This window comes from Prunus avium, chromosome 1 (genome assembly GCF_965620075.1).
Source record: "Prunus avium chromosome 1, drPruAviu1.hap1.1, whole genome shotgun sequence".
NCBI classification, from domain to species: Eukaryota; Viridiplantae; Streptophyta; class Magnoliopsida; order Rosales; family Rosaceae; genus Prunus; species Prunus avium.
In genome coordinates this window covers 20435194-20507282 of record NC_142284.1, presented here as the reverse complement: position 1 = coordinate 20507282, position 72089 = coordinate 20435194, and the positions used below count along the sequence as shown (strand labels likewise).

The window sequence follows — 72089 nt, the reverse complement described above, 5'->3', positions numbered from 1 at the left end:
AAAGATTTACTGAATCACATCTTGAAACATTCTCCTTCTTTATCGAAAGTAGAGATTCCTTATTGTACATTCACATGCCCCTATGATGAATTAAGAGATCCCAACAACACTTAAGACAAATCTTTTACGGCTTGCCTTTAAGAGCTATCAAAGATCAATAACGCATCACAGGACAACCATGATGCCTCAGGTCTAAGGACTAATTTGCATTATTGCAACTATGAGTTCTCATTTGACATATAGATAAATACTCCATATGAGAACTACGGTTGATCGCGTTCAGTGTACTCATTCACTAATGAGCACTCACATACTTGTATTAGTGTCAACTACACAAATGGTTTGAGACTAACCATCCTCCCAATTGAGCATACATAATATGTGCTAATCTTGACGGTTTATCAATGCCCATTTGATAACCTATGATTAGGAACATTTTGGGATGCTACAGTTAGAGATTAAAGGTCTCCCGAATCTAATCTTCTTTAGATTACTTTATCTCTTATTTAGCATACCCGGGACATTTGTTTCTTTACACGATGTAAAAATAACAAATAAGTTTGCCCTTTATATATCATATACGAAATGTATTCAAAGGAGATTACATCAAATGTATTGGCTCTTAGGGCACATTTCTAACAGTTTTGGAATTTCGATTCTATGCAAAAGCGACCGGTCGCCTAGTCCTGGTGACCGGTCGCACAGAACGTGCTGGTGCTGGGCTTTTCTTTCTCTCTGCTTACCCATTTAGTGGGCTCAAGAAAATGGGCTTGGATTTTGGGGCTCCCAAGCAGCCCAAACCCTGCATTCTCTTGAACCTTTAATGGGCCTCATCGATCCTTGTAACCATCCACACCACAACCCGCTCAGCAAGCCCCAGAGCATGTATGTGGCTTTGGCCCACTTAAGCTTGTTGTGTAATTTGACACTAAACAGGGGGTTGCTTGGCATCGCGTGTTATTGCATGCTTATGCTTGGGCTATGTTGTATTGCAGTGGCTTTGGGCTTTGCTGTATTGCAGTGGCTTGGGCTTGTGAAACCTTGTAATTCTTACAAGTTTGCATGTAAAAAGTGGTAAACTCGTACCACCACCCCCACGTGTCAAATTGTAGCCTTGCTTGGCATGGCATGGCATGCTGCTTTTATAACCTGATAATGCATTGGGCTTTAAAATATGCATGGGCTTTTCTTGAGATTTTTTCAGGCCTTAACATTAGCCCCCTTGATTATTGGGGCCATGAAGTGGCAGCGAGATGGGCCGAATAATCAATTTCTAGCCCAAAATGAATGGCAGTGGCATGGCATGGTTGGTTCTTTCCAGTTAATAGTTTCTGAAATCACAGCCAGGTCTTTTCCGGGAAGGTTGGAGGGGTCACAATGGTCCCGCTTAAAACCCAATCTTCTTAGACACTGAAAGTGTCGCCTTGAAGAACTTTCCTAGGCACTGTAATTTTGGAGATCACTGACTGGAGTTACCAAGAGTTGGCCTGACATAGAGGATAGTGCTTGGTTGAATTTTCTCTGATGAGCTTAGCTTGCATGATTCATTTGCTTGAGGGACTAGGGATGCTTGATTTAGCATGGCTATGGCTTTTGTATTGCCTTGCATTCTTGACTATGACTCGTATGCTTGATATTGGCTTGCATGTTTAGAATTGAAATGTATGCTTGGCATTGGTGTGTACGCTTGGCTTTTGCTTGTATGCCTGGTATGTTGTGCTTGTGATTTTTGTGAAAATGATATAAACTTTCGCTTTGATCACTGCATGATGTGGCTTGGGCTATACCTTTGTTGCGATGGTAGCATGATTTTTCTTCACGATCATGCCACTGATTCTTTACTTCTGCATTTTGTTGATATTTTTTTTTGATTTTCTGAGTTTCACAATCTGGATTGTTTTTGGTGTTTTGCAGAAATTGCTTCGGATCGCCAAGAATTGCTTCCCCATCTTGTCTGAATTTATGATTATGCCACTGGGTTTGCTTGGAAGGTTGTGAGTTATTTCAGGGGTTAGGAATTAGTTTGGGAAAAAGGGGAACTGAATTGTAACGGCTCTAGGAGTGACTAACAGCATGTTGTTATAGCTCTAAGTGCATGGCCTCCCATCCCAAAGACATTAATGAAGATGGCTGGTGTGGCAGCATGGGATTGTTAGATGATTCACACACCAAGAGTGATTAGAATAATTGTGGTGCAATCATGTAGCAGGTTGGTGCGAATAAGTAGGAGAGTGGAGTAGAAAAGGTCTTTGAGGAAATACGGACTCAATGTCTCTGCAAGGAAATGCCCACTTAGAAATTATTCATCTCCAAAGACAACAATTCACTTAAAAGAAGGTGAGCATGTTGGTGGAGAATGAACAACTTTCTCATAAGTGGAGTGCCTTTTCATTTGTTTATTTAAAAGTTAGAACATAGCTCTGCCCTTATGCTGCTATAAAGCATGAGTATATAATAATAGAAAGGCTTAAGAAAGATGGGTCAGAGGCTTATCTCTTTCGGGAGTTTGTAAACTCTCCTTGGATTTTCCCCGGAGTAGTGCAGCAAGGTCCAAAGAATCGTCAGCAGTGCTTGCGGCGGATCCAGGTAGCATGAGACTAAGGTGTCACTCATGGCTAGCCCTCAGTGTTTATTTTCTCTTATTCTTGCTTTTTATCACAACCAAGAGAACAGAATGTGAGAGTTGGCAGGGGCCTGTTTCATCAGCAAGAGCTTTGTTTGGCATGTTGTGTAGCGCTTGCTTGGCATGTTGCTTGTTGTTGGCTTGGAAGCTTGGCAAAGAAAATAATTTCTTTTCTTGTGCACGACGTGATTTTGCTTGAGTTGATATGCAGATTGATCCACAAATGCTTGTATTGATGCATGGTGGGTTGAAGGAGAGATACGGGCTTGAGATAGCATAAGAGAGTTGCGCATCGTCTCCTTGACCGGCTTGGCCTTCAAGTGGGCAAAGTTGCGTTACCCCTTCAGCCTGAAGTTCTTTTACTATTTGCAAGTGGATGCTTTCTTTTCCTTTCATTTGGCACATGCTTTTATTTTCTGATTTTCTCTCCTTCTCCTTTTGCTTCTTTTTCTTCAAGAGCCAAACTCGTGGGTACTGTTCAGCAATCCAGAAGTCGCATTTAGGAAGCTCCGATCAGAAAACTTCCTTCATGAAAGTTGTTCATCCGCTTGGGAACTAAAGCCTGTGAAATTTTGAGAATTTTCTGAATTTTCCTGATGCCTCAAAACGGGTCTGCAGCTTCTGTGTTCATCCATGGCTGGTGAGTTTCTGCACTTGATTTTAATATCTGATGCTCGGATGATGGTGCTTGCTTCAGGAAATTTGCTCGAAATTGTGTTGTTCATAACATATCCGAAATTGAAGATCATCCAACCATTGTAGTGTCCTCTGCCTTCATTGTTTTTGAAGTATGTTCATGAATTGATGTTGCTTCCTCTGTTGCATGCTTATTTTCCATGCTTGAATGCTTGAGTTCCTTTGTATTCTCAAAACTTGTAGCTTAGGCAATTAACTCTGAGTTTGAGCTTCTGATTTAAGGTTTTAGCTTGGTGATAAATAAAGCTCATACAAGCTCATTTGGGTAATGCATGCCAAGTGTTTTAGAAAATGTCTGAAAATAGTCTGCGGGTTATTCTCTGTACTTTCGAAATCTCGAAATTTGAATCTGAACTGAAGCTTTTGACATCTGAAAATAGGCTTCTTGATGGTAGTGCTGGAATTGGCCTTGTGTCATTTGAAGCAAAAATGAATATTTGGTGCAATTTCAAAGCAAGGACTAAGCTGCTGAATTGGTGCAGTTTCTGCTGCATGGCCTGTTTTGGGAATCTGTTTGGCATGCTTCCCTAGCTCCAGATGCAAATAAATTTGGGGGAAATGAAGCTTGATGTGTCTAGTCTTGATTTGGAAAGTTTGGGATTTTTTGGTTGTAAGCTTGATTTCTAGTGATTTTCCAAAGTTTGGATGTTCCAGCTAGAATGGTTGGAAAGCTTGTGCTTGTTTTTGCTTGGTATGTTGCTTTGAATTTTGAGAATTGAGCACCTCCTTTATCCTGGCATTGAGTGCTGATCTGGATATTTCTGAAGTATGATTTTGAGCAATATTGTTGTGACAATGTGAAGTTGAATGGTATTGTTGCAAGAGCATGAATTCTTCAATTTACTTGAAAGACATAAATTGCTTGGAATACCTTAATGAAATATAATTGCTTGGCATGCGGATTGGTATTATGCCATGTGAATTTGCTATGAACTTGATAGCATGAAGGTGAGTGTTGGTTGCAACTTGTGTAGGAAAATTATGAAGGCTTATGAAGGATTTGAACTGCTTGTCTAGGGGAGACTTTGGGGTGAGACAACTTTTTAGTTTCCTGATACCAAAAAGCCTTGAATTTCAATGCGGGCAAGGCATGTTGTAACTCTTCTGGTGTTTGAGACAGAGAACAAGATGGTTTGTTGAGGTTGCTTTGAATGTTTTTAGAGATGCAATGAGCTTGTTGGGCTGTTGTAAGGATGGATTGAGCTTTGCTTGAGTTTGCATCACTAGAACACTCTGTGATAAGAAACTGTGGAGGCTGTGGAGGTTATGAAGTACATAAGGATGTTTAAAGTAGGCAGGTGCGTGAAGAGGTAGTGGAAGATTGTAGCTTTGTTTGACATGATATAGCCTGGACTTTCTCTGAGGATGTAAAATGGCTAAGTTGAACATAGCTTGGTCTGGCATGAAGTTGAGTCACATAATTCCTTGGAATCAAGGTATAGTTTGGTCTGGCATGAGAAAATTTTGAGGTTTCTTGTAATTTACATGACGCTTGGCTTGTCTAATTGGCTTGTCCAACTCCAATTTCTTTGCTTGGTTTACAACACCGTAGTGAATGGGCATGTTCACTTGATGCTAGCTTCGGCTTAGCATGGCTTGGAAGTGATCTGCTTTGAAGCTTTGATTAAATTAGTTTGGTAGGCCTGCATGTATCTTGCATGTTTTGGAAGTGCTTTGTACTCGGATGAGGTGCTGAGGTGCTGCATACGGCACCAAGAAGCAATTTAGGCATCGTGCCCCAGTCCTGCAGCTATTTGGAAGATTTGCACTGGCCTGCGGCTATTTGGGAGATTTGCACTGGCCTGCGGCTATTTGGGCGATCTGCACTGGCCTGCAGCTACTTGTGGCCTGCAGCTACTTGTGGCCTGCAGCTATTTGGGCGATGTGCATTGGCCCAGCAGTGATTTAGTATTAGCCGGCAGCGATTTGGGTGTGGATGTGCAGCTGGTAGCAAGGATGTTCAGCCGGCAGCAAGGGGTGTGCAGCCGGCAGTGATTTGGATGTGCAGCCGGCAGTGATTTGGATGATGCGCATCAGTCCAGCAGCGATTTAGTACTAGCCGGCAGTGATTTAGAGGATGTGCATTGGCCCAGCAGTGATTTAGTACTAGCCGGCAGCGATTTTAGACGATGTGCATTGGTCCAGCAGTGATTTAGTACTAGCCGGCAGCGATTTGGGTGTGGATGTGCAGCCGGTAGCAAGGATGTTCAGCCGGCAGCAAGGGGTGTGCAGCCGGTAGTGATTTGGATGTGCAGCCGGCAGTGATTTGGGTGATGCGCATCAGTCCAGCGACGATTTAGTACTAGCCGGCAGCGATTTAGAGGATGTGCATTGGCCCAGCAGTGATTTAGTACTAGCCGGCAGCGATTTGGTACTAGCCAGCAGCAATTTAGACGATGTGCATTGGTCCAGCAGTGATTTAGTACTAGCCGGCAACGATTTGGGTGTGGATGTGCAGCAAGGATGTTCAGCCGGCAGCAAGGATGTGCAGCCGGCAGTGATTTGGATGTGCAGCCGGCCGCAATTTTAGCAAATACAAACAGCCATTTCTATCACCCTTCTATCACCTTAGCAGATACAAACAGCCATTTCTATCACCTGTTTATCACCACTGTATAACCTGTTTACCACATATTTATCACCTGTTTATCACCTGGAGAACAGTGCGCGACCGGTCACATGAACAGTGACAACCGGTCGTTTTGGAGAAGATTGTAAAGAGACCGGTCGCATGAACAGTAGCAACCGGTCGTCCCCCCTTTTTTTTGGTTGCTTGCTTGCATGATTAAAGACATGCATGATGTAAAGTAGTTATTGTTGGCTTGTTTCCAAATTGCTTCATTGGCGTATTTTGCATGAGAGAATTTTCATTTATTCAAATGGGTGTCTCCAAAAGTATAAATGATAATGACAAAAGACTTTCTTGATTCCCAACTGTAGGCATATGAGTAAGCTGAGCATAGTGTGCAACATCTGCTTGAAGTCTCGGCAGAGAGGAGAGCTTAGCACCAAGCTGCATCCGGGGGAGAGACTGACAGAGTCAAATCCTCTGGTTCCAATGATGCAATCGGAGGTCCAAAGAAATTGTTCGGAGCGCCATCAACTGTGCATGGCAGCAGCTGCGTTCTTGGATGAAAGGGAGAGAGAGAGGAACTCAGAAGCAGAACTGGTGTTGGCCTAGTTGAGCAATGGTGGAATCCATCTTGTTGCATATGAGCCATGGAGTTCGAGCTGATCCCAGACAGAAGTGATTGTCTGGTGGTGTTGAAGCGCATTGCTTGGTGATATTGTAGTCCTATTGCACATTCGTGCGGTCATGCAAGGGAGTTGTGTGATTAGGACCAGCGGAAGTACCTCTTGCTTCTCTACTTCTTCCCACTCTCTCACTGCGCTTGCACAACTCTAAAAAGGTGAGGGTTGCTGCGAAGGTGATTAGGTTACGGTGATGGCCAGCCATTGTAGTTCGAAAAATGGACTGCGGGGACCAAGAAATTCACGAGTTGATAGGTTCGCTAAGTGGCGACGGTGGTAAAGCAGACTGCTGCTTTGCCATTCTCTACACTTGTTCTCCTTCTTTGTTTTTCTTTGCATTTGGCGTGGGATGTTGCATCTCTTGTAACTGAATCTGATGGACAAGTTGCCGCAGGATCATGGCTACTTGGTTCTGCTTGAAAAGGAAGATGTCCTGAAGAATTTACAACAGTGCATAAATATATATTGATGATTATCATTTTTTTTTGTTTCGAGAGAAGTAAATATGTCCATCAGTTTATGATGAGCATGAGCACTAAACATATGCATGACTTCTATTTTATATATATATATATATAAAACAAGGCCTAGCAAGATGGCTTGTTCCTAATTCTGTAATAATATGAGGCATATGGCAGCATGCGATAAGAATTGTAAAATGAATTTTATCATAAATTACAGAAGAAAAGAGGTTTTCTTTATCTCTTCAGCCGAAAGCAGTCCACATAATGCAAGAAATATTTGGCATGATTGCATATTTAGCATGGCAACATATTGTACTCTAGTGTAAAATCATTAAAGCAAGAAATATCTTATCTTTTGCATCATTTTGCCACTCCAATGCTGCTGCAAAAGTGATTTATGGCAATGCTCTAGGCTTGTTGATGGTGCTTCAGGGACCATGGTGGAGATGGAGGTGAACGACAGTGGTTAGGGGCTTGCATCTTAGTTGAAGCCCCCAGTCAGTTTGCCTGTGAATGGATGTTAAGCTCAAGTTTTCATTTCTCTTGAGCTTGGAAACTTTTCTTTGATTTTGCTTGATTTGCTTGGCATGAAGCCCCCGAGTCATTTGGATTTGGGGATGATTGTGGAGTTTGCATGGGTGCTTCTGGCACCTCAATGGCATGAGTGATCCATTTAGTGCATTGACAAGATCATATAAAGCTTGTGGTTGTGAAGGAACCACTGCAAGAGAAAATGGCCTAGTCCCCAGCAGAGTCGCCAATTTATGTGGGGGTCTTTTTCCGCACAAGATCATATAAAGCTTGTACTTCAGACTCTGAGTCTGTTGGAACTTGTTTGGGATTTTTGTGATCAAGTGATCATCTGAGTGTTTGTCTTTTTGACTGAGTTTTTGGCTGTGTTGGTTGATTGTTTTTTTCTATTCACCCTCTCTTGTTTATATAAGGAATGTTTTTTGAGAGAGGGCGGCAAGTAATCAAAAGATCTTTCTAATTTTTAATTGAAACAAACAGGGGTTCTATCCATTTTCTGGTGTGGGGGTCTTTTTCCGCCGGAAGGCTTAGCTGGGCCAGATGGTTGCTAGTCTTGAGTGAAGCCTTCAAGTCCCCATTTCTGAGTTAGCGAGAACTAGGCCCAGAGCATCCCGAAGGGAAAGCAAGCCCTAGGGGTTACTCTGTTATTCTTACTGCAGCTCCATATTTTGATTGGCTTCAGGTGCAAATGAACGGCGGTGATGATGTATGGCATTGCTGAAGGGTGTTAGGCGCTGTTGGATGGTGTATGGCACTGCTGGATGGTGCACCGTACTGCTGCATAGTCTTGTAAGGCGTCGCATTGCATATGGCATTCTTGGAAAGGGTTGAGGATGATGTGTTTTGGTTGTACAGAAATAGGCTTGGCATGAGAGTTTCCTTTGACGAGTTAAGATATTGAGCTTGGCATGAGAGGCTTGTGGCGTGGGAGCTAAGAATCCATAAGTTTAGCAGGAGAGAGTGACTTGCTTGAGAAATGAATGGTTATGGCAGTGTATTGTGGAATGATTGGATGGTGTTCAAGGCTTAAGGTGATATTATGGAAGAGAATGAGAATGGAGAGGTTAAGGCCTGGGTTTTATCTAGAGCATGACAGTGCATGGTTTGCTGGGTTGTTTACTGTGGCTAGAGCATGGCAGCGAAAGAAAGGTTACGGCAGCAAAGTGAAGGTTACGGTAGCAAAAGAAAGGCAAGCGGCAAAACAAAGGCCAGTGGCAAAACAAGGGCCACGGCAAAACAAAGACCAGCGGCAAAACAGGGGCCAGCGGCAAAACAAAGGCCAGCGGCAAAACAGGGGCCAGCGGCAAAACAAAGGCCAGCGGCAAAACAAAGGCCAGCGGCAAAAGCATGGTTTGCTAGAGTACGGCAGCAAAATGGTTATTGTTTCTGGGTTTGGAATGGCTAGAGCTTGGGTGTTTTTGAGTGAGGACGCAGCAAGAGTACGGCAGCAAAATGGAGGTTGTTTCTGGGTTAAAGCTTGAAGTATTTTGGAATGAGCCCACAGCAAGAGTATGGCAGCAAGAATGGTTGTTGTTTCTGGGTTTAGAATGGCTAGAGCTTGGGCGTTTTGAGTGTTCCCCCGGTTGTCTCCTCCGGGCCCCCCGCAATGGATGCCCCTTCCTGCTGTGTCTCCTCTCCCTCTTATAGGCCTTGGGAGTTCACTTCTCTATGCACGCATGCTACTCCGACATCGAGGTGGTCGCGCATGCTACTCCGGCATTGAGGTGGTCGCGCATGCTACTCCGGCTATGCACCCTTGTCTCCCAGTTGAGATGACAAGGCTTCTTTATTCTATATAGGTGCCGGGTAGTTGGTTTTTGGGAGAAAAGATAAGGTTTTGGTGCCGTATGGTTGGTTTAGTGTCGTATGGTTGGTTTAGTGTCGTATGGGAGAGGTGCTGCACATATGGGTAGTTGTTGAGGGAAGCGACCGGTCGCAAGGGATGAGCGATCGGTCGTTTTGAAGCAGATTAGAAGAAGCTGGAAATTGATACCAGCGACCGGTTGTAAGGTGCAAGCGACCGGTCGTTGCAGCTATGTTGTTTTGAAATTTCGATTCTGTGCAAAAGCGACCGGTCGCCTAGTCCTGGCGACCGGTCGCACAGAACGTGCTGGTGCTGGGCTTTTCTTTCTCTCTGCTTACCCATTTAGTGGGCTCAAGAAAATGGGCTTGGATTTTGGGGCTCCCAAGCAGCCCAAAACCTGCATTCTCTTGAACCTTTAATGGGCCTCATGGATCCTTGTAACCATCCACACCACAACCCGCTCAGCAAGCCCCAGAGCATGTATGTGGCTTGGGCCCACTTAAGCTTGTTGTGTAATTTGACACTAAACAGGGGGTTGCTTGGCATCGCGTGTTATTGCATGCTTATGCTTGGGCTATGTTGTATTGCAGTGGCTTTGGGCTTTGCTGTATTGCAGTGGCTTAGGCTTGTGAAACCTTGTAATTCTTACAAGTTTGCATGTAAAAAGTGGTAAACTCGTACCACCACCCCCATGTGTCAAATTGTAGCCTTGCTTGGCATGGCATGGCATGCTGCTTTTATAACCTGATAATGCATTGGGCTTTAAAATATGCATGGGCTTTTCTTGAGATTTTTTCAGGCCTTAACATCTGGCAAGTAAACACTCAGCGATCAGTTCCTGAGGTGACTGCTTCTGTATTTTGATGGGGTGCCATGCCCTTCCTTCCTTTTTACTGCTTTTGCAAGTTCCCAGTTTTTGTAAGAGTCTGAATTTTGAAATGGTAAGTTCTCAGTTTTTGAACAGCTCCCTGTTTCCCGCTTATCTTTCTTTCACAGAGCCAGAGTCTGCTTATCTCTTGAAAATGGTGTTTTTCTAAAAATATCGGAATATCTTTAGATAAACTAAACGGGATTTGATCTCCTGGCAACTGAGTTTTCCTCAGAAAACGTCCTTCTTTATACCTGCTCCTGTTCCATTTTCAATTTCAGCCGAAATTACTGACTTTTCCGAGTCAGTCATCACATGGGATTGTTCCGCTTTGAAGACCAGCTTGAGTCTTTTGAGCCCAATTTTGATTTTCTTCGAGGCCCAAGTTTTTCCTGATTCCCACTGTTCCCAGGCCTCTTAACGTTTTGGGCTGCGTTCATTTGTTTTGATCTGTCTAATTGTTAACGGGCTGGGTCGTGTTGATGGGCTGAGAGCATTGAAACAAATGGTTTTTAGGGAATGACGTGGGCGCGCCGAATTTGAGCCCAAACAATGCCCCTATTAAGTTTGAACCGTTTAAAACGTTTTTCAGACTTAATGATTTTCGGCTATTAATTTGTGCGTGCCGAATTAAAACGTTCCCTGTCTGCCTCGTCCGCCTGCCACGAACTAGACTTCGTGGGAAATTGGTCAGTTACTAGCTAGTTACTAGGTTGTCATTATCAGCTTTCATGTGGCGTCGAGTCCTTTAAAAGAAATTTGAAACCTCCAGTTCCTGCTCATCTCAAAACCTAGCTTTCTCAGAGTTCAGTTTTCTCGGTTTTTGTCAGAATCCTTCTTCTTTTCTCTGTTCAATCCTAAATCCTTCTTTTGTTCCTAGTCTGTAAACCTAGAAAATGTCCTCTCCAAAGACTCGTGCCCAAAGCGCTTCCTCCTTAGTTCCTCCAGACTACATTACTGGTGCTGGAGTCGATGCTCATGCCATGGAGGTTCGAAGCAGACTTCATCCCTTGATTGGCAAAAAGTTAGATGAGAACGTTCTTCATCTCTTTGGGGATACTTTGATTCTGGGGCCTCGCTGGTTTGGCACTATTCCGTCTGAATTGGCAGAGCTGATGAAAAGGGATGCCGTAGCTCCCCTGTGTTTTGAAAGCAATTCTGCCCTATCTTCTTATTCTTGGGTTAGCAAGAACCTGAGTCGTTCATTTCCATCTAGTGAGGTGAGGAACAGTTCCGTGAAATGGGCGGACTGGGTTGACAAGCTTCTTCCTAGGCATGGAGCTTATTGGAAGAGAGCAGGGATTTATGACGCAATTCTGCTGTCCAAACAGTCCATCACCCGGGATGAGAATCTACTAGCTGCTGCTCTATGTTTCTGGAATTCTACCAGCAACACTTTTGACTTCCGCGTGGGTCCAATGGCGCCAACCCTGCTAGATATGGCTCAGATTTTTGGGTTCAGGCCCCATGGAAGACCTGTTGATGCCGTCGGTGATTATCATCGAAGGAAGAATCAAGAGAAGCTGGCCAAGCCTTTCACCGTCTCTCCTGCGACTATCAACCAGAATGGTTCCTTCTCTAATTATTTGAGAAAATTAAGTACGGAGAAGGACAAGGATCAGCAGCATACTCTATTCCTCATGTACTGGCTGAACAGATTTGTGTTCCCCAACCATTCTTCTGCTGTTTTGCTTGAGTACAGGCATTTGGCAGAAGCCTTGCACAACCACACTGATGTTGGACTTGGGCCGTCAGTTCTGGCTCACCTTTTCAAGAACCTGCACACCGCCACCCTGGAGAATCCCCTGAATTTAACTGCTCCTGGCTCGTTCTGGATGATCCAGATCTGGCTCCAGGTATACTTTCCAGAACTTCGGTTTCCTGACGTAGCTCTGCCTGAAGACCAAGTTCTGGCTCTTCCCCTGATGACAGCAGAAGTGCCCAAGCGTTCCATTGAAGAGTACCTGTTGTGGTTCAGGCACTGTACTAAGAGATCTGAAGCTCAGTGGCAGTTGGTGATAAGGAGGACATATCCCTGGTTCCAGCCTGGACATCGACTCTTTGAGAAGGAACCGGAAGAAGAAGCAGACAGAATAGACTTCAGGAAGAAATTCCTAAGTGTAGCCCTTGTGAGGGATCTTCCCCATGGAGGAGGAAAGCCTCCCAACTATCATCTGGGGGCAGAAGTCTACCATCCCAACTTCTGTGCAAGACAACTTGGCTGTCCACAGGTCATTCCGTTCAAATCTTACAGAAGTTGTAATCGGGCCACTTCCTGGAGGAACTTGGATGATCTGGAAGTGCAAAAAGATGCTAGGTGCGCAGTGAATAAAATAAATAACACCTCAGACGCCCTCTTTCCTTCCTGGAAGCTGAATACTTGCAGTTCCGCCGATTTTGATGACTGGTGGAAGGCTAGATGCCACGTTCTTCCTGCCTCAGTTGATGCCTTTAAAATTCTTTTTGAAGGCTGGACTTCTGGGACTGTTTATGCAGAGGCAGAGGCTAAGAAGTTCGTGGTGCGGACCATCAAAGATGTCAATGCTCAAGTCATAGAAGGTATCTTCCAGATTCTGTCTATTCTTCTTTCTTTGTTTATGGAGCCAAAATAAACCTATCCTGTCCGTATCAGGTCCTTCCTTGGTGAAGAAAATAGGTGGGGGGGGGGGCAAGGCAGGCTGGAGAGATACTTGGTAAGTCCTCTCAATATTCTGTTCCTTTCATTTTTCCTTATCGGTTCTTTTCTGATTCTGTCTATTTCTTGCGCAGTTTCTTCCGTCATTGATGCTGGAGATTTAGAGCCTCCCTCTGGCGAGGCGGACGAAGACATGGCAGAACAAGCTGCTGTTGTTGCTATCCCCATGGCTGGGAAGAAAAGGAAAGAAAGCACCTCTGTTCAGGGCAGTGTTGCCCAACTTGAGGCATCTGGTAGTTCAATCTTTCTTTTCTTTTGATCTGTTCTGTTCAGTTCTGTTCTGACCTTTACTTGTTCTTGTGCAGCTAAAAGTCCTCCCCCTCCTCCTCTCACTAGGTCTAAAAGACTTAGGAAGAGGAGTGAAATTGAGTCTGATGAGACAGAAGAGCTTGCTGCAAATCCGGCTGAAACTTCTGGAACGGATGATAAGCTGCGAGAGGCCTTTGAGGCTGTTGAGCAGGAGAAACAGCAAGGAGCGGCAACAGAAAACCCTTCAGAAGAGAAAGGGAAAGATTTTGAAGAAGAGGTGAGACCAGATTCTGGCCCTCTGAACATGTTCCTTTCTTTTTCTTTCTAGCTTCTGACTTTTGTTCGTCTGTTCAGGAGGAAATCCCGCCTGAGGTGATAGCAGAGAGCATTGCCTTAGCCCAGCAACAACGTGCCATTCCTAGGACAGAACTGACTAGCTCAGAGCTGGCCACTTTTGAAGACACGGAGGCTGAACATTCCACTGCAGCTCCAACCTCTGAGGAGCAGCCAGAGCATTCTGTTTCAGAGCCAGTGGAACAGGCAGAAGTCCCTGTGATAGCTCCAGCCAGTCTACCTGCATTCGGGTATGCAGAACAGGCAGAACCCACTTTTGTGGCTCAAGCAGAACAGACAATATCGGAACCTAGGGAGCAGGCAGAGACCTGGGCTGTATTGGAGCCTGTGGAGCGAGTGGAGGCGCAGGTGTAGAATTGGCTGCTGCTGTTTCTGAACCCTTGGTAATTTCTTGTCCTTCCTCCGCATTTTACCCTGTCCTTGCTTCCTTTTAACTTGTATTCCTTTCAGGTGGAGGTAGCCGGAACTACAGGAACCGTGGCAGTGGTGATTAGCCCTCTGAAGCCTGTTCTTGCAGCTGTAAGTATTTTACCATGTCATGAATTTTCTTTTCATTTCTGCCCTTTTGCTGATCCACAATTTTGATTTTGCAGATGCCTATCCAATCCCGTGCTGTCTCGACTGTCACAGCCTCCCTTGCTGACCCAGAATTGGCTGAGTTCGAGGCTATGGACTTGGATGCCCAACTGGACAGGCTGGAGAAACTCAGTTCTACCCCTGGCAAGACCAAATTCAAAGCTGTAGATGAGGCAATGGAGAGGGTAAAGATCTGGCAGTCTACTGAGCTGGAACTGGAAGAAAACAGGGAGGCTGTTGAGCAACTGATGAAGGATCTGGACCTACTGCACAGGCAAAACATGGCTCCCAAGCCCATTCTTGAAATAAGTCTGAACCTAGCCAGAGATGTGCTCAATCTTCATGATCGCTATGAGGATCTCAAGCCCACCTTCGAGACTTCTGAGCTCTGCAAGGCTACTCATGATGCCAACTTGGCTGATTATGCCAAGCAGAAGGCAGAACTGGATCAGATGGTTGCGGGGTACAAAGAGGCCAAGGCTACTGCAGATAAGCTGGAGAAGCAGATTGAGGAACTCTAGAGACAGCTAGCAGAACGCAGGGAGGAGCAGCACAGGCTGGGTGCTGGACTGAGTTCTAAGACCAAGGCCACCTTCCTTGTGCAGAGCATGGTTTCAGCTTCCAGGCCAGCTTTGGAAATTGCAGAGGCTTCAATCCACCAAGGGGTACTGCTTCAGAAGGAGCTCTCCATTAAGAAGACTAGCCTGCAGGAAACCCTTAGAAAACTAGAATTTTAGGATTCTATCTTTGGATTTGTAATGAACTGGTTAGTCACCGAAGTGACTATTCGAAAATAAAAGTTTATTTATTTTTGCAATTTTGGTTTTTCTGGATAAACTGAAAGAAAACTTAGAAGATTATATTAATACAAAATTAAAACTGAAACAAAATCAAACAACAGTCTCAAGCTGTTCCCTTTCTATCCCAGGATCCGTTTGTACAGCCTGTGAATCCCACATGGTTGGATAGAATTTCTTTAATCATTTGCCATTAATTGGCGTAGCATGAACTTCTCCATCTCGATCCTGTAGTCTGTATGCCCCCAATCCCAAGACTTGGTTAATTATGAAAGGTCCTTCCCAAGTTGGTGACCACTTCCCATAGCCAGCTATATATGTTCCGAGAGGCAGAACTGTTTTCCAGACTATCTCTCCCTCTTCAAAACTCTTGTTTTTAACTCTCTTGTTGTATGCTCTTGACACAGCCTGTTTTCCTGCTAAGAGTTTGTTGAGGGTATCAATCCTGCTTGCATCCAACCCTTCCAGTTCTAATAACATGGCCTGGTTGTAGTCTTCTCTAACCAATTTGTGTTGATGGGCAATTCTGAGGGATTGGACTGCTATCTCCATAGGCAGAATTGCATCGTGACCATAAGTCAAAGCATATGGAGTCATACCAGTTGCCTCCCTTTTTGAAGTCCTGTATGCCCATAAAGTTTCTGACAGCTTCTCATGCCATTGCTTTGGATTTTTCTCAAGCATTTTTCTGATAATATTGATTATCACTTTGTTACTTGATTCTGCCTGTCCGTTGGCTTGAGCATAATAAGGAGTGGATTGGAGGAGCTTAAATTTGAACGCTTCTGCCATGTTTAGCATATCTCTGGATATGAAAGAAGATCCTCTGTCGGTAGTAATTGATTCTGGAATGCCAAATCTGTGTATGATCTGTTCTTCTATGAAAGTGATGATCTCTTGAGACGTGGTAGACTTAACAGGCTTGGCTTCCACCTATTTGGTAAAATAATCCGTGGCTACAATGATGAAACAATGTTGTTGGCTGCTGGTTGGATAAATCTTGCCAATGAGGTCCATCGCCCATCCTCTGAACGGCCATGGCTTGACCACTGGATTCATGGGAACTGAAGGAACCTGCTGGATTGGTCCATGTCTTTGGCAAGCTTCACATCCCTTGGAATAATCAATGCAATCTTTCATCATGGTTGGCCAGAAATAACCATACCTTCTGATTAGCCAACACATTTTTCTTCCACCTTGATGAGCTCCACATATCCCTTCATGAGTTTCTCCCATGACCTTCATGTATTCTTTCTTTCCCAAGCATCTTAGCAATATTTCATCCTTGCTTTTTCGGACCAAATCTTCGTTCCACATAAGATAATTTAAAGCCATGATTCTGACTTTCTTTTCAGAAGGCAAGGTTGGGTATTGTAAATAGCTTATGATGGGAGTTCTCCAGTTATCCTTAGTGATTATGGCAGAATTGACGTCTATTTCCATTCCTCTGGTCAGAACAGATGGTAGATTCTTCTTTCCTACCTTAATAATCCTCTGGACACAGTCTTCCGGGATCTGTATTCCTGTAGCTATTTGAGCCAGTTCATTGGCTACAAAGTTTTCTTCTCTTGGGATGTGTTCCCAAGTGGCTTCCCTGAATTCTGTCAAAAGATTCCTAGCCGCTACTAAATAGACAGCCAGAGCAGGGTTCAAACATTTGTATTCTCCAGCAATCTGCTTTAAAACAAGCATAGAATCTCCCAAGATTTCCACAGACTGGACTCCGAGTTCTACCAACATTTCGAGGCCAATGATTAGAGCTTCATATTCAGCTCTGTTGTTGGTACATTGAAAATCCAACTGAAAAGAATAACAATGTCTAACTCCCAAAGGTTCCTCCAGAACAATTCCTGCCCCGGAGGTTAAGTCAGTTTTTGATCCATCAAAGTATAACTTCCAATGTGTGAGATGAATCGAATAAATGGGATTGTTAAGGCAAATATGAGCTCTTGTCAGTAGATCTGCATTTGCTATATCCAAAGAATCCATATTTTCAATTTCCTCTCCTGGATGATCGGCTAGGAAATCTGCTACAGCTTGTCCCTTGACAGCTTTCTGAGGGACATATCTGAAAGTAAATTCTGTCCGAGCCAGACTCCATTTCCCAATTCTGCCTCTCAACATTGGCCTTGTTAGCATGTATTTGATTAGGTCTGTCTTGGCAATGATATAAGTGGTAAATGGCAGCATGTAGTGTCTGAGTTTTATAGCAGTGAAGTACAAAGCCAGACAAAGCCTTTCGATCGCAGAGTAATTTCTTTCTACTTCTGTTAGAGTTCTGCTCAGATAGTAGACTGCTTGTTCCTTTCCTTCCTTGTTATCTTGAGCTAACAAGCTTCCAACAGATGTTTCTGATGCGGCTACATAGAGCTTAAGTGGTCTGCCCTTCTTTGGTGGGGACAGAACTGGCGGTCTTGAGAGGTAATGTTTGATTTCTTCAAAAGCTCGCTGGTGTTGCTCCTCCCACTTGAAAGTCTGTTCCTGTTTTAACTTTAGCAAGGAAGAAAAAGGATGGATCTTTCCCGCAGAATTGGATATGAATCTCCTTAGGAAGTTAATTTTTCCCAGAAGACTTTGCAGTTCTTTCTTGCTCCGAGGTGGTTGAGCTTCCATGATGGACTTTGCTTTGTTTTTGTCAATCTCTATGCCTCTCTGGTGTACCAAAAATCCCAAGAAGTTTCCTGCCTGTACTCCAAAGACACATTTTTTAGGATTCATTTTCAATTTATGTTGTCTCATCCTTAGAAATGCCTTTCTTAGGTTTGATACATGATTTTCTGCTTCCGGAGATTTGATCACCACATCATCTATATATACTTCTAGAGAATGTCCTATCATGTCATGGAAAACAGAATTCATTGCTCTTTGATAAGTGGCTCCTGCGTTTCTTAAACCAAAAGGCATTACAGTGTATTCAAAAGAACCTAGATGCCCTGGACACATGAAAGCTGTCTTGTGGATGTCTTCTTCTGCCATCATAATCTGATTATACCCTGCGTTGCCATCCATGAAAGACAACATTTGGTGGTGAGCAGCTCCATCTACTAGCATGTCCGCCATTGGCATAGGATATTCATCCTTGGGGGATGCTTCATTGAGATTTCTGTAATCCACACAGATCCTTACTGCCCCTGTTTTTCTTTTCAGAACCGGGACAATATTGGCTAGCCAGTCAGTGTAAATGGCCGGCCTGATGAATCCTGCCTTGAGCAATCTTTCTATCTCTTCTTTGACTTTTAGTTCCGTTTCCATGGACATTCTTCTTCTGGCCTGTTTGACTGGAAGGTAGCCTTCTTTGACAGGCAGCTTGTGTTCTACCAATTTCCTGTCCAATCCAAGCATTTCATGATAATGCCAAGCAAAACAATCTCTGAAATCATGCAAAAGTGCGATGATTTCGCTTCTGAGTGGTTCTTCTAGTAGTGCGCTAATGAAAGTAGGTCTTGAATCCTCTTCTGTCCCTAGATTAATTTCCTGTAATGGATCTTCGACTTCTGGTAAGGAGTCATCTAGTGCTGCAGGTGCGAAGTCCAATATTTCCTCCTGTAAATTCTCTTCCTGTTCTTTGATGCTCTCATGCGTGAACTCTGCCATATTAATGGCTGGATTCTGCGCAATGAGTTTCCTTTCTTCCCAGTACATCAACAATCTTTTTGTAATGGATCGGATTGTTGCAGCTCGATCCTTTTCCTGCTGATTGAGACTAATCATTGGAGTTCTGGAGGTTCAGAACAAAAGGCCTATTCCAGTCTTCTAGAGAACTGGCCAAACCGTCTTCAATGAGTCTTTGGGCCGTGACACCGTGAGGGCGGCCGTTCTGGTTGACTCCAAAGAAGGTGAAATGACCAAGGTCATCATGATAATACCTTGCTTCAAAACACATGGCAGAAGGCAGAAATGGCCGTGGATCGGCCTCTACTATCTCCATGTAACCTTCTTCATGCCAAAGGGCTAGCTGCTGATGTAGAGTAGAGGGAACGCAGAGGCTTTGGTGAATCCAGTCTCTTCCGAGCAATGCATTGTAGGTAGTAGAAGCAGTGTCTACCACAAAGAATGCAATTTTCAGCTTTTTGGTTCCAACAATGACATCCACGTCCAGGATTCCATGAGTCTTGGTGATGCCCCCAGCAAAGTTGGTGACGGTCAGTCGTGTTGGAATTAGATCCTTCTCTGTTCTGCCCATTTTACTCAGCAATCTGTGTGGTAGGAGATTAATAGCTGCTCCCCCATCTACCATTACTTTGAAAATAGGAATACCTCCAAAGTTCGCAGTTATGAATAGAGGCCTGAGGTGATTAGCCATTTCCCTGGTTGTTTTGGAGAAACAAAGCTGTTCTGCAGCTAGTTTCATGGTGGTTCCACCTGTTCTGGCAGCAGGTACTTGCTGTTTTGGCGCTTCTTCTACTTCTGCCAGTCTGCACTCAAAGCTTTCTTGTGAGAATACGTCTCCCTCCAAAGTGCTTCCTTGTCCTTCTGCTGCCCTGAATCTTTCTGACAAGATGAATACCATGTTAATGCCTAAGTCGCCCTGTAATAAGTCCTTCAATTCTGCACCAAAAGCCTCAGTTTCTTCATCTAGTTTTTCATCATATTCCATCTCTTCTGTCCAGTCTTCCTGCTCTTCTGTTTCGAGGAAACCAGTTTGGTCCTCTGCCGATGGTTCATAGTCTAACTGTTCCTCCTCGTTTTCTTCAGTCCAGTCTTCCTGCCTATCTACTGGGATAGGTTCGGACGCGCCTTGTTCTTTTGAAGGTTCAGGCGGGTCGACTGCTGGTGAGGCCAGATAGATGGGACTCTTTCCTGGAGGTTCTGGGCTTCTCTGCTTTTGAGGTTGACATTCAGTTTGTTCTGCCAGAGGAATTACTTCTGGATTCTTTCCTTTTCTGGCAGAACTTGTTTCTGGAAGTACCTGTACGTCATCCCTGTTCTTGAGGAAGGTGCAATATTGCCTCTGGACTCTCCTTTTCTGAGTTCTGGTTAGCTCTAGAGTTGGCCTGCCACTTTTTCCAACGGAATACCATCTTCCAGAGTTACTTCTAACTCCCTTTGTTCTGGCCAATTCAGATTGACCATGTTAACTTGGGGCTGGGGAAAAGGATCAGTCGTAACTGAGGGAGGTTTTTCCGCCAGTTTCAATCTTCCTGCAGTTATTCCTTCTTGTATGACATCTCTGAAAACGACACAACTGTTGGTGGAATGATTCCAAGAGTTGTGCCACCTGCAATATTGCCTGCCCTTAAGTTCTTCTGGTTTGGGTAGCTTATGAGGCGTCTCAATCGCCTTTTGCGCCAGCATTTCATCAAACAGAGTATCAACTTTAGTCAGATCGAAAGAGTAGACCTTGTTCTGTGTTGGCTTGTTTTGAACAAATCCTCCTGTAAATGGTGGCGGCTTCTGGTCCTTTGGCGGCTTTGTAAGAGCCTTGCAGCTGATGGGATGTTTTAATTTTGCCATTTCTGCTACTGCAACCTCTCTTTCCTCCGAGCCCTCTGTGTCTTCTTCTGATTTTACTTCAATCAAATGGATTGAAGAAGAAGGGGACTTGTAGTATGTGCCTTTGGAAGAGTTCCTCTTTTGCTGTTCCTCCCTCAGCAGTTCCTCATATTTGGATGCTTTGTCTGCCAGTTCTGCCAGATCTCCGAATAGCATCCCATCAAATCTTTTTCTTAAAGAAATCTTGAGGGAGGTCTGAGCCATCTGAATGAAGTGTCTTTCTTCCATAGGGATTCGGCACTTCATCTTAAGCTTCCTGAATCTGGTTATGAAATCCTGGGCAGGTTCATCTTCGCTTTGCTTAAGAGCGGCAAGATCACTGATGGTGACTTCTGGCTGGATCCTGAAATAATAGTCCCAGGTCTGAACAGAATTGGCTGGCAAACTAGTATACCAGGTGAAAGCCTGTCCGGAGAGAGAATTTCCAAACAGTCTTAGTTTTAGGAGAGGATTATTCTCTATGGCTATACACTGGACAGAAAACCTGCCTATGTGTTCAACCAACGAAGCATGAGGATCTTCTCCATTAAATAAGGTGAAATTAGGTACTTTGAAACCTGCAGGTAAAGGAATCTGGTCTATATAAGCCGGGTACGGCTTTCTGTAGGTAGGCCTTTCTCCTCTCCTGGCCTCCGGCTCCATCATTTCCCTAATCATTCTCTGTAGTGCCCCCATATCATTCAAAGCATTGACAAGATGCGGATTTCATCCCTGTTCTGGCTGATCATGATCAAACCTATGCTCCATTCTGTATGGTCGGGGCAGAACTTCTTCCCTGTGTTCTTCCTCTTCTTCAACCTCTGGATGGTTTCTCCAGTTTGCCCCTGCTCTGTTTCTGTCATTGTTGGCAAAAGGGTTAATCCCCCCTCTGCCTCTCCTGCCCTTGGCTAGTGGAGGAAATGGATTAGGATCCATTCTTCTTGGTCTATAGGGTGGCACAGCTGGTGCCTCAGGCAGAAGTGGCAGTGGCTGATCTCGCGGGGCCACAGGTTGTGGAGCAGGAGGTTCTGGCTGCTTCTGGGGAACCTGAACTGGTGCAGGAACTTCTGGCCTAACTGGAGCCTCATGCTCTTGGGCGAGAGGGGCTCCTCCCCTCTGTACAGCTTGGATTTCTTCAGGTCCCGGTACTCCAGCTATCTGTGCAATAAGAGGATTCTCTTGATATGGCCATGCTAGTCCTGGTGGAGGACCGTAGGGAAGGTCCAGCTGCTGAACTACAGCGTCAGGATTTGGAATTCTGGCCATAGCGGCCTCACGGTCTTTCCTGAACTGCCTGTTAACTTGCCACTGCATCATGGCTGTTATATTGTTCAAAGACTCATGACTCCTTTGCGTTGTAGCCTCCTGTCGGAACACAGCTTCCTGTATTGTTCAGCCTCCTAGAACCAGTTCTGGAACGTCTGCTTCCTGTACTGCCATGAGCTGATTGTCTAGCATCGCTTTCTTCTGATTCTGGTCCTTCTCGGAAAGCTGCTCGGTCTCGTTCCATTGTGCGACGTGGATTCTGGCTAGAACTTCCACTATACATATACTTTCAAAGTATTCAAGAGTATATGTACTGAGGAGTCCCACTGGGCGTGCCAAATTGTTCACCCGTTTTGATTTGTTTCCTGAGATGGTAGGGTAAAGTTCCCCTTTAATTCAAAGACCATTGTCTGGTCAATAAATTAACTTTCTTTATGTGTTGAGCGTGCCACCGTTAGCAATTTTTCGATTCTAACGGACTCGAGAATAAAAATAACTTGCGCCCCAAGCTATTGACTTTGAACAAGCGATTGTGAATTTGGGTGAGGAATATCTCCCAAGTAAGTTCTTTTCTATGCCTTAGACTGGTAAGGAATTTTACAATTTTTCTCAGTACAAAAATCGGTAGTTCTGGCCAAAATAAATGGTGACAGATTGAACTAATTTCAGGCAGAACTCCCTTTTACAAGGCTCAAAAAAGGGAAAACTGACTATACGAAGACAAGAGGAGGGCTGCGCTTCCATTTCTGCCTGGATAGTTGCCTATGTTCTGGGCTGGACTGGATGTGTCTGTGCCGGACTGGACCTTAAACAGCTTTAACTGAAGGGTTTTGGCTGCAAATCGATACCAAAGCTTGAGTTTGGCAGAGCTTTAATCTATTTCAAGCCCTGGACGGCTTTTGAATGGGCAGAACTGGGATTTCTCCAGTCTGAAAGGGGCTGAAGTGGCTGGATTTGAGCTGGAGGTGTGCTGTAATACCTGCGCTGCTTAGTCAGGGTTCTTCATAAATTTGTTGAGGTTTTCGTATTTGAGAAAACTCAAACTCTGCCTGTCTTGGCTTTTGCTGAACCAAATTTGTAACGAGAGAAATCTCGCTATTGTTGACTTATGAACTGGGATTCTGTTGTGAATTTATTGCAAGCGCACAATCCGCACAAGTAATATAGAAGTAAGTAGAGTGTCGTTCCCACGAAGACTGTAATTTCCTATTAATTACCAATTATGATTAATTCAAAAGTTTATTTGAACAGTTGATTAAGAAGCTTGATTGATGTAAGTAAACTAAAACAATTATGAAAAATAGCAATTTAATTAATGATAGAAAATCAAGATGATGAGACACTAGGGCATCCGATTTCACCATAACCAATTCCACTTAATTCTTATAGCCAATTAACCCTAATTACTATCCATGTTGACAGTTGGTTTCTCCTAATTAATTCGATATCCCCTCTCGGTCTCAACCAAAAGTATTCTTAATTAACAACCCATTCTCTCTCGAGCAACAGATTTAGAAAATCAAGAACCCATTAAGTTCTATGAGAACCTGCAAGAAAACTGCATGAGTCATGTTAGTCCCTCTCGGGCACTCATTCAAGACATGGTATTTGTTACAAGAAGCAAACACCAAACATCTCCTCTCGGTCTCCGCTTGGATCATCAAATCAATTAAATATTGGCCAGATATTCAAAGCATTAAGAACAGTAACAAATACTCAACATGGGATAATAATCAGAAATTAATATAACTATAAAAATTAAGTATTCATAGTTAGGCTACATCGTAGCCCTAGCAAGGAAAATTAGTTCATGACAAAAGAAAATATAAACAAGAGAATTATTGTCATAAAACCGATTTGGCCGATGGACTTGATCTTCGGAGTCTCCACAGGAACACCTTCGAAAGCTCCTCAAGTAGTGCAGCAGCAAATCCTTGGCTCTCTCTGATGTTTCTCTGGGTGTATGAAAGTTGGTGGAAAAGTATGGTATATGGGAGGATGATCTAAAGAGATCCTTAGGGTGACCTTATATAGTGTAAAACAACTAAACCCTACTCTTAAAAGGTCTGGAAAAACTCTCCTAAAGCAAAACAAAATCCCAAACAATTAAGGAAACATATTAGGAAAGAATCCTTTTTTTGACTTGGAAACACGTCAGCCATCTTGCACGCACGTTTTGGGGTCGTTCCAATTCCTAGTAAATTCTGGAAAAATATGAGAAACGTAGCTTTATCTCTAAGCTTTCCAAGCATATATTACACGCCACTAGGAAAAATCGGAAAGGTCTTCAAATCTTCAATCTTCAACAGCAGTGCAGTTCTGACGAGATTTCAACTTAGGCTGTCTTGACTTGCAAGTCTGGAGCATTTGGCTTGGTAGAAAATTATGAAACTTTGACACAATGATCTTCAATGTCTTAGATTTCTTCTCCAATTGGCCTTGCGCTAAAATTCATTCGAAAAGTCGATTTTCAGTTGAAATCCTTCCAAGAGCGCAGAATCGCTGAAAATAAGGAAAGTAAGGAAATAATGCTCTTTTTAATTAACTTTCCCTACAAAAACCAAATAAAAGAGGAATAAAAATATAGGAAATAATACACTTATCATATTCAAATCAGGAGCAATGATCTGGTTTGTCTTTGCTGGGAGAAAACAAGATGATTCTGCAAGCTTGTTGAAAAGCTTTTGAAGTACTTCAGACTCTGAGTCTGTTGGAACTTGTTTGGGATTTTTGTGATCAAGTGATCATTTGAGTGTTTGTCTTTTTGACTGAGTTTTTGGTTGTGTTGGTTGATTGTTTTTTTTCTATTCACCCTCTCTTGTTTATATAAGGAATGTTTTTTGAGAGAGGGCGGCAAGTAATCAAAAGATCTTTCTAATTTTTAATTGAAACAAACAGGGGTTCTATCCATTTTCTGGCAAGTAAACACTCAGCGATCAGTTCCTGAGGTGACTGCTTCTGTATTTTGATGGGGTGCCATGCCCTTCCTTCCTTTTTACTGCTTTTGCAAGTTCCCAGTTTTTGTAAGAGTCTGAATTTTGAAATGGTAAGTTCTCAGTTTTTGAACAGCTCCCTGTTTCCCGCTTATCTTTCTTTCACAGAGCCAGAGTCTGCTTATCTCTTGAAAATGGTGTTTTTCTAAAAATATCGGAATATCTTTAGATAAACTAAACGGGATTTGATCTCCTGGCAACTGAGTTTTCCTCAGAAAACGTCCTTCTTTATACCTGCTCCTGTTCCATTTTCAATTTCAGCCGAAATTACTGACTTTTCCGAGTCAGTCATCACATGGGATTGTTCCGCTTTGAAGACCAGCTTGAGTCTTTTGAGCCCAATTTTGATTTTCTTCGAGGCCCAAGTTTTTCCTGATTCCCATTGTTCCCAGGCCTCTTAACGTTTTGGGCTGCGTTCATTTGTTTTGATCTGTATAATTGTTAACGGGCTGGGTCGTGTTGATGGGCTGAGAGCATTGAAACAAACGGTTTTTAGGGAATGACGTGGGCTTTCTTCTTTTGGCTTGGGCGCGCCGAATTTGAGCCCAAACACAACTCAATATTCCCGCATATACCGTTCATTTTACAACATTTCATATATTATTATTATTATTTTGTTGGACTTTTTTTTATATATTATTTAACTTGAATGAAATGAAACCTTTATTTTATTGAGGTGTTACGGTATTCATTTATTCACGATTTTGAATACATCAATCTGAAAGATTTTCCCTCCAAAAAGTATAGTCATGAAGATATCAGGGGGAGGCAACAATATGTTACTTGTGGTCTCCAAAGGAGAGTGTTGTAAAGAATGTAGTGGACCTAAGGAAAATAATGGTGAAGCTTGTCTACCAACACCCACGTGAAGCCAAAGACTTTTGAGTGAGCAGCCACAATTAAGGTTTCCCCCTTCCTTTGCTTTACACACCAACCATTAGAGAAGAAAATGAGAACCTGTGCAGAGAGGAAGGAAGAAAGAAAGAAGAGTGAGAGGAAAGAAAAGAGAGCAGAGAGAAATTCTCCAAAAGAGAAAAATCAGTGAGCCACAAAGATTGTAAACACTAAAGTTGTAGCCCTATTATTTTACATAGTGGAAAAGTTACTGCTGCTGCTCTCTGATGACGTAGGCAGGGCTGAATTTCGTTAAATATTATGTCTCATTTACGTTACATGCAACTCAATATTTCCGCATATACCGTTCATTTTACAACATTTCATATATTATTATTATTATTTTGTTGGACTTTTTTTTATATATTATTTAACTTGAATGAAATGAAACCTTTATTTTATTGAGGCGTTACGGTATTCATTTATTCACGGTTTTGAATACATCAACCAGATCATTGATTCATGGCCATTATCAATTGTGCAACTCAAAAGCTTCCGTCACCAATCTTCTCTTCAAAAACACTCTGCATGCTTATACCTCCGGTACAATGGAGGGTGTTCCTCGTCAATCAAATCAAACATGACAATCTTGCCTCAACTTTGTTGGTCACTTCCCTGTGAATGCGGTGCACGCTCTTATACCTTCCATTACTCAAAACCTACATTAAGATGTCTTTTCCCATTTTGATTCTTCACATGAGGGAATGAGGTATGGTGTCTTTTGCCATTTGGAAGGACGCCATTTTTCGGGAAGAAGATTGCTTGAGTTTGATCAAGGGCTCTAAATGAAAATATTGTTATATAAGGCACTTCCGGACAGCTGTGTGCGTGCTCAACAACCACTTTAAGAAAACCAACAAGTCCATAGCTTAGTCGTAAGAGCATTTCACTTGGCTCAATAATTCTTTGTTTTTTTTTTTTTGTGGTAAAACCCATGAAAATAAATGAGAATTTATCAAGAACATTTTACACAAAAACAATGTATACCATCGTCATCCATTAATTGCAGTAAAATCAGTAATATCTTACGGAGACCAGACTTCATACATAACTAAATGTCCAGACTACACATATATACACAGGAATATTTACAGAAAAAGCTGGATGATCACAACTGTTGATCAAGACATGGGTCTCTAGAATCTCTCTTCCCTCCAAGATTACCTGCAACACCATGGGAGACCCAGAAACCAAGTTATTCAACAAGGAGGTTCCCCAACCCAGCCATCCAGTCTGAGCTGTTTGCTTGCTTGCTTCAAGCATGTCGAGAGCCTGTCGAGATTCAGTAGCCCATAACCAATATTTGTTGGCAAACACATCAGGTTGTTAAAGCTTGCATCTAGCTCCACCAGTGAACTAATATTGAGTACAAAAAGAAGTTTTGGAAACAGTCACAAAGTGAGAATTACAGGAAAAGAAGGAAACATTACCCGCCAAGAACAGAACACATGAAGAACAGATGGGACAAGTGGAAAAAGAAAATTTGAGACATTACCTGCAACGAGCAATGCTTTCAGGAAGGGCATCCAGCTTGTTTCCTGACACATTGAGGATCCTCAGGTTAAGCAACAATCCGAGTGAGTCGGGCAAGGAAACTAAAAGATTGGACGAAACATGGAGCTCCTCGAGTTTCTCAAGTCCTGCTATTGAATCTGGAATGGACTGTTATGCCAAACAAATAAACCAGTTATGTAATATGTTACCAGGAACTACGTCAATGAAATGCAAGACCCTAATCATAAGTTACTACTTAGAGATCAATGATGCCAAGGAGAGTCTTAATTCTATCCATCTGCTGCAAACATTGGTTGGTTAGTTGGATTTTGCTCTAAATATAGAAAACCAATTGTGAGTGGACTTGTAAGCTATATTAATTTTTCATATAGGATTAGCTAAATGCTTGATCTGGCATATGTCTAATTCAAAAAGTGAACTGATTCATTAAAAGTTGTATGCTTTTCTGTCTCTAAGATAAACAACACAGAGAGAGAGAGAGAGAGAGAGAGAGAGAGAGAGAGAGAGAGAGAGAGAGAGAGAGAGAGAGATGAGAGTGGAAACCTCTAGCTGATTGTTTGACAGGTTGAGAGAGACCAACCCATGAAGCTTCACGAAGGCCTCAGGTAGAAACCTCAGATGACGGCCAGAAAGCTCAACTCTTTCAACATCTACCCCACTCTCTGCCTCCTTCAAAATCCTGACCACTTCCTCATTCAGTTTTATCACTTCACCCTCCTTCTCCTTTTCTAAATCAGCCACGACCGAACCATATGCCTCTGCAAGCCTCACTTCCACATCCCTCAACTGTTCCTCATAGGTCTCGTGCATCTCATCCAACCTCACCACCGCCTTGTATATCTCCAACTCTTTCTCTGCCGCTTCTCTCACTTGTGAGTAGTTCTGGGTTTCTTGGAGGGCACTACTACTACTACTGTTTTGGAGCTTAGACTGGATTTCAGCGATCTTGGCACGTGCCACAACCACGGTGGACAGGTCCGGGGGAGTACCGAGGGCCCGGAGCAGGGAGAGGGTCTGAGAGAGGGTGGTGGGGATGAGGTGGGTCATGGAAGCAAGGACTTTGGGGTGGTTCAGGTGGGGGAAGCTGAGTCAACAGAGTTTCTTGGAGTTGGGGTGAGAGTGGTGGATTGGATTTAGGGTCGAGCTTTGACAGGATATAGGATAGGATCGGAAAGTCCTTGGAATATTGTTGATCCATTTCATTCGGACTCATAAGAACTCCAAACAGTTGGACATACAAGTAGAAGATGATCGAGACAGAGAGAGATAGAATACAAGTGTTGGAGAAAGAGGAAACATATATGTGCAGAGAAAGGGGGAGAGAACTGGAAAGTAGTAGAGAAACCTGTGGGCTCCAACCAGATAGGGTCATGGGCTACTGGTTGACGACATGACTTGTTGGATCTTGAACAACCCATAAACTGTAGAACCATTTAATTTAGAACTATGTTCTTAAAATTACATTTGGAAGGGATGACAGCAGTTCTCATTAACGTCATCCAAATGAAAAGAGAACAAGGATTCATAAACAGAAATAAAATCCAAAACAAAAGCAAAGGAAATAACTAGGATCCTTCCAACAGACTATTGTTTTTCTTTGTTACAGAAGACGTTTACAATACAGAAAACCTAACTAACAATGTCCCTTGGCCTACAAACAACCCACAGGCCAAAGCCAGCTCCAACTCAAAGCTAGCAATGTCACTACAGTAATTTAAAAAAATTGTTCAGCTATCAAAATCTTTCAAAATTTGGTCACCATCAGCAAGTTCCTTCCTTGCGCAGCAAGCTTTGAGAAAAATAGGCCAACCTCACAAGAAGAAGAGCGTTGCAACCATATCTTTTCCAGATCAAATAATGAAATAAGAAGAAGTTCTCAGTGGACTGCCTTTTGCCTAACACCAGCATCTTCATGCTCAACCTGATAAATAAAGAATACATTCAGATTCGAGGGAAGAGTTACATATCACAATAGACGTGTAGATATAGCAAGTTATTTCTAGTGATTTCACAATTATTTAAAAAAGGGTATTATTTACATTAAGGGTACTGCTCTACTAATCAATTACAACTAAAAGGGAGATAAGCGGCTTGGATTTAACATACAATATGGTCTAATAGCAACCCCTTAAGTCCTAAGGATAGGAAAGACAGTTTCTAGTTAAAGTGATACATCAATGCTTTTCAAGCAAGAAAAGCAAGAAAACTATGCTGAACCAACTAAAGATCTCAAGACTGAATATGTAACTAGCCATTACCTCAACAAGTACCCTCGGCTTCTTCTTCGATTTGGCAGCAGGTTCATCTTTCTCAAATCTTCTAGAAGCAAAGGGAGATTCCTTTCTCTCTCTCTTGCGAATAACTGCTTCTGCCTCTTCATCACTTCCAACTGCATCATTAAGATCCTTCATTGAGTCCATTTGATACGCACAAGCACACTAACTCTTCCCCATAGTTTTATACAACAGTTGGAACAAAGCATTATAAACCTTTTTTTAGTCACAGCAGACTAAAAAAATTAGTCTATTATGCAAATTTTGTGTGGATTATGCATGCATTCATTTCATATTCTGTTAAGACTAGAATTTAGCTTTACCCATATCATCATCTGCATGAGAATTGTCCATTGAAAAACCAGCAAAATCTTCAATATCATCTTCCTCTTCAAGTTCATCATAACCTTCAACATATTCTATCTCAGGTTCCTGCTTATTCCAACCACAAAAGTATTTAGATTATGAAAGCATACAATTTCAAGTAAGCATACCATGAAATACTTCACATTTCAATACTAATACTTGAGATATTAGATCATCCAAAAAGAAGGAATGATAAATTGGACAAGAATACCTCCTCCTCCTCTTCTTCTTCTCTCTCAGTATCCAACTGCATTCTTCCCCTTCAAGAACTTTTTGGTATTTATCAAAGGGGTAATTCTATATATCTTTATATGCATCACCACAAACTCCTTTCTTGAGGCGTTCTAGTAGTTCTCTCTCAATGCTCTGCAGAAGGACAGTAAATCTTTATGAGACCTAGCGACAATAACAGATCAAGTCCAGTACATTTTTAGTGTATGGCAGTTAAGTTAAAACCTTATCCAACACTGCAGCTTTTTCAGCCTTTTCCTCTCTTCTAGCCTCTCTCTTTTTCTCTTTCCTTGGTGTCGTCATTATTTTCTCCCTGGTATAGAACACAACAAATTGCATCAATAGAACGGCTCAATACAACTTCTTTAATATCAACATTAAAAAGGTAAAATCACTTTTCGGACAATTTTTTTAATTTTAAAAACATAATTATTAGATGAAGTAGACATTTATCACATGGACACGAAGCATTACACAATGAGATGATACAGACCTTGTTTTCAAAGCAAGCTTCCTCATGCGTATCCTCATCTGGGTCATTTTAGTCGGCCCTTATAATCAACCAGCCCTTTTTATCCACCTTATACATACATAGAAATTTTACATGGCATAGTTGCCTTGCCTATTGAGCTCATGTTCTTTTTGAATTCCTTTCCTCTATGGATTGCAGCCATTCCAGCCTGAAATTTTACCAAAAGGCGGGTTAAGGTCTGCTTCCCAAAACCAAGATCTAGAATGTTACGGTGCATTCAGCATTTCCAAAAGAATCTAACAAAGTATTCTGCATTCTTTTGTCCCTCAGAATAGTTACCACCCTCGGAGTTCCTATTCGGTACTCACATCCTGTGTGCTTGGTGTGGCATTCTTTAGTTTGTCTTGGTGTGTTCCATTTTTTGGCCTCTGATTTACCAGTTGTACAGAACCTGCTAAATCCTTAGTCATTCAGAGTGTAAGACAGCAAGTATACATTGGCACCTCGCCTATATATTCAGCTAGAGGATACATTGAAAAGTAAACACAGAGAGAGAGAGAGAGAGAGAGAGAGAGAGGATTAACCAGTTCACATGGATTCCTGTTTATCGTTTTTTGGTGTGCAAAGGTATAGCATAGAATTAAGTTCATTTTTATCTTCTTTGCTTTGGTTTCCCTCTTGATTTCTGATGTAACCAAATGTAATATAATTGGAGTGAAAATGGTTTTGGTTTTTGTGTGCACTTGTCTCTTTTTGTCTAGTTTGCCTTCCTTGAATTAAGACAAGAACAGATGAACACATCTCCAGAAAGTGAAAAGAAAGGTTAGAACATTCAGCACACGAAAGTAAGACTCGACTGGCACACAACAACCCAATTTTGAACAGAGAAAGAGAGAAACCACTTCATGAAGGAAGTTAAACGAAAAAGATGCAAACGTTGTAACTTTTAACTGTAAACACCAGTCATTTAAAAGTTGGGGGAACTCTTAAATTCGTCTGAGAGTTTCCTCTTACTAAACAGACAACCATACACAAAAGTCTGAACTATGCCTGTTAAAAGTTTCAAAAACAGGCAGGATCTATCTATATCCGCAATTACATCAAAAGCTTGCTATGTACTCCCTTCTTCTATTGAGAATTCTTCTATTGAGCATCAGCACTGTAAAGGCAAACAAAGTACAATTTCAATTCGAGTCATACATTTAGGAAAGAGAAAAGATGCAAACATTGTAACTTTTATCAACAATAACATGTAAATGGCAGGGAGGACTAAATAATTTGTCCAAAAAGAATTTATCAACCATTAAATAAAACTCAAATAATAATGCCAATGCCATCAGGTTAGATATGAATTCGCTATTTTATGCCCAAAAATTATAATAATCACAAAACATAAAAAGAGATTAAATGAAGATGAATTAGGAAAACAATTCTAAGAAAACAAAACAATTGAAAAGTATATGATACTTACTGGTCCCCAAGCAGAAATACAAATCCTGCTTCCCCAATATCTTGCTCCAGAGATAAACCATTTGCAAAAGCATCCGAGGTAGGTATGACGACAGTGTTCGCCCTCCAACCACCACTGTTTTTAACATCGATCAAGACACTCAGTTCATCTCCGTTGGATACCTTGACCATGTTCACATCACGGAACCTCTTGTAGAGCTGCTCACATCGTCGGTACTCTTCTTCCACAGCCAACACAGAAACCCTCCACGCAAAGTACAGTGATTGGTACTTGCGGTAATCCTTGGTGGTCCGATGGCGCACCGGACTTGATGCAATTCTCACACTGCAGCCCAGACGGACTGCTGTCACCGCATCAAGTAAATCACGGTCATTCTCGCCTGTTCTGATCATAATGGAGGATGGTTTAAAGGAATCTTGGATGCTCTTGCGGTAAACGAGCGCATCCACTTGCCGCCTCATGGTAATGAATATAAAAGGATGAAGGACATGCTTCGGATCGACAACATAGCGATTTATTGTCGCCAAACCCTCATCTCGCTCAACAGTTAGATCCCGGACCCTCTTGCGAGAGTGAACATACTCAGAGAGTAAGGAGTTCATGGAGAATCGATTGAGGACAGACGACTAGGAATCGAGAATTGAGAGACGACAAACCCTATGGAAGAATGGAGACTCGATGAGGCGACAATTCTGGTTCTGGAGCAGCAAAACCCTAGGGGACATAAAGAAGGGCATCTCGAAAATTCTGGGCCAGGCGCAATAAACCCAGTAGGCCCAAGTCCCAACTAATTCCAAATCCAAATGAGTGTGTCTAGGGATGGCAACGGGCCGGTTCGGGGACGGGTATGGTAGCCATACCCGTCCCCGTTCCCCCCCTCACCCGTACCCGCCCCAATCCCCAATAAGAAATTTCAGGGAATCCCCATCCCCGTCCCCGTCGGGGGGTTGTCTCCCAAACCCGCTCCGATTCCCCGGTTTTTATTTATTAAAAATATACTACACTCAATTTTGACAAAAAAAAAAAAAAAACTCAATTACATTCAATTAAACCATAAAATTCAACTCAACTACTTAAAATCATATAAACAATTTGACAAACTAATAGAAATCATATATTCCACAATCAAAACTAAATATTTTGTCGCAAAATTCTTATTTTACTACTAAAATTAACAACAACAAAAATACATTAAAGACCTACGAAAATAAAAGATCAAGAAAACAAAAAATACTAGTAGCACTTTGTCACAAAATTCTTATGTTACTACTGAAATTAACAACAACAAAATACATTAAAGACCTACGAAAATAAAAGAACAAGAAAACAAAAAAAAACTAGTAGCACTATAGCACCAGCAGCGTAGCTACATCAGACAATATGGAATGGAAGGAGGTTCTAATAACGGGGAGAACACATAAAAAAACAATTTTCATATGTTTCTTGGCCAACCGAGAAAATCATGAATTGTTTCCTATTGCTTTATTGAAATCTATATTCATAATTAAAAAAATTATATATATCACTAATCGGGCCGGGTTCGGGGATGGGGAGAACGATACCATCCCCGGCCCATCTCCAATTGGGGATTTTTAAAATTCGGGGATCCCCATACCCGCCCCCGATTTTCCCCGAAATCTTCCCCCGTTAGGGGCGGGTACCCGACGGGGACCCGACCCGGCGGGAATTTTTGCCATCCCTAAGTGAGTCTCTCTTGAGAAACCTTAATTGAGGAACTTAAATGAGGACAGATCGCAGCCGTTGGATAAAATTGGATGGCTGGATTAAAAGAGCAACTTAAGTTGCATCTTGTCCTGGCACATTTATTTTTCTGATTTTTAATTAATTTTTTGTGAACTTTTTAAGGTAAACACACAAAAAGTAAGCTTTAATGACACGCGGTGCTACGAAGCAAAAAACACTTACCTGTAAAGGGGATAGCATTCTTTTGCTATCCCCGACTAATAACACAATAACACGTGGAAAAGTTATTATGCGTGTCATTGCTTTATTGGCCGGAAATAGCAAAAATTGTTATTCACGTTACATGAGAGTTTATCTCGCCACGAAGAGTGACACCAGTGAGAAGCACTGACGATGCAACCTCCAGAGGCTTCAACTTGTCATTCTCTCCCATTTACTGCATTTATTACGAATTTTTGACATTTAGGCGTAGAAAATATATAAATAAACTGAACATAATGACACATGGCAATGGAAGAATATGATGTCAGGTTTTTTTTTACGTGTGTCCTTCCATAGCGCCATATGTAATAAATGTTTCTTTTTTATATTGTTTATGTTAAGATTTTATTCTATTACCTAGAATGACGCATTGTTGAACCCATAATGAAGCATGCATGATGCCTGTATGAAACATATATCTTATGCTTTCACGATGCTCCTTTTAAGATTAAAATTTTAATTAAAAAATTAATAAAAAAAATCAGAAAAACACCCCGAACTACTTTCTCTTCATCTTTTAAGCTTTAAAATATAATTGACCTATAAAAAATTTCAAATAGTATCTCGAACTCAAGTTTGTTGCTATAATAACTATAACACTAAGTTTAAGATCTTTACTCTTCCTCAACACAACTCTTCCTCCAATTATTAGTACAAATTTCCTAAAGTCAAATTTGGATGTTCGTGCATTATAGTCGAACATAATGTTGCAAGGAGTTCGTAGAAATATTTGGTGTATTTTTATGAGTTTTATTAATTTTTTGTGAATTTTTTTACGTAACACAGAAAAAGGAAACACATGACGGGTTAGTGCTTCTTATCGGTGTCACTCACCTTTGCGCCACGTGTCATTAAAGTATCATTTTTGTGCGTTTACCTATAAAAAAATTCATAAATAATTAAAAAATTAAAAAATCAAGAAATACACCAACATTATCTTCGACAATGAGTTCGTGACATTTTTTGGTAAAATTTTCAGATTTGTTACGAATTTATTATGATTTTTGGAAGTTAAAGAATTCGAAAATAGTAATAAATGGAAGAGAATGACACATGGCAGCGCTTGATGGCTGCGTCATCAAAGTTCTTGACGGGTGCCACTATCTCATAGAGCCATGTGTCATTAAAGTTTCATTTTTGTTTATTTGACTTTAAAAAATCACAAACAATTAATTAAAAATCAGAAAAATGCATCGATAATTTCTAAAAACTCCTTGCGACATTATCTTCAACTATAATATGTGAAAATCTAAATTTGACCTTGGAAAATTCGCAGTAATAATTGGAGGAAGAGTTGTAGTGAGGAAGAGGAATGATCTTCAACTTAGTGTTATAGGTAGTATATGAAAAAACTTGAGTTTGAGAAATTATTTAATTTTTTTATGTGTCAATTTTATATTTTACAACTGAAAAGATGAAGAAAATGTTCGTGACATATTTTTGGTAATTTTAGGAGATTTTTTACGAATTTATTATGATTTTTGGAAATTAAAGCATTGGAAAATAACAATGAATGGAAGAGAATGTACGAAAAAAAATCCTACGAACTCCTTTTAATTTTTTCTTCATCCTGTAAGCATTAAAATATAATTTTGAGAAGCATGCGGAGTAATTAATGAAACATTCAAAATACCCATAATACCCCCCATTTATTTTAGCAAATGACATCCCTTATCCTCACTTTCTATTCCACTTTCAAACCCACCACAGTCCCAAATTCACCACCTCGCCATAACCTCCCCTGGTCCGTATGAGATGTGGTTGTGTTATGGCAGGATTTTTGGTACAGAGAGAGAGAGAGTGGTTTGCTGGGTTTTTATGTGGGGCTGCGGTTTGGTGTGTAGGGAGTGGAGTGAGGGAGGGATGTGGAACAACCACAAGAGAAGGAATAAAATGTTTGAAATGGGAATCAATGGGGGAAAACCAATTATTGCAGATTTGATTCCTCATCAACCAGTGACAGGATTGCAGATCTGGAAAAAAAACTTTGATGAGGGTTTGTGTCCAAAGCTTTGATGCATATCTGGGTTGCAAATTTGTTTTCGTTGTTGTTGATTTCTTTGGCCTGGTTTTGGTTTGTTTGTTTGTTTTTTTTTTTGGTTTTTTTTTCTTTCTTTCTAACTTTTGGTTGTTTACATAGAAAAAGATGAGAGATGAAGAAGAAGAGAGAAGAAGGATCAAGAGAACAAGGAGGGAAAAAAAACAAAGAAAAACCCCCTTTTCTTGTCTTGTATGAAAAACATAAATAACATTTTTGGTATCATACCCTTTTTGGTCATTATACATAGTAACAGCACTTCTACAAAAATATTTACCAAACACATTTTATATTCACAGCACTTTTACAAATATAGATTACCAAACACTTGTTGGCGAGTCCTTACTTATTTAGGATTTTGGTTCCTTATTTCATTAGAATTTTGGTTACTTACCAATTATTATTTAATCCTATTGTAATAGAGATTTACTTCCTATTGTAATTTAGATATATTTCCTATTTTATTTAGGGTTAACACATCTTTGTACTTGTATAAAATACCTCCATATTGGAGAAGAATAATAATATGAGCTTATCTTAGCATAACTGAATATTTGCCCTACTTTGTTTGACATGGTATCAAGAGCCTAGTTCCGATCCTGTGATAACCTCTGCCAAATTGAGAGTCGTTGGCACTCCTCATTCCTAACCCATCATGGGTCTTCATCTTGTAAAGTCACCATCTTTTGTTCATCCTCTCATATGTATTTTCACCGCACCTAGCCTTCACATGCTTCTTTGCTACTGTTCCAAAACTTTTATTTTTTCATCTTTGTATGCCAGATGGTCTTTCTTGATATCTCAGCTTCTCTATCTTTGAAACTTCATAACAAGCCTCTTTACCCCGTGAGCCTCGTCACCACTCATCGAGCCGTTGCTTTCCTCCATGAGCCTCGTCACCGCTCACCGAGCTGTTGCTTTCCTCCGCGAGCCTCGTCACCGCTCGCCGAGCCTTTCCTTTGACTGTTCTTCTGGTCTCTGTCTTCTTCGGCAACTCTCTTGAGTTGCCTTTCCGCTTCTCAGTTTTGAGCACCTTATCTTTGTTTTTCTCTCTGTTCATGATTTGCTGGGTTTCCTCCCTTACTATTCTCATTTTCTTAAGTTTTTTCTTCATGGGACAACCGTATGCTACCACCTTCCCCTCTTGCATTTGTTTCTGCCACGAGACTGGCATGTTTGAGTCTCTTTACTATTATTTCAATTTCTCTTCTTCCAAATCTCGAACCTTTACCACTGTCGGATTTGAGGGGGAGTGTTGCAACTTTATTTGGGTGTTACTTTCTCCAAATCTCGACTCTCATACATTGTCGGATTTGAGGGGGAGTGACACCGCTGCTCATCTATTCCGCTACAATTTAACCACCTATCTGCCATGGATGATTCTGCTACATCTCAGTGTTAGTCAGTGCATGTTTCTCAAGTACCATTGATCATATGGCTCCATCGACCCCTTCTCTTCAGGGGGAGAAGGGGAGTGAAGAGAAGTTGTCTCTGCTGTTGCTGGTGCCAATGCCTTGTATCGCTGTTGATGATGCATGTTATGTCTCTGCCTTGTTGCTCTTGTTGGTGCCAGTATTGTTGCTCATGCCTTTGCTGGTGTGTTTCCGCTGTGGTCATGCCCGTTGACCTTGCCTTTGTTCTTGACTTTCTTTGCCTTGCCTTACCCTATTTGTTAGGGTTTTGTTGCCATGCCCGTTGACCTTGCCTTTGTCGTGCCTTACCTTATTTTTAGGGTTTTGTTGCCCTATATGGGCTTTCTTTGCCATGCCTTGCCTCCTTGCCTTTGCTTGGCCTTTATTTGCCTTACCTTGCCTTACCCTATTTTTAGAGTTTGGTTTCTGCCTTATCTATTGCCGTTCTCACAGGGCTTTTGTGTTCTACCTTATCTGCTGCCGTGCTCATAGGGTTTCTGTGTTCTGTTATGTGCCCTATTTTTTAGGGTTTGCTCTTGTGTTTCCGCTGCAAACTCTACTTTAGTTTGTCACTTGTTTCACTCGTGGTTGACAAAAAGACCTTCTCTACAATTGGTGTTTATCTTATGAGAAGAATAATAATATGAGCTTATCTTAGCATAATTGAATATTTGCCCTACTTTTTTTGACAACACTTAGCTACTTCGTTTCACAGCTGTTTATTCTTGCAGCACAGCATAAGCAGTTTTTTTTTTAAAAACACTGCAATACCAAACTAACCCTTAGTATGATTGCTAGAATCTTTCTAGCCATACTTCTATATATTAGTTTAATAATATATTAGTCTATGATATATTATATATACTAGCCTCTTCACACGCGCGGGAAGCACGTGCGAAGAGGCTTTTTTTTAAAAAATTTAAATTTATTTTAGAATTAAAAAAGATAATGGGTAGTTGTGTTTCAAAAACTAGGATCCATTATCTAATTTTTCTTTTAATTTTAGGTTGCCTACGTACCCTTAACCAGGGATCAAGCCACACATAGTTCTTTCACTTTTTATACTGTTCTTGTTATGCTTGTACAGAAATCAAATATGTTCATTTATATTTATATATTCCTTCATACGTTTGCATACGTCTTCACACCAGTTAAAAACATTGTAAAACAAACATTCATCTTTCACCTGGAAGTGTCTATCATTATCTGTCATTTCCTCATGTCTTAGTTCGTGACACGTCCTTGCAGGTCTCGATAACACAAGGTGGCCCGAGCTGCAACCCTCGCAGGATTCAGGGGACGTTTAGTCAACCTGATCTGCATTCCTCGAAATAGTTCGTATTCAAATGGTACTGTATAAACTCCTCCATTTTAGTTTAAAGGCATCTCAAAACTTAAATTCTCTCCACCTAGGCGTACCCCCATTCCTGATCCGTCAATTCCAAATATTCCGTCAATTCCATCCTCGCAAACCTCGGAAACACAAAGTTAACCGAGCCGCGTTCCTTGCAGGCCTCGGAGACACCAAGTCAATTCGAGCTGCGCTCCTTGCATGTTTCGGGGGACCATAAGTCAGCCTGAGCCGTGTTCCTCGCAGGGCTCAGGAGACCATTGGTCAGCCTGAGCCGCGTTCCTCGCACCACACAGTTTAGGCGTCCCCGAACTCGTGGGGCATTATTTATGAATGACAATTGTTTCAAGGCAACTAGGGGGTACTCCTGTGGTGGGTTTGAAAACAACATCATATCTGAAACTTATCTTGAAATTCCTCTTATTTCACAAACTATTTAGATATTTAGCAAATTTATTAATTATGGCAAACTCCCATTAACGAATCGTTCTGAAACTAAAATTATAATCTTTAAGAGTAATGGATAACTCAATCAGTAAATAAATAACTAAATACATAATTCACTACCCACTGCCCTTAGAGATCTCATCATTTCCTATAATGCATAGTTTTCATATCTCAGATATAATATTTAGAAGCACCGTTAAACACTATACTAAAGCCTCAAAATTGAACTAATGAAAATACATACCATTAGCGATCAAAAACACATGATTATCTAAATATCAATTATCCGAAATTATATATATTATGTATAACCCTTCCATAATCACATAAATCCATGAAATGATCCATATAACTCAATTTTCGGTCAGGACTCGTCTACAAGCTCATTCTAACACTTCTCAAGGGATATAACTACCTCGGAAGGTTAACCGTCAAACGAGGGGTCTAACTGCTTAAACTTGGTCAACGGGGCCCGCGGGGCCCACGACCTCCGATTTCTCATCTAGGATTTCCTATAGGTTCCACCTATTTTAATAACTACGTCCTGAGAATTAGGTCCGAATCGAACAATCAGATTAATCACGATCGTGCGATCAGACGGACGGATAGTTTTCTATAATCCTAGCCCTAGGGTTGGCATTTTCGGAGTATCCAGGACTCCGATTCATGATCCATCAAATCCCACACGATCCTAGAATCACCTAGATCAACATATTTCAGTTTGACTACGATCCAACGGTCCAAACATATTGAACTCGAAAATCGCGCAATAAGTGAGGTCCGTTCGGGGTTCAAACATTGTCCGAATCGAAATCCGCAAATTCCTACGCGATCGTGAGGACATGAGGATCATTCTAGGACCAAGAGTGGTCCACGACACTGTTGCATTCCTAAAAGGACAAAAATTAATGTGCAAACAACTAATTAAAAATACCCGCAAGTGCACGAATCTAATAAAGTAAAGATTATGTAAGTACGGGGTTTGATCCCACGAAGAACTTGTCGGCTTCCTATAAGTTCTAGTTTGAGTACGTAAAGAACACTCATTTAACACACCACAAATGCACAAATGCAAATTGGAAACTAAAAATGAGTAAAGAAATGTAAAAGAAATGAAACAACACAAGAAACCAAAGAAAAACAGAAACAGCACTTTCTATCACCCTTTTATCACCTATTTAGCACCTGTGAACAATGAAAATAAACAGTGACGACCGGTCGTGAACAGTGACGACCGGTCGTTTTTGGGCAGATTCGTTTCTCTGTTTTTCCAGTTTCGACCTCTGTCCAGTGTTTTGCCTATAACTTTCCAACCGTTTATCTAAATTTCACGTTCTTTATACGGTTGGATTCAGGACACAAAAACGAAGAACACAGCGCGGACCAAAAGTCCAAAACAGTTACGAAAAACAAATAAAATTCAGTAACAAAGACACATAACGTGTCAAACACGCAACTCACACACACATTGGGGGGGGGGGGGGGGTTTGATTTGTTTGAAGTGACCTATTTCTATTGCATGAAAGTAAATGGACCTTGAAATTAAATGAGAATGGCAGAGATGAATTATCAAAAAGTGGAATCAAAATGTAACAAACACTAGGGTTTCGGAATCCACCCTAAACAATTCTACCCAAGTTCATGAATACTCAAGTGATGAACTCTAAACGTGTTGTTGAAGATGTTCGCAATCAAGACCAGTACGAGTGGCTCAAGACGCATTGATTCTCTCTAATGTACGTAAAGTGCAGTACGAGTGCTACAATACTTGTGCCTTCCCTATAATCGAATCTAGGTGTGCTTAGTACTTTGATTCAATTACAAGAAAAACCCATTAAGTTCAAAGAGAATATGAACATCACAAGAATCCTAATAGCATGGTGTTTACATTAGGTATTCAAGAAACCAATTCACATGGATGATTCTTACTTCATCCATTTATTGCTTAGGATAACATGAAGATACACATAATCCCAACAATCTCAAGAAGCATGCTTTCAAAGGTGATCAATCAAAAAAGAACATACATCAAGGATAGATTAATTTGGTGAATTGGAATTCATCAACAATATCTAGAAATTCATACACTCAAGCATCAAAACAATAAGGTTTTCATGTTTAGGGCTTCAACCTAAGCCATAGCTAAATAAGAAGTTACATTGAAACTAAGAAATTACAAGAAACAAATAAAATGAAAGAAACTAAGAACAAAGAGGAGAAAGAGAATGCATCTTCAACCCCTTGGATCCTTGCCTCAAGGCTCCCCAAGGTTCTCTCTAATTGTTATGCCATTCTTCCCTCCCCTTAGTTGCTCCTTGCTCTCCTCCTTCTTGCTCTCTAGCTCTCAAAATCTCTGCAAAGTTTGGAATTGATCGAATGCTTTCAATGGCTGATGCTCTTTGCACTCCTCTCTCCTCCTTTCCAGCTTTTCCAAAATATCTTTTAATATAAAACAATTACTTTTGTTAAAGCCTTAAGCCTTGTCTCCTTGCCATGATGGGCTCTTTTGTTATTGTCTTCACCAAGATGCTCTTTGTTTCAGATAATATCTCTCAACCAAAGTAATTTCTTGTTACCAAGTGTTATGGTAACAAGAAGAATCAAGATAACATTATGGAGGTAAAAAACTGGCCTACTTCGGATTTCCAGAGCTGCTGTAACATATAGGTTCAGTTGGATAGGCTAAACTTGTCCAATGGAGCTCAAATTTGGATATGTTGTAGTTAACATCCATTGGAACAAGTTTCATGAAGATCTTCACCTCATCCGAGCATTGGAGCATGCTGATCCAAGGCCAAGAAGTTGACCTACGAAAATGAACAAAATCAGAATTTATAACCAATAATGCACTTTTAGCTCATTTTCATTCTAACCAAGGTAAAATCTAAGAAAACACAAAAAGGAAGTAAAAAGCTATAAAATGTCAAGAACTAACTCAAAATAATAGGTGAATAACATGAAAAATCATGTGTAAAAATGAACCGAACAAACTTCCCAAACTTATCTTTTGCTAGTCCTCGAGCAAAACAGAAACTAAAACAAGACTCGAAACAAAACTTTCCGAACACTTTCCAAAGAGAGAGCGACTCATGCAACTCAAAAGTTTTCACAAGAAAAACTCAGTTTAGACATCATTCACAAGGCAGCAAAGTTCAGAACACAACATGCTCAAGTGTAGTAGTGTGATGGCCAAATGGAACTCATTCTCCAATTTCAGTTTTCACACAACTTCAAAAATCATACCAAGCACAAATGTAACTTCAAATCTCACCAAAGTTGTCCTCTCACAAATGAATCACTCGGAAGAGGGTTACAATGCAACACTCAATAGTAAATATGAGAATAGAATTAAACCATAAGGGACTTAACTCAAAATTAGCAAGATGAAAAACATGCATGAATATGATCTCAAGAAGGATGCTAAACACTTAAAAGCTGAAAAATGTGTGCAAATCAATCACATGACATTTAGGATCAATTTAGGTCTTTATTATAGGTTGTAATGGGGCTAAGGGTGTAAGGTGAGTAAGAAATGAAGGATATGGATACAACAAAGTCCAAGGAACTCACAATGTAAGAGCATAATGTTCGGTTCATTTTTACACATGATTTTTCATGTTATTCACCCACTATTTTGAGTTAGTTTTTGACATTTTATAGTTTTTTACTTCCTTTTTGTGTTTTCTTAGATTTTACCTTGGTTGGAATGAAAATGAGCTAAAAGTGCATTATTGGTTATAAACTTTGTTTTTGTTCATTTTCGTAGGTCAACTTCTTGGCCTGGGATCAACATGCTCTGGTGCTCGGATGAGGTCATGATCTTCATGAGACTTGTTCCAATGGATGTTAACTACAACATATCCAAATTTGAGCTCCATTGGACAAGTATTGCCTATCCAACCAATCCAGCATGTTACCACAGCTCTGGAAATCCGGAATTGGCCAGCTTTTACCTCCATTGTGTCATCTTGATTATTCTTGTTACCATAACACTTGGTAACAAGAATTTACCTTAGTAGATGAGATATTTTCTGAAGCATTTGGCATCTTTGTGAGGACAAGGCTTCATCATTTGCAAGGGGACAAGAAGACAATGGGTGAAGACTTTGCATTAGAATACTAAAAGTAAAAGCTGGAAAGGAGGAGAGAGGGAAGCAAAAGGAGTGCAAAGAGCATCAGCCATTGCAATCAGAATCATTCCACAATTTGCAGAGATTTTGGAGCTGGAGATGAAGCTTGGAGCTAGGGAGCTCAAGGAGGAAGACAAGGGCAACAAAGCAAGAAGTGGAAGAGATTTCCACCATTGAAGACCTTAAGCTCCCATGTTCACAAAATCTATAACTTCTTTCTAGTTTTGTTTTGAGTTTGTATTTGAAATAAGTATGAGGAACTAAACTCCATAGCTAGGGCTTAGGTTGAAGCCCTAAACATGATTACCTTATTGTTTTGATGCTTGAGTGTATGAATTTCTAGATATTGTTGATGAATTCCAATTCACCAAATTAATCTATCCTTGATGTATGTTCTTCTTTGATTGATCACCTTTGAAAGCATGCTTCTTGAGATTGTTGGGATTATGTGTATCTTCATGTTATCCTAAGCAATAAATGGATGAAGTAAGAATCATCCATGTGAATTGGTTTCTTGAATACCTAATGTAAACACCATGCTATTAAGGTTCTTGTGATGTTCATATTCTCTTTGAACTTAATGGGTTTTTCTTGTAATTGAATCAAAGTACTAAGCACACCTAGATTCGATTATAGGGAAGGCACAAGTATTGTAGCACTCGTACTGCACTTTACGTACATTAGAGAGAATCAATGCGTCTTGAGCCACTCGTACTGGTCTTGATTGCGAACATCTTCAACAACACGTTTAGAGTTCATCACTTGAGTATCCATGAACATTGGTAGAATTGTTTAGGGTGGATTCCGAAACCCTAGTGTTTGTTACATCTTGATTCCACTCTTTGATAATTCATCTCTGCCTTTCTTATTCAATTTCAAAGTCCATTTACTTTCATGCATTAGAATTAGGTCACTTGAACCAAGACCAAACCCCCCCCCCCCCCCCCCAAAATGTGTGTGTGTGTGTGCGTGTTTGACACGTTATGTGTCTTTGTTACTGATTTTATTTGTTTCCATAATTGTTTTAGACTTTTGGTCCGCGTTGTGTTCTTCGTTTTTGTGTGCTGAATCCAACCGTATAAAGAACGTAAAATTTGGATAAACGGTTGGAAAGTTATAGGCAAAACACTGGACAAAGGTCGAAACTGGAAAAACAGATAAACGAATCTGCCCAAAACGACCGGTCATTACTGTTTAGGCGACCGGTCGCACATGAATCTGTCCAAAACGACCGGTCGTCACTGTTCACGACCGGTCGCACTGTTCACTGTTCACGGCACTGTTCACAGGTGATAAAGTGGTGATAAAATGGCGATAGAAAATGCTGTTTGTGTTTTTGTTTAGTTTTCTTGTGTTGTTTCATTTCTTTTACACTTCTTTACTCATTTTTAGTTTCCATTTTGCATTTGTGCATTTGTGGTGTGTCAATGAAGTGTTCTTTACGTACTCAAATTAGAACTTATAGGAAGCCGACAAGTTCTTCGTGGGATCGACCCCGTACTTACATAATCTATACTTCAATAGATTCGTGCACTTGCGGGTATTTTTAATTGGTTGTTTGCACATTAATTTGTGTCCTCTTAGGAATGCAACACATAACAGTTGATTACAAGACTTTGAATCCCCATGCTTAAGATTTTCATTTTTTTTTTTTTTTTAATGTGATCAAATAGACCACAAAGCCTTATACCTCAACTTATTTTGATTCACACTCCTTTCTTCCATATGAACAACCATCAATTTATTTATTTATTTATTTATTTTTTAGGCCAACCAAGAAACATGGAATTGAATTTTGACTTCATTGCCAAATAACCACAACTTTTCTCTTTTCTTTCACCCTTTGAGTGAAGTACTCTTTTTTTTTTTTTTTTTCGAAATGTAATAACCCTTCCCAAACTTAGCATAAAAAACACATCCAAATTAAAGCTCATGAGTTCCTTAGAAAGGTAAATTCTTGTTTTTCAGGCTAAGGCTAGGAATGATAATTGGTTAAATGAAAGAAAAGGTTTACATGTAGGCTCAAAGTGGTTACAATGGAAGATCATGCTTAAGCATGCATAGGGTTAGCTTGAAAGGCACAAACGGTCCAAAGAGGGCCTTAATATCATTTCTCAAATGTCATGTAATCAAATTGCACAAGAATGAGTGACTTTTAAGTGCTCAACCAAATCAATGAATAATGAGATCAAACAACAACTCAGATGACAAGAAAAGTAAGAATATGTGTATAACACTCATGAATTGAAGCACAAGGCTCAAAGCTCACATTATATGGTTGTACAAGTCTAATTCATGCTTGATACAATTCTTTGGATCATGCAAGTCCCTCAACTAGAGAATTATGAACCAAATGGCAAGTGCATAGAAGGTTTTAAACATATCGTGCTAAAACGATGCCATTTAGTGAATAATAAATTTTTATTATTTTTTATTTTTTATTTTTTTTAAATACAAAATTTTCAATCAAGTCATGTAAACATTCATCACAATCTCATCATATATGTTCGGAAAGTGACTTGAAAACAAAAAGACTCAAAACTGAAAAGAAAACAGAACAAATTAAAGCAAGAATTTAAGCGAAAAGAAAAAGACTTGCTATCCCTTCCCAAACTTAGAAATAAACATTGTCCCCAATGTTAAAGAATTCAGGCATCAACAACGTTATAACAAGAAATAAAGGGAATAAAGCAAGTAAAAACAAGAACAAACAAGAAAAACAACTAGAACACGGTTGCAAAACAAAACAAAAACGAAACCAAACATAAACAAATAAAACAGTAAGCCCTAACAACAGTCTCAGACATGCAGAAATCCAACCCAAAGAAACGCACAAACTAAAATGAAAGCCCAACCCAAACGAAAGCCCAAAAGCGAAGAAAGTAAATAAAAACAAAGAAACTAAGTCAGAAGCACAAAGAGCGAGAACTCAGAAAAATAGAAAAAGTGGGCCCTGATGTCTCGGCACCTGTGAGTCACGGGCAACCAAGCGAGGGACGTGTCTCATGCAGAGGTCCCTCTCTCATTCCCAAGCCAGAATTATTGGCTTCGTAGGAAGGCGAGACGACTTTTGTTTCTTGAAAGCGCTGAAAGGCAGAAATGCAATTAAGGGGGTTGGGGAACGGGTGAGCTAACAAAGGGGGATAGGCCGTAAGGGCCGCGCAACACGCAGAAGCGCAGTGGCTAGGGTTAAGCAGACTAAGTCTATAAAAGAGGAAGAGAAATAGGGGGAAAAACACACAGACTCAGAAACACACCAAAGAGAAAAGAAAGACAAAAGAAAAGAAAGTTCAAATGGCCTCTTCCTATCCATTCTCGTTGGATCTCAACCTAGCTCCACCGACTCAGACTCGGGGCCAAGCAGTGGCACCAGTGTGGATGCCCTACTTTGCCTCCGCACGGGGGCCCGTGACAGTGAATGACTCGATACTGCTGGACAACGATGTTGCCCTTGGAGTCAGATTTATTATGATTTTTGGAAGTTAAAATATTGGAATATAGTAATAAATGGAAAAGAATGACACATGGCAGCGACTTATGAGTGTGTCGTCAGCTTTTTTGATGGGTGTCAGTATCTCATAGCGCCATGTGTCATTAATGTTTCATTTTTGTGAGTTTTTCTTAAAAAATTCATGAAAAAAAAGAAGAAAAAAATTAGACAAATACACCGAAATTTTTACAAATTCCTTGCAACATTATCTTTGACTATGATACTCAAAAATCAAAATTTGACTTTGAGAAATTTGAAGTAATAATTAGAGGAAGAGTTGTAGTGATGAAGATTAGTGATCTTAAACTTAGTATTATTGTTAGTATGAAAGCAAACTTGACTTTGCGAAATTATTTGAATTTTTCTCTTTGTCAAAATTATATTTTAAGTTTCAAAAGATGTTGGAAATGTTGCAAGGAGTTTAGGGTATTTTTTAGTGAATTTTTCAAATTTATTATGATTTTCGGAAGTCAAAATATTGTAAAATTCACATAAATGGAAGATAATGACACATGGCAGCGCCTAATGGGTGCGTAGTAAGCTTTTCCAACGGGTGTCAATATCTCATAGCTCCATGTGTCATTCATGTTTCATTTTTGTGAGTTTATCTTTAAAAATTCACAAAAAATCATTAAAAAATCAAAAAACTATGCCGAAAATTTCTACAAAATTCATTGCGACATTATCTTTGACTATGATACTCGAAAATCAAAATTTAACTTTGAGAAATTTGAAGAATAATTGGAGGAAGAGTTGTAATGATGAAGACTAGTGATCTTTAACTTAGTGTCATTGTTAGTATGGAAGCAAACTTGATTTTGGGAAATTATTTGAATTTTTCTCTTAGTCAAAATTATATTTTAAGTCTCAAAAGATGTTGGAAATGTCGCAAGGAGTCCGGGGTATTTTTGGGTGAATTTCATATTTATTATGAATTTATTATGATTTTTGGAAGTCAAAATATTGGAAAATAGTAATAAATTGAAGATAATGACACATGGCAGCACCTGATGGGTGCGTAGTCAGCTTTTCCAGCGGGTGTCAGTATCTCATAGCTCCATGTGTCATTTATGTTTCATTTTTGTGAGTTTATCTTAAAAAATTCACAAAAAATAATTAAAAATTCACAAAAATACACCGAAAATTTCTACAAATTCCTTGCGACATTATCTTCGACTCTGATACTCAAAAATCGAAATTTGACTAGGGGAAATTTGAATTAATAATTGGAGGAAGGGTTGTAGTGATGAAGACTAGTGATCTTTAACTTAGTGTTATTGTTAGTATGGAAGCAAACTTGACTTTGTGAAATTATTTGAATTTTTCTCTTAGTAAAAATTATATCTTAAGTCTCAAAAGATGTTGGAAATGTCGCAAGGAGTCCGGGGTATTTTTCAGATTTATTATGAATTTATTATAATTTTTGGAAGTCAAAATATTGGAAAATAGTAATAAATTGAAGATAATGACACATGGCAACGCCTGATGGGTGCGTAGTCAGCTTTTCCAGCGTCTGTCAGTATCTCATAGCTCCATGTGTCATTCATGTTTCATTTTTGTAAGTTTATCTTAAAAAATTCCCAAAAAATAATTAAAAAATCAGAAAAATACACTGAAAATTTCTACAAATTCCTTGCAACATTATCTTCGACTATGATACTCAAAAATTGAAATTTGACTAGGCGAAATTTGAAGTAAGAATTGGAGGAAGAGTTGTAGTGATGAAGACTAGTGATCTTTAACTTAGTATCATTGTTAGTATGGAAGCAAACTTGACTTTGTGAAATTATTTGAATTTTTCTCTTAGTAAAAATTATATTTTAAGTCTCAAAAGATGTTTGAAATGTCGCAAGGAGTCCTTGGTATTTTTCAGTGAATTTTTCAGATTTATTATAAATATATTATGATTTTTGGAAGTCAAAATGTTGAAAAATAGTAACAAATGGAAGAGAATGACACATGGCAGCCCTTGATGGGTACATTGTCAGCTTTTCCAGCAGGTGTCAGTATCTCATAGCGTCACGTGTCATTAATGTTTCATTTTTGTGAATTTATCTTAAAATAATCCAAAAAATCATTTAAAAATCAGCAAAATACACCGAAAATTTCTACAAATTCCTTGCGACATTATCTTCGATTATGATACTCGAAAATCAAAATCAATTTTGAAAAATTTGAAGTAATAATTGGAGGAAGAGTTGTTGTGATGAAAACTAGTCAACTTAGTGTTATTGTTTGTATAGAATCAAATTTGACTTTGTGAAATTATTTGAATTTTTGTCTTAGTCAAAATTATATTTTAAGTCTTAAAAGATGTTGGAAATGTCACAAGGAGTTCACTGTAATTTTTTGGTGAATTTTTCAGATTTATTATGAGATATAAAAAAATTCAAATAATTTCTCAAACTCAAGTTTGTTTCTATACTAACTACACACCAAGTTTAACTCTTCCTCCAACTATTAATTCAAATTTTCCAAAGTCAAATTTTGATTTTCGCACATCATAATCGTAGATAATGTCGCATGGAATTTGTAGAAATTAAGGATGTATTTGTTCGATTTTTCATTAATTGTTTGTGAATTTTTAAAGATAAACATACACAAAATGAAACTCTAATGACACGTGGCGCTACGCGAAATGACGCTTGTCAAAAGCACTAATGATGCACTCTTCCAAAAATCATAATAATTCATTAAATAGCAGAAAAATACACACACCAAAAAATTATACAAAGTCAATGTGACACTTTCCATGTCTTTTGGGTTCATCTTAAAACATGAAGCTTTAGTGAATAGTAAATGAGGCAATGTTGAGGCTCTAGTGAATCCTTTTGAAGCGTTTACGAAAGATATTTTGATGGCAAACAATTAATGATGCAGCATTGCATTTAAGACTTGTGTCATTTCTCTATTATTTGTAAAATTTATAATTTTTAAAAATTATAAAAATATACGTAAAATTACTATAAGTTCCTGGAAACAACTCTTCATATTTGAATTGTCAAGGGAACCAAAGCTTTAAACAAGGGCCTGCACAAATTAAATGAACATAATAAAAATAAAACCAAGCTGCTAAAATTCCAATATTAAACCCAAAAAAAAAGTCACAATTTAACATTTAGAGGAATACTCAACACAAAATCCAGAAGTACCAAACGCGTTTAAGCAATTTTTTTTTCTTTTCCTATATTTGATTACTTTCATAGCAATCATGAAATCAATCCTCTTGCAATCGCAAAGGCAACCAAAGCTTTAAACCAAGGCTGCACAAATTAAATAAACACAATGCAAATCAAACTAAGCTCCTAAAATCCCCAAATTAAATAGCTGAAATTAAAATATGCTGCACATATTAAATATATCTCCTTGCAAAATTCCCTTGTGCTTTTGCTTAGCTTTAGTTGTGAGAGGTGGAAATGGGATAATGGTTGCCATTGTTTTGAATAAAAGGGGAGGCAGAGGGGTGAGGAACATGAAAAAAGAAAGAAAGATGACGTTGACATTGCTTAGTGCTTGTTTTGTTCCTTGTTGAGCCATATCTATGAAGTTTAACATTTTTGTCTGGTTGGAAGGTTAACGGTTTTTGTATTTTGTTTTGTTTTGTTTTGCTTAAGGGCTAACAAATCTATTAAGTTTTCTAACTACTTTGTTTTGTAGACTCAGTAAAACGTTTGTGGGTATCGTATCTGTTAAACCCTCAGGAGACACAACTCCTCCTACTAGGGATGCCTAGAGATTTAAAGGCTTGTTGCATTCGCTCAATGCAATCGAGTTACCTACGAAAGTGGTCTAGTTAACTTCTTGTTTTGTTTTTATCTTTGTTTTTCTTTTGTTTTGCTCGAGGACTAGCAAAATCTAAGTTTGGGGGTGTGTTAAGCTCATAATTTCATACATATACATGCCCAAATTTACTTACTTCTTTTGCTTAGTTTCCTAGATTTCTATGTTATTTGCCTCTCTTTGTGTGTTTTGTAGGCAAAAAGGGCAAGAGAGCATAATTCATGCAATTCAAGCATGTTAAGGCCTAATTTGGATGAATCGATGAAGAGCTTAAAGACAAACTCATTTTGGCTACAGCCCCCTGCCAGTCCAGTTTCGTAGGTCATATTGCAAGCTTTGTTTCAGCAACCTACATAGCTCGGATGAGGCAACATTCTTCATGAAACGTGTTCCAATGGGTGTATACTATAACATATCCAAAATTCAGCCCCATTGGATAAATATGGAGTCTGTTACCTAGAAAACACAGAACCATGCTCAGGATGGATTTTGTCAGCGAGCAAAAACGAGTTAGCAATTTGTTTTGGCCTTAACTTCTTCATCCGAGCTTGGATTGGGCCAATACTTGTGTGGTTGGATCAGACACATTCTGAACTTCAATTTGGAGTGCTTAAAGTCGTCATTTGATTAAGAGAAGCCCAATTTGTAAGCCCTTGAAGTTGCTGGTCATGCTGACCTTAGGATGAGCTATTGTTTTTGGTTGGAAGCTTGGTCATGGTGACATGAAGATGAGCTAGGGCTGCTGGTGGGATTTATTGGTGAAGTGCATCAACCAATTCTGATTTTCTAATACAAGTGCATCAACCAATTCAAGATTTTATAATACAAGTGTTGTATGCATTAGCCATATTGAATTCAGATTTTCACTTCCCCTAGGCCTATAAATAGGGATGTTCTCTAAGCTTGTAAACACACCCCAAGGGGGGGAGCTCTCAAACACTTCTCTAGAGCTCCCTTCCCTTCTCTCCCTCAAATTCTCTTAGTTTCATTTTCTAGTTTTCAATTGTTGTAATGAAATATTTGTGCTGAAATTCTTCTTAAGTTTTCTTAGTTCCACTTAACTTTTCATTATGTAAATTCTTTTCTTTAGTTTCAAGTTTGATTAGTTTCCACGTTTCAATTATGGTTCATGTTCTTATTCATTATGCTTATAAGTTAATATGCTAGTTTGAATGATTGATCACCATTTAGGCTTGCATGTTAGCTATCTTGGTTTGAATTAAGAGTATACACCATGCTTTAATTCGAATTGAACTATGAATAGGAAGAGTATGTATGGACATTCGACAACAGGGATTAGATACATGCTTGGTTGTTTAAATTGTTCTTCTATGCTTAATGGGTTCCTAATGCTTAATTTTAGGTTAGACAACAAATGATCAAATTAGGGAATTAGGAACACAAGGTTATGACCAAACACCATGGCTTAATCATACTTTAGCTAGAATCAATCCGTTAATCTAATTGAACTTGGGAACTTATCTGCTTGAGTTAGTTATTTCTTTCTTCCTTGTTTTATTTATTTCCTTTCTTTTTCATTTCTGTTTTGTGTAGGGAAAATGAATTGGATCATTCAATCACCAATCCTCGTGGGATCGACCTCGCACTTACATATGCTATACTACCAAACGGCTCGTGCACTTGCGAGTATCACAAGTTGAGGATGCAACTGAATCCATTTTGGTGCAGCTGTATCTACACAACAAGTTTTTGGCGCCGTTGCCGGGGATCGGTAACATTGTTTGATTCTATTTGGCTTTCCTACTTTATTTTTTTTTTCTTAACTGAACAATTTCAAGTTTTAAAGCTAATGACGTTAATGGACAAGTTGTGTTTGTAGTCCAATAGAAAAGGACAATTGCCCAACAAGCAAGAGAACTGGGTTTAAGTCCCAGCTTACACAACCCATTGGCCCTTGTTGCTTTGAAGCATGGAATTGGATGTGTGTTGATTTTCCTTTTCATTTTAGTTTTTATTTCCTACTCCTTTTAATTCCATTTCAAGTTTGTGTGTTTGTTTTAGCAATTTATGACAGCTTAATAAAAATGGAGAGAGATGGCAACCTCAATCATAAGAATGGGAAGTGTGGAGCAATGGGAGAAGTCGTGACCTCCAAGTGCATCACACTCGACCTAATCGCTTCAAGGGGGAGCATTTCAATCCTTTCTCTTTACTTGTTATTATTTTAAATTTATGTTTCTTTTTTTTATAAAAATTTAAAAAAATTTAAAAAATTAAAAATTTAAAAAGATTTTTCATATGAGCTGACTTATGGTAACTCCAGTGAGCACTTCCGTCAATACAGTGTCTAGGAGTTCTTTAGGCGACACCTTCGGTGTCTAAGAAGTTTGGGTTTTAAGCGGGACCATTGTGACCCCTCCAACCTTCCCGGATCCCCTGGCTGTGTTTTCTGAGGCCCTTAACTGGTCATCCGTGAGTTGCTTATATATTCATTTTTTTTTTCTTTCTAAACCTTCTTCTTAACTTTTCCCCTTATCATTTACATGTTCTCAATCATCTTTACTTTTCTTTAACATTGAGGACAATGCTTCATTTAAGTTTGGGGGTGCTGGAAAGTTTTTAGCTTTTGTGTTTGTGTCTGAAAACGTAGGCTTCTTCATTGCTACAATTTTTTTTTTCTACTACTGTTTTGAAAGTTTGGTCCACGTTGTGTTCTTCATTTTTTCATGCTGAATCCAACGACGTAAAGAACGTTAAATTTGACCAAGTGGTTTGAAAGTTACATGTCAAAACAGATTATATGTTGAAATTGAACAGAACATCAATTCGAAACCTCACGTTTTTCTTTTATGTTTCTTTTCTTTGAGTCATTTTCAGTTTTCCTTCCCACACCAATGATAAATCTTGAGTCTAACTTCTAATATGGCTCTTAGGAATTTGATAAGCATTGTGTTAGGTCTGAATCTTATTCTTTTGCTAGCTAAGTCTCACATAATTATGCTTGAGCTTTCTATGCACTTTAGCCATGATTATACAACTCTTGCATGTCTTACCCAATTGTATGCATTTTTGCTTGTGTGATTCACTGGAATGTCAAGTTTATAACTAAGATATGATTTAGGCCATCTTTGTTAAGCCTCTTTCTTTTTCCTCCATCAACCCATACAATACATATTCCATTGTAAACCCTTTTGTGCCCAAACACTTAGCCATTTCTTTCTATCACCTTATCATCTATTAAATATCCTACCATCTAGGGGACATGTAGAGTATGATTGTATTTGAGATTGTAATGTATTCAAGGCAATAAATGAGCTATAAAAATCAAAAGAAAAAGAGAAAAGAAGTGTGGCCAATGTAGTCACGACCCTAGGGTGATATAAGGAGAAATCAAGATGATCTAGGGTAAAGAGCCGCAAAATTGGGCCAAATTTTATACAAAGAGTGTAAATGTCAAAATCAAATTTTGAAGTGATTCAATTGCAAAATCTGGTGTTGTGAGCTTTTCAATTTATGTGCCTTACATTTCAAATGTCAATGATCTTGTTTATATGACATGCTCTACTTTGTTCCTTAGACTTTGTATTTCAATATCCATTCCTTTTCTAACCATTACATTACATCCATGAGTAAAGTCCTATTGATTTTGGTTTAGCTTGGCAAACTTGTGTTCATTCTTGCAAGAATTCATATCGTTGTTTGAGAAGCATGAGTTGTATCTTCATGGCTACTTCACACACACACACACCTTGAGCATGATTTTTGTGAGATTGTGGTAGCACTTGAATAATGTTTAGAACTTCCTTAGTGCTTGTTTTGTTCCTTGTTGAGCCATATCTATGAAGTTTAACATTTTTGTCTGGTTGGAAGGTTAACGGTTTTTGTATTTTGTTTTGTTTTGTTTTGCTTAAGGGCTAACAAATCTATTAAGTTTTCTAACTACTTTGTTTTGTAGACTCAGTAAAACGTTTGTGGGTATCGTATCTGTTAAACCCTCAGGAGACACAACTCCTCCTACTAGGGATGCCTAGAGATTTAAAGGCTTGTTGCATTCGCTCAATGCAATCGAGTTACCTACGAAAGTGGTCTAGTTAACTTCTTGTTTTGTTTTTATCTTTGTTTTTCTTTTGTTTTGCTCGAGGACTAGCAAAATCTAAGTTTGGGGGTGTGTTAAGCTCATAATTTCATACATATACATGCCCAAATTTACTTACTTCTTTTGCTTAGTTTCCTAGATTTCTATGTTATTTGCCTCTCTTTGTGTGTTTTGTAGGCAAAAAGGGCAAGAGAGCATAATTCATGCAATTCAAGCATGTTAAGGCCTAATTTGGATGAATCGATGAAGAGCTTAAAGACAAACTCATTTTGGCTACAGCCCCCTGCCAGTCCAGTTTCGTAGGTCATATTGCAAGCTTTGTTTCAGCAACCTACATAGCTCGGATGAGGCAACATTCTTCATGAAACGTGTTCCAATGGGTGTATACTATAACATATCCAAAATTCAGCCCCATTGGATAAATATGGAGTCTGTTACCTAGCAAACACAGAACCATGCTCAGGATGGATTTTGTCAGCGAGCAAAAACGAGTTAGCAATTTGTTTTGGCCTTAACTTCTTCATCCGAGCTTGGATTGGGCCAATACTTGTGTGGTTGGATCAGACACATTCTGAACTTCAATTTGGAGTGCTTAAAGTCGTCATTTGCTTAAGAGAAGCCCAATTTGTAAGCCCTTGAAGTTGCTGGTCATGCTGACCTCAGGATGAGCTATTGTTTTTGGTTGGAAGCTTGGTCATGGTGACATGAAGATGAGCTAGGGCTGCTGGTGGGATTTATTGGTGAAGTGCATCAACCAATTCTGATTTTCTAATACAAGTGCATCAACCAATTCAAGATTTTATAATACAAGTGTTGTATGCATTAGCCATATTGAATTCAGATTTTCACTTCCCCTAGGCCTATAAATAGGGATGTTCTCTAAGCTTGTAAACACACCCCAAGGGGGGGAGCTCTCAAACACTTCTCTAGAGCTCCCTTCCCTTCTCTCCCTCAAATTCTCTTAGTTTCATTTTCTAGTTTTCAATTGTTGTAATGAAATATTTGTGCTGAAATTCTTCTTAAGTTTTCTTAGTTCCACTTAACTTTTCATTATGTAAATTCTTTTCTTTAGTTTCAAGTTTGATTAGTTTCCACGTTTCAATTATGGTTCATGTTCTTATTCATTATGCTTATAAGTTAATATGCTAGTTTGAATGATTGATCACCATTTAGGCTTGCATGTTAGCTATCTTGGTTTGAATTAAGAGTATACACCATGCTTTAATTCGAATTGAACTATGAATAGGAAGAGTATGTATGGACATTCGACAACAGGGATTAGATACATGCTTGGTTGTTTAAATTGTTCTTCTATGCTTAATGGGTTCCTAATGCTTAATTTTAGGTTAGACAACAAATGATCAAATTAGGGAATTAGGAACACAAGGTTATGACCAAACACCATGGCTTAATCATACTTTAGCTAGAATCAATCCGTTAATCTAATTGAACTTGGGAACTTATCTGCTTGAGTTAGTTATTTCTTTCTTCCTTGTTTTATTTATTTCCTTTCTTTTTCATTTCTGTTTTGTGTAGGGAAAATGAATTGGATCATTCAATCACCAATCCTCGTGGGATCGACCTCGCACTTACATATGCTATACTACCAAACGGCTCGTGCACTTGCGAGTATCACAAGTTGAGGATGCAACTGAATCCATTTTGGTGCAGCTGTATCTACACAACATTAGGATAGAAAAAAGTTTCTCACATAAGAGGTGGTTTCTCAAGGTCTTAAATTTTAAACAAAATTGGAAGGGACATTGACATTCAAAAGTAAATTTAAATTTAACAGAGATGTGGCATGTGTCGTAGGGTGCATAACCATATCCATGATGATATATAAATGACCCATTATCCCCATAGACAGCCTGAAATATGCAACAAGTATGATACACAATGATGCCAGGATCAAAAAAAGTTTCTCACGTAAGAGGTGGTTTATCAAGGTCCTGAATTTTAAACCAAATTGGAAGGAGCATTAAAAAATACGTATAAAGAACAAAGCTGATATTCAAAAGTAAATTCAACAGAGATGTTGCATATGTGTCGTAGGGTGCATGATGATACATAAATGACCCATTATCCTCATAGATAACCTAAAATATGCAACAAGCATGATACACTAAGTTGAAGATCATTACACTTCCTCTAATCATTACTTCAAATTTAGATTTTTACGATCCCTAGTTGAAGATAATGTTGCAACGAGTTTGTAGAAATTCTCGGTGTATTTTTATGACTTTTTATAAAAAGTTTGGAAAAATTTTAAGGTTAACACATAAAATTGAAACTCTAATTGTTATATCCTCTCTACACTGGATTTGCTGCAATATATAGGGCAGCTTGATTATCGCAAAACAACTTTGCAGGTTCAGCATGAGTAACTCGCAGATCATGCAATAGATATCTTAACCAAGTGAGTTCACATGTAGCTGCAGCCATTGAACGATATTCAGCTTCAGCAGATGATCATGCAATTGTAACTTGCTTCTTGCTTTTCTAGGACACCAGTGCATTACCAAGAAAGATGCAATATCCCGTGACTGACCGGCGTGTCATTGGGCATCTAGCCCAATCAGCATCGCAATAACCAATTAGTTTCAACTTGTTCTGTGTAGAGAATAACAGCCCTTGCCCTGGAGCTCCTTTAAGGTAGTGAAGTAGACGGTTTACAGCATCAAGATGTTGGCGTTTAGGCTCTTGCATAAACTGACTGAGTGTGTTGACTGCAAAAGTAATTTCTGGCCTTGTAATTGTGAGATAGATTAGCTTTCCAACTAAGCATCGATACCTAGTAGGATCTTTGAGTTGTTCACCTGTAGATGATAATGTTGTATCAGGATCCATGGGGACCTTGGCTGGTTTAGCTCCAAGTAGTCCAGCTTCTTCCAAAATGTCAAGAGTGTACTTGCGTTGACATATAGAAATTCCCGTTTTCGACCGTGCCACCTCAACACCAAGGAAATATTTCAAGGTTCCGAGATCTTTGATTCGGAATTGACTGCCAAGGAAATGCTTCAGTTTACAGATTACCTCCTCATTATTCCCTGTGATTATCATGTCATCTACATAGAGCAATATAATAGTCAGGGAACTTCCATGTACCTGCGTGAATAGAGAGTAATCTGCCCTAGATTGCTTGAAACCAATGCCACATATATAGTAGATGAAATTTTTTGAAACCAGCTCCGTGGAGCTTGTTTCAGTCCATATAAGGACTTGTGAAGTCGACATACAACCTGCTCCCCCTGTCGACGTGAACCAGGCAGAGGTAACATGTAAACCTCCTCGTGGAGGTCGCCATGGAGAAACGCGTTCTGAACGTCCATTTGATGAAGAGGCCAGTGGCGAGCAGCTGCAACCGAGAGTAAGCAGCAGACAGTGATCAACTTTGCAACCGGAGCAAATGTGTCAGTGAAGTCAATACCTTCACGTTGATTGAACCCCTGGGCAACTAGGCGGGCCTTGTAACGATCAACGGAGCCATCGGAGTGGTATTTAATCCGAAAAATCCACTTGGAACCAATGGGACGATGACCGGGAGGCAAAGGAACCAACGACCAGGTGTGGTTGTCTTCAAGAGCTTGCAACTCAGAGTTCATAGCAGCAACCCATTGAGGGTCATGACAGGCATGTTCATATGAAGAAGGCTCTACCAATCGAGATATATTACACACATAATTCCGATAAGCAGGAGAGAGACCAGAGTAAGATACATAACGATGAAGGGGATACCTGGTTCCAGACGTGGAGGAAGAAGCGACTCCGGGCGTGAGCAAGGCGGTGTGATGAGCTTCATAGTCTCGAAGATAGGAAGGAGGACGTGGGACACGCGCAGACCGGCGAGGTGAGGATGATGTGTCAGGGAGAGGAGGATGAGGCTGTGAAGGTTCAAGGGAGGACGACGGCTGGCCAATTGAAGGAGAGGTGAGGCCGGGGATTGGGGAACCAGAGCCGCCATCGAGAGAAGGGCGAGGCGGCGTGGAGATTGGGGAGGTCGAAGAGAGAGGCAGCGTGGAGATTGGGAAATTAAGGTCTGGAAGGGTATGGGGAGGGGAGATGTGCTGATCAGACTGGACCGGGTCTAGTGGAGGTAAGGGTGGTGAATGTGGGCCTGGAGACATCGGGCTTGGCAGAAAAAGAGGGTCTGAAGTGGGAGGAGGAGTAGGCAGAATGGGTTGATCCGTGGGAGGGTTAGGAGGAGAGTGAGAAAAAGGAAATGAGTGTTCATGAAAAATGACATCCCGAGACACAAAAAATTTCTTTGTTTCAAGATCAAAGACGCGATAGCCTTTATGACTAAGAGGGTACCCAACAAAAAGACAACGACGAGCCCGGGTGTCAAATTTGTGAGTGGGGTTAAGGTGAGTGGCATAGCAAAGGCACCCAAAAACCCAGAAGTGAGAATAAAAAGGTGAATTCCCATGTAATCGCTCATAAGGGGTTTTATGAGAGAGTAAGGGGGTTGGGAGTCGATTTATGAGGTAACATGCGGTTTGAAGACTGTCTCCCTAAAATTGCAAGGGCAAGTTAGCTTGGAAACGAAGTGCGCAACCAATGTTTAAGAGATGATGATGTTTGCGTTCAACGACCCCATTTTGTTGAGGCGTATATGTGCAAGAATGTTGAAAATTAGTACCATGCTCAAGAAAGAATGGACGCATGGATAGGAATTCACTACCATTGTCTGAACGAAGAGTTTTAATGGAACGATTAAATTGAGTGGTGACCCAAGAAAAAAATGATTTCAAAATTGTTTGTGTATCAGATTTAAAATTCATAAGATGAACCCAAGTGAAACGAGTGAAATCATCAACAATCGTCAAAAAATAACGTGCCCCAGAATGTGTACGGGTATTATGAGGGCCCCAAATGTCACAATGAATAAGATCAAAAGGTGCAACTGTTTTAATTGAACTAGAAGGAAAAGATAATCTGGTTTGTTTAGCCAAAGGGCAAACATCACAAATGTGCTTAGAATTAAACATTATTTCAGGAATGGTCTTGGATAAGGAGTGAAGGGGGGCAGATGACGGATGCCCGAGACGTTGATGCCAAAGCGTGGAGGTATGCCGAACATGAGTAGCAAGGTGAGGATTTTGGGTAGGCGTGAGGTAGTAAAGCCCATCAAAATGCTTGCCCAGGCCAATTGTCTTCTTCATATCCACATCCTGCACAACACAAAAATTTGGAAAAAAAATTACTATGCATCGAAGAGCCTGTGTTAATTTACTAACATATAACAAGTTGACACGAAATTTTGGAACATGTAGAACTCCATCAAGAGACAAGTCGGGCGATAGATTCATAGATCCAATGTTACGTATTGCTGCCTTTTCTCCGTTGGGAAAACTAACAAATTCATGATGTGTGGCAATTTGATTATGTGTAGGAGCCGAATGAGAAATGTGGTCGGTGGCCCCACTATCCACAATCCAATATAGCGTGGAGTGTGGATCATGTTGTGCAATATTACAAGTGGGTGTAATGATACCTGTTGCATGTGCTAGAGGCTGACTGTTACCCTTCTTATTACGTAGCATAGTAATAAGTTCGTTGTACTCCTCAGTGGTGAAGGTTGGGCCATCAACGGAGGTTGTCTTGGTGATGGCAATAGGTTGGACTGGTGATTGAATGACTTCAATATTGTGAGCGGTTGGACCGGAACGCTGGTTTCTGGGCTTAACATTTTTGCCATGCCATTTATGGCCCACAGGGAAACCAATAATAAAGTAGCATCGTTCTTTCAGATGACCATATCCATCGCAATATGAGCACTTTAGGGATTTGCGGGATTGGGACCAAACTGTGGAGGGAGTGGCGGCCACCGAAGAACGACCGGTTTGCATCACATGGTGAGTAACTAGACTGTCATGCCTGCTGGTCACCTCTAGCTGGCGCTCGTGTTGGAGAACCAGGCCGTGCACTTTGCGTGTGTCAGGTAAGGGATTCATCATGAGAATCGATCCTCGAACCGTAGAGTAGGTGTCGCTCACAGTGGCGGATCCAGGATTCAAAAGCCAAGTAGGCGAAACTTACCTTAAAAACTCGACGGTACGAGTGAATTTTATTGATAAAAATAAAAAGATACACCTAGTCAGGGGATGTAATGAGCCTTACCCTCAAATATGCATATCTATACGTAAATAAAAGCTTAACAAAAGAACACGAAGTAAATGCAATGCAACACAAAACTAAACTATTTTAATCTAAAACCTTACCCTACGTGGCTTAGAAATCTTAAATTCCTCAATTATCTCTTCATTATCAATATTATTAGAAAACTCTCTTTCAATGTGTAGAATCATGCAATTAGCAAGGAATTCATCAGCTATGGTGCTCCGAAGTCTATTCTTAATAATTCTCATACATGAAACCCTAGAATACTCAATTTCAAATTAAAATTAAAATTAAGATGCATACATGTATTTTAGGAAAACCCCAAAAAGAGAAGATAATTAAAGAGAAGAGAATGAGAAATACTTGTTGCCAAAAAATAAGAAGAAGCTGCTGAAGATCTTGCTGACAAGGAGAAAAAAAGTGGGGACCGTCGGGTTGCAGCCAACCAATTGTTCAAGGGGAGAAGAAAAGTGGGGACCGTCACTTGATATAGGGTTTGCTTTGCTTTTTTGTTTTTTTTGAAATATAATATATGTGGGCATGGCCCATGGAGTTGGAGAATGTCGGCTGAGCATGTGAGTTGACAAAGCTTTTTATTGTTTTTGAGTGGGCTGGGCTATTGCTTTTCTTAAAGAGAAAAATTTGAGTGTTTGGGTTTTAGCAGGCAGATTGTATTGGGTATTGAATAATATTTGGTTTGGCTGTAGTGGGTATTGAATAATATTTAGTTTGCTAAAAAAATGGGGTAGGCAGTTGAGTAGGCAGATTGTATTGGGTATTTAATAATATTTGGTTTGGCTGTATTGGGTATTGAGAAATAGTTAGTTTGCTAAAAAATGGGGTAGGCAGCTGCCTACCCTGCCCTTAGGGTAGGACCGCCTCTGGTCGCTCAAACCCATAAAAAATTGCATCACCCTTTCTTTCTCTTCTCTCTCAGCAAGGTTTTTCAGTCCTTCACAGTTACAGATAAAGGGCTCTTGGTATGAAGCCAACTCATCCCAAAGAGCTTTCAACTTTGTGTAATAGATGGAGATAGTTTGCGTTCCTTGTCTGCACTCGACAATTTCCTGTCGAATCTAATAAATTCTGGCGTCATTGCTCTGTGAAAAGCGATCTCGAAGATCTATCCAAACAGCCGCCGGTGTTTTAGCATAAAGGACACTACCGGCAATGTCAGGATGGAGAGAGTGCAAGATCCATAACAGAACCATGTCATTGCAGCGCTGCCAGATTGAGAATTTCGGGTCATTGGATGAAGGAGCCTTGACTGATCCATCAACCAATCCAAGCTTGTTCTTGGCGCTGAGACTTAGATGCATAGATCTACTCCATTGGCCATAATTGTGACCTTCGAGTTTGATGTTAACTAGGGAAAGTCCCAGGGTGTCGGAGTTGTGCAAAGACAGAGGATCGGAAGAGATAGGAATCGTCTCTGTAGATTGTGATTCACTCATGATGTTGTGTTTCAATGGTGTTTGCAGTACATTTGTGGTTGTAGCGGAAGGTGTTTAGGCAGAGTCACCAAGATAGGTGCTCTGATACCATGAGAAAGTTTAATGTATTTTGTATATATGATAACTTCAAACAGATACAGCAGCTTTATACATACAGAGCACGTCTATTCTAGGTAAATACATACTAATGATTTGCTAATTATATGCAGATCCTACAATCTCTCAATCTCAGATCATTGACTGATTTTCTTTCCTTTAACACAAACCTGATGCAGACAGCTTTGGCAACAACAAAAAAACCAAAACATAAGGCTCTTATCTTCATCAGGTATTTAATGCAGCAGTGAAACAATTCTTTCCATACCTGTAAAGGCACTTCACTCTTCGTCGCAGATCACACCTCAGGGAACCATTCCAACAAGCAAGGCACCAGAAAATTTTCTCCATTTACACAAGGTTGGCCATCCATTCAACAGTTAAGAATGTAAACAATATAAACAAGGAGCAAACACAAAAAACTAGGGATGCACTTTCCATAACTAAATTCTTTCATTGTGGAGAATTAATGAAAGCTGTATATAACCCTATGGTGAAGGATACATATGTTGTAACCCCAGCACCAAACTGATCCATCATCTGCCATCACACAAGTAAAGTTAGAACAGAGTAGAATCATGTCCACCATTCAACTATTTTTTTTTTGTGTTGTTAGTTCAAAAACGATTCAAGCTAAACTTACTTCTAGATGTATATTCTTGGTTCTGATGTCTACTATCCTCTACGGTTAGTTCACAAGTTATTGTGAAGCCTACAAGAACTAAGCAATGAGCTCCATATTCTGGTATCTGGCTCCTCATGCATCTCATGTATGAGGTTTAAAGCTTCCTCCAATTGGCCACTTCGACCAAGCATGTCCACCACACATGCGTAATGCTCTATTTTCGGATCAATTCCATACAAGCTTTGCATCTGGTTATTTGCTTCCAACCAAAAGGCATTACATTAAATCTCCCCATGGGATCCCAGAAACTGGACAACCACCGAACAATCTTGGAACTTTCAACTTTTCATAGTTGACAGAAACCAACAAGAGGCGGCATAATATGGTTGACTTGAATCTCATTGTTGATGGGAATGAGAAGCACGGCAATGTGTGAGAAATGGGCTTTCTTTTCTTTTCTGGTTTTGCAATAAAACTTTACGTATTTATTTCTTGACCTTCTACTCCAATAAGGATTCTTGTTTGACTTGCTTGAGAAAGAATGGAAAAATTGTGAAAACAAAAACTAAGAAAAGTGAGTTAGTCTACAAGCATACAACGTGAAGAAAGAATCACAAAATAAATAAATAAAAGCCTTATCTTTTTGCAACACCGACATACCATCTAACAATCAAAGATTGAATAAACTCACAGCAATCATCTGAACAGTTCTAAATGCCCATTTCATCACTTTGTTGAGAACCCAATTACTAGTAAAAACATCAAAATCTGACTACAAACTAAAACTCACTAACAAGAGCAAGACAGTGGTAAGCACAAGCGGCATAATAACCCAAAAGCGATTAAGGTAGAAAAGACTATTTCCACGTCATGTGTAGATCTGAACCCTTAAAGCCCCAAATTAACCCAAATCCACCAAGAATACCATTGATTTGTAAGGATCCCATTAAAAGTCCTAAAATGGATTAAATAAATTTCAACAGATCTATACCCTAAACTATTAACACATCATTCACCCATTTTAGCCCTAGAAGTTTCTAGGTTGACAAAAACATGTTAAGATTTAAGGAAGATGACAATTAAATAAGAAGAGCTTGATCAATAAGAGATAGATGAACTTGCCGAAGACGACGTAGTAGGAAGTGGGAAAACGGATGTGACCATAGAGGTTGTCAGAACTGCTGGAGGAGGCTGACGACAATGATTAGGACTTTGCAAACAAGCACTCTGTCTTTGAGACCGCTGTTGACGATGGCTTTGAGAATTCCAAAGCTAGAGTTGTATTTGTACTTGGGCAAAGAGAGAAGAAGAAAGGGGGTTTTATTTGTAGGTCTGCATAAAAATGAAAGAGATATCAAAAGAGAAACTGAGAGAGCAAGACAGGGCTGCAGATCGAGATGAGGGAAATTGAGAGGGCAGAGAAAGAGAGAGGGAGTTCAAGGAGAAATGTATCGATTAAGACTAAGGAAAATAGGAGATGGTATTGAGAGGGGAATCTGGGAAAAAGAAACTCTGAAAAAGAAAGGCGGGATTGGAAAACGCGCGCTAGGACACGGGGCTAAGGGGAAGTGCAGTGTACCCGTTTCTATTGTAAGCTTGTTTTTTTCTCTTCAACCGTTCAGATGACTTTGAATGGCTAGGATTGATTCTCATATAATGTTCTCATTTTAGTGTTCTCACCTGATCCGAGTTGCATTTTACACAGCATTTGTTTGAACTCATTCATTGAGTTCACTGCTTTGGCTCCCTTACAATAAAATTTACAGATTTCAACAAACAAAAAAATAGAGAAGATGGCATCGAACTGACATAAAGCACTCAATCCTTGTGTAAGCTGTTTATAGCTTACAGATGTGACAAAAGACATTGATTTATACAGCCTAAACTTTATGGTTAACACTACAAAAGGAGAAGTGTTTGTAATGTGGTAATTCTTTTGTTGGGTTTACACGAAATATATATTTTCATACAACCCTAAACTAGCAGAATATTGAATTTGTCCAGTTAGAAAAACTATGCCCAAATGCCATCCAAGTGGTTGTGGCAGTTACTTTGGATGCTAATTGTCACATGTGACGCATCAAAATTCCATGGTTTTCAAGAAAGAGTTGCACAGAAGCAGGTAGATTAAGCTTCGCAACTTCTGATTCATACTGCTCGTATATGAAATACAGCATGAAAGCTAACACCAGTGCTGCAAAATATTTCCAACAAGATCAATATGAAGTTCCAAAGTTCAAATTAACAAAAGATTGATTAACTCTAGCATGGTGAAACTGGCGTTCCCTTACATACACCTATCACCACAGTCAAGGCTTGTGACGAAATCAACTTGAGAAAATAGAGGGAAGCTGCAAACTGTATTAATTACAAAAGATTATTGTAAGATGTCCGCAAGAGAACAACTGCTGTCAATGAAACTCTCCATACATATCAAAGATTGAACAAAGAAATATCAAAATTTGCCTAAGAAACGAGAGATTTATTGATAAAATAACTGGTAAAATTAAAGAAATGTATCAAGTTGATGCAACCAATTTGTACACAAATGAATATAGGGAAAAGGAAAAGAAAATCAATGCAAACTTCTTTGAACTGGATCTGCAATTCAGCTTTGGTCGAAAGGACCAAGTAAAGATGGAGGTGTTGAAAGGACCGAGCCTTGATTGTGCGCTATTGTTTTTAAAGATACTGAAGAATGCTAAAGATATGATATTTATGTCAAATTTAATTCAAGGAAAAAGGCAAACATACATACTTGTACTTCACGCCTCAGCAACAATAATGATTTTCCTAAGCTGGGTTACATTATTGAACTTTCATATTTCGTTATCTCTAAAATCAGTTACACATTACTTAAGCCATAGCCTGCATTTAACTATGGAAAAACAAAAACATAATTCCTTGACACAAATAACAAACAATAAAGCAAGCACCACTGTGGTAATTCAAATACCATACACCAAAGAATTTTAACAACTAAACCTGCAATGCTCATACCCTGTGCTCAGAAAAGGTTACAGACATAAATTACATAAAACATGAAATTGGAAAAATACTTGTAGAGTCATGCACTTCACTCAAAATAATATATTATCGTAGTCCATACCTTGAAGAAAATTTCTCAATTATCACCTTGGGCCACTAGTCTCATATAACAAACCCCTCAGTTCCACAAATATGCTATGGTCGCAATCATGTCTTTCACTACCATTTCAGGGATCTCAAAAAGAGATAAAGATAAACCCCTTGGGAAAAGGACACCTAATTATCATTTCTCCAACAAGTATTATAAGTAAGTTACACAATAGGATTTGGAAGTAGCATTCGAAGCTTCTTAACTAGCATTCACAGTCAATTGCAGTGTAATTAACTTAAACACTCCAAATTGAATAGTTAAAGATAAAAGCTAAATTGAATAGTCAAATTTTCCTAATACACCAAATTTTAACAACTAAACCTGCAATGCTAATACCCTGTGCTCGGAAAAGGTTACGGACAGAAATTACTTGAAACATGAAATTGAAAAAATACTTGTAGAGTCATGCACTTCACTCAAAATAATATATTATCGTAGTCCATACCTTGAAGAAAATTTCCCAATCATCACCTTGGGCCAGTAGTCTCATATAACAAACCCCTCTGTTCCACAAATATGCTATGGTCGCAATCATGTCTTTCACTACCATTTCAGGGATCATAAAACAAGATAAAGATAAACCCTTTGAAAAAAGGACGGTTGCAATCAAGTCTTACGATACTTTTAAATGTCAGAAGGTTCAATTGGACATGTAACAAAAAGGATGTTAAATCCAAGCATAATGAAATGGTGGGAAATAATTTTCAAAAGTATATTGAACATGGAGAGAAACATATCAGACAAGTCACAAGCGAGAGAAGTTGCAACTGAATGAATAATAACAGCAATTTCAAGCTTTTGCAGGTCCTCTGCTAACTAACAATATCAATATGTAGTTGCAAATTTTAAGACATGAATCTTTTAAATATCATGACTTGAAAATCTCTACGTTGATAGAAGAAAAAAAAAACATGTGAACCAATAAAGAAAGATCACAAACAACCAACAGACATGATAGGAATAGATGCATAGGAAAACTTACTTCCAGTGAGTATCCAATCTCATTTTGAGCTGCAATGCAGTCGAAACCAAGTCCATCGGGCTCTGCAAAAAAAACAAAAAAAACAAAAACCCTAACTAAGAAAAAATGTCAGAAAGAAAAGAAAAAAAATTCAACGCATGGCCATCAAATTTCTGACTTTCCGCTTTCTTTCCACGACTTCCCAAGTCGGAGAGTTTTTTATTCTTCGCAATTCAAAAGAAATGAGGTCCCCCACTGGATCCAAAACATGAAGAAGTCTTCTCAACAGTGGAAGGCACTCGTCGTCCCAACGGAATTCGATTTCCTGGGTGACTCTTGAGATCAAAGTCGCCAGCTTTCGGCGGACGATTTCGTCAAGCTCGTCAGCGTCGGCCATTTGATCCGGTGACCGGTCGATCGACGATATTTGACGGAGAGCGTCGGAGAGAGAGAGAGAGAGCCAATTGTCGTCGGTCGTCCATATTTTATAGTACTTTGCCGCATCATAGCTACGCTACGCGGTTTTTCCAATTTCTTTTTATTTTTTTTATGTTTTTTTTCCAATTATGAACGTGTTTTCAGTTTTTTTTACTTCTTTTATAAATTCTTTTAGTTCTCTTTAATGGCTTCATTTGACCATTTTGCCCCATTTAAAATTTTTAGCTTTTTTTGTATTGCTATTTCATTTTTGGGTCATTACAATTTTGGTCACTTGGGTTATGTTTAAACTAAAATTTGGTCATCGAAATTTTAATTTTTCGATTTCATCACTGTATTTTCAGTTGTTAACAAATCAAGTAAAATCCTGAATTTTGTCAATTAAGTCCCAAAAAAAAAAAAAATTGAAAGCACAAATGCAATGCCACCTTCCATCAATTTCGTCACCTAAAAGCATCTCCAATCAATATGTCAAATTGCTACATGGACATGAAATAACAAAAATTGAAGGTTAAAGTTGCTCCAACCAAGTAGTCAAATCCTACATGAATTTGAAGGCTGGAAGAGATGTGTCAAAAATAACATATCAAAAAGTTTGATGTCAAATAATTTTTTAATATTTTTAGTCATGGACACTACTATCATTTACTCTCTTCTAAAACTTTATGCATCATATGGACCCCATTTGCTTTTAAAAATATAGTTAAATAATATAATATTTAGCATTTCGGGTGGAGTTCAATTTTTTTCAAAGTGTCAAATTGCCACATAAGCCAACAAATTCAAATTTAACATTTTGCATTTAACATCTCCCTTGGAGATGCTCTAAGCACAAGACCTTTGAACATTCCCATTCCCAAACAAACATACGACAATAAAGTATACCGGTTATGAGCTTTTTTAACATAATCAATATCATGATGAACCAAATTAGCAACCGAATCTAAATTCCACCCAGCTTTCTCCATCAAAGTTATCAAAATTTCATTAATTCTGTAATTGAAGGTAAAGCTTCAAACAAAAAAACCGTAGCAAAACTCGACGAAAGTAGAGTCTAGGTCATCTGGGTATTGATGGGTCTCACTCAAATTAGGCTTCGTCGGTGTAATTTGTAGCTATGACGGGTTTTGGTCAACTGCTATTGTGTCTGGTTTGCTGACCACGACCTTCTGGTTTGTGATGACCTGTTCAGCAGAGTCGAGAAGTGCGAAGCCATCAGAGTCCTTAGCTTCCTCTTCAGTCAAGAAAGTTTTGGTCTTGAAAGTGAGAGCGGATTTTTGAAACATTTCAGAGATTTATGGAGGTCTCGAAGAGCATCCATTTTTGGCATTTTCTTTTCTTTTGTGCCTTGATAGTGTTTTCATTCTTGTTTCAGATCACAAATGGCACCAGAACAGTCACCACAAAATAAGGAAGATTATAACCAAGCAAAGCTAAGAATTAAATCAATAGCTCGAAAGTTAAGAACAAAAGCCAAGTTTTTTTTATAATTAAAAGCGATAGTAATAACAAAAGCCAAGTTATGATAGAAAAGCAAAGAACTGAGAATATGTCTAGTTTTGGTGCAGCATCAATGCCTTCAACACCATCATCACAGACATCAAGAACAAGCTAAATGACAGACAAAAGGAACTCCTCCAAAAAACACCTTTCTGGAAATTGATTGGGCCGTTTACAACGGAAGAGTTGACATGGAACACATGATTAAGTCGGACCTCCTGTGTTTCATCAATGAAAGAGTCGACTGAAAAATAATTCGATTTTATTATAATTAATCATTTGTTCCATGGACCTCATAAGTCAATGAAACTGTAGTGCCATAGACTTGGACAAATTGTTCTAAAATCGAATTATGAAATAAGAAACTGCAGTGCAGTTTCTGATCAATCTGTTATAGCACTAACAAAACAACAAACCAAAAAACTTCATGAAAATAAGCATCTAAACAAAAGTTAAAAAGGCATATCCACTTATGAAACAATTGCAAATTTTCATTAACTTCAAAAAACATCACAATATCCAATTAAAAGTTGTGTAGCCAATTATAATCAACCAAAAACTGCAATGCAGAAACTGCTTAAACATTCACTAAACTATATCTAACATAAGCAATTGTAAACAAAACCAAAAGTACAAGTATAAGAATAAAAAACTACAATGCAGATTATCAGACAACATTTTAATTTTCACTTGAATCAGTTTAATCCCTACACCCCAAACCACCCCCAAAACCCTAAAAAACCTAGCACACGCTAAACCCTTTCCTTATGATAATTTAAAACACAGACCAAGCATAAAAATAAAAAAAAAATAAAAAAAAACCCATGAATTTCAACAAAATGAATACTCAAAGAACAATTAACAAAATACAAGCAATATTACACAAAACAGTAAACATAAACTGCAATGGGGAACACAAAAAAATCCAATACAGTTGAAGTACCTTGAGTCTCATTCTATCCAGAAGCACAAAGAAGCTGCCCCTTGTACTTGCTCTTAAAAAATGTAGCATCAATGAACAGCAAAGAGATGTAATATTCAAATCCAACAATTGAACCGCCAAATGATACAAAAAAACCTTCTAAAGCGATTAATTACAGTATCACATTGAAGCGTCCACGTACTACACTAACTCGTTGAAAGACTTCGACTCATCACCATGAACATCCAGTTTGGCTAATCCTTTGCCAAACCATGCGTGTTAGTATGAAATGTTCATACCGTAATAATCTTTGAACTTGTTTATAATCTCAACTGGCTTCAACTTCATTTTTGCACGAATTCTATCAACAAAGATAGAGGACCCAACACAAGACCTCATCATCTTATCCTTTCATTCAAGTATCCGACCCGCACATGTTTGCACATTATTTAATGTCCGAATTACAAAACAAGTAGCTTCACAACGGGATGCATAAACACGCCAACTACAACCCTCCAATTTCTTATTTGAGCACACTGCAATCACCCGCCTTTTGTCATTGTCGGCATATAAAAAATTAAATCCTACTTCAAGAGCATACTTGCACAATTTCAAGCGGAACTCCTCTATACTACCATCAAACTTCTGCCCTACGTAATGCATATATGTCTCCCACTCATTCGACAACAAAGGCTTAGCACTTGCTCTCTTCGACCTCCCAAAAAATTCATTTATGTCTTCAATAGTACTAGAACAAGATGACTCACCTTTTTCACACGCTATCAACTTCTTATTTCCATAAAATTGACAATTATCCTCACTGCTCACATATAAATCCTTAACAAAAATATCTACACTCTTTTCATTCGCTATCGCCAAATATGCCATCATCATATCTAAATCACTCTCCGTTTCTAGTACACAACTAGAGTAACTTGGAAGTGAATACCTCAACATGAAACTACCTAACCTCAAACTACTAAACCGTAGACACACGGTTATTGAATAGATGACTTTGCTGAAACTGAAAACATAACTGTTTCTGACTTATATGTGCACTTGGTTATGACACAAACCTCCATTACCCTTGAAAATGCAAACAACACAAGAAATAAAACATAAATAAAATTTAAATCAGTAAAGAATGTATAGCTACAAACAAAAATGCACGTTATCATCGTCAATCAGTAGTTTCTATTCTTACAGAACATAAACTACATTGCAACATCTACCCAAAAAAATTCAAACACTAAAAACTACATGTCATCAGCTAGTAAGGAAAAACCTAAACAAATCAAATAAGCAACTCAAAATCAAAAACTACAAGGCATCACCTAGTAAGAAACAACATAAAACAATAAAATTAACAAATCAAAAGTAAAAACTACAATGCAGCATATAATAAGCAATAGACTAACCAAATTAAAACAGAAACTTGAACTAAACAAAAATCAACAAAATAATTCTAAAATTATAAATGAAAAAACGATTTGAAGTACTCATACCTCAACAGCAAATTCTGAAAAAATTCCCCAACCAAATAGTTGCTCAAACTCAAATATGATCACAAAAGCCAAAACAAAAACAAAAACTACATCAAAGAGTTCAAAAATTAACTTTTCAAAAATGAAAAATAACTTGAAAATTAAAATAACAATCTCATCTAGAAAATACATACCTTAACAATAGAAAAATACAATTTCAAGTCAGAAGATGAAACTACACAATACGAAGAAGATCACACCACAAAATCACGTAAGAACGAACAAAACTAAGCTCGAAATAGGAGAAATAAGATTGCACCAGAGCTCAGAATCACACAGATCAGATTGCACGCCAAAACTGACCTTGATTTTTGCATGCAAAAGCAAAAGTATGAAGAAAACACAAAATCAAAGAGAAAAATGAACGAAAACATGCACGAAGATCAGAGCTCTAATCACAGCTAAAAGAACCAAAGCTCTACAACGTAAAAGCGAATGAAATCGAGAGCTAAATTTCAACCTATAGGGGTAAAAACATCATTTGATTTGCAAGTTTTAAAGTTGGGCCAGGCTTTTAAAGAAGAAGGGTACCATTGTCCTTTCAGTGATTATTTTAAGCTGGGCCAACGAATCTGGGCCTCCTCTTTGGCCTAATCCAAAACAAAATTTGATTCCTAGGTATTAAAACCCAACAAAAATACTCTGTCTCAAATACTAATTAGTAAAGATAGTTCTGTCTAACACCTAATTTTTCTTAAAATTTAAAGCGTAAATTTCACTTTACTACCCGAAAGTTTCCCAAAATTTTGACTTTG

The 72089-nt window shown here is 39.3% G+C and overlaps 1 protein-coding gene, 2 long non-coding RNA genes and 2 pseudogenes across 4 annotated transcripts; 1 reads left to right on the top strand and 4 right to left on the bottom strand.

The window, feature by feature from the left end:
• The first annotated feature begins 14129 nt into the window (after nt 1-14129).
• On the top strand, nt 14130-14849 carry LOC148297532 (uncharacterized; annotated as a pseudogene).
• Nucleotides 14850-21720: 6871 nt separating this feature from the next.
• LOC148297531 (uncharacterized) lies at nt 21721-28247 on the bottom strand (annotated as a pseudogene).
• Nucleotides 28248-28625: 378 nt separating this feature from the next.
• LOC148297530 (uncharacterized) lies at nt 28626-29784 on the bottom strand (the record flags this gene model as incomplete). The annotated part of the gene is made up of 3 exons (XM_088247436.1): nt 28626-28970; nt 29308-29438; nt 29646-29784. Coding segments are annotated over 3 exons (315 nt in total), but the record flags the coding sequence as incomplete, so codon positions are not given.
• Nucleotides 29785-29909: 125 nt separating this feature from the next.
• Nucleotides 29910-30536, bottom strand: LOC110752692 (uncharacterized). The gene is made up of 3 exons (XR_015833158.1): nt 30413-30536; nt 30145-30232; nt 29910-30054 (listed from the first exon to the last, which is right to left on the bottom strand). It is a non-coding gene; the product is annotated as an uncharacterized LOC110752692 (long non-coding RNA).
• A 34099-nt stretch (nt 30537-64635) lies between these two features.
• Nucleotides 64636-67482, bottom strand: LOC110773109 (uncharacterized). 2 transcript variants are annotated; one of them, XR_015833066.1, is made up of 3 exons: nt 67109-67482; nt 66952-67013; nt 64636-66512 (listed from the first exon to the last, which is right to left on the bottom strand). It is a non-coding gene; the product is annotated as an uncharacterized LOC110773109 (long non-coding RNA). The 2 variants fall into 2 exon arrangements; XR_015833065.1 differs by having other exon boundaries at nt 64636-67013.
• Nucleotides 67483-72089: the final 4607 nt, after the last annotated feature.